Source organism: Apium graveolens, chromosome 2 (genome assembly GCF_009905375.1).
Source record: "Apium graveolens cultivar Ventura chromosome 2, ASM990537v1, whole genome shotgun sequence".
NCBI lineage: Eukaryota > Viridiplantae > Streptophyta > Magnoliopsida > Apiales > Apiaceae > Apium > Apium graveolens.
The window spans coordinates 241,803,728-241,875,487 of record NC_133648.1 but is presented as its reverse complement, the minus strand read 5'-3'; the positions used below and the strand labels follow the sequence as shown (position 1 = coordinate 241,875,487).

The 71,760-nt window shown below is 36.0% G+C and overlaps 8 protein-coding genes, 1 long non-coding RNA gene and 3 pseudogenes across 9 annotated transcripts in view; 6 read left to right on the top strand and 6 right to left on the bottom strand.

The window, feature by feature from the left end:
- Positions 1-3,533: 3,533 nt before the first annotated feature.
- LOC141706480 (uncharacterized) lies at positions 3,534-4,022 on the top strand. The gene is made up of 3 exons (XR_012568842.1): positions 3,534-3,668; positions 3,776-3,863; positions 3,968-4,022. It is a non-coding gene; the product is annotated as an uncharacterized LOC141706480 (long non-coding RNA).
- A 63-nt stretch (positions 4,023-4,085) lies between these two features.
- On the top strand, positions 4,086-6,460 carry LOC141706217 (uncharacterized). Its single transcript, XM_074509030.1, has 8 exons — positions 4,086-4,186; positions 4,349-4,429; positions 4,550-4,593; positions 4,957-5,000; positions 5,118-5,188; positions 5,299-5,381; positions 5,463-5,573; positions 6,094-6,460. The coding sequence occupies exons 2-8, from the start codon at positions 4,382-4,384 to the stop codon at positions 6,095-6,097; spliced, it is 405 nt and encodes a 134-aa protein (XP_074365131.1). The 5' UTR covers positions 4,086-4,186; positions 4,349-4,381; the 3' UTR covers positions 6,098-6,460.
- A 219-nt stretch (positions 6,461-6,679) lies between these two features.
- Positions 6,680-8,461, bottom strand: LOC141698502 (putative polygalacturonase; annotated as a pseudogene).
- A 19,025-nt stretch (positions 8,462-27,486) lies between these two features.
- Positions 27,487-28,407, bottom strand: LOC141698483 (uncharacterized). The gene has a single exon (XM_074503193.1). It carries the CDS (start codon positions 28,405-28,407, stop codon positions 27,487-27,489), a length of 921 nt encoding a protein of 306 aa, XP_074359294.1.
- Positions 28,408-28,440: 33 nt separating this feature from the next.
- LOC141698474 (uncharacterized) lies at positions 28,441-29,419 on the bottom strand. Its single transcript, XM_074503182.1, has 3 exons — positions 29,254-29,419; positions 28,954-29,141; positions 28,441-28,857 (listed from the first exon to the last, which is right to left on the bottom strand). Exons 1-3 carry the CDS (start codon positions 29,417-29,419, stop codon positions 28,441-28,443), a joined length of 771 nt encoding a protein of 256 aa, XP_074359283.1.
- A 120-nt stretch (positions 29,420-29,539) lies between these two features.
- On the bottom strand, positions 29,540-31,516 carry LOC141698468 (uncharacterized). Its single transcript, XM_074503173.1, has 5 exons — positions 31,318-31,516; positions 30,757-31,215; positions 30,385-30,637; positions 30,152-30,284; positions 29,540-30,070 (listed from the first exon to the last, which is right to left on the bottom strand). The coding sequence occupies exons 1-5, from the start codon at positions 31,514-31,516 to the stop codon at positions 29,540-29,542; spliced, it is 1,575 nt and encodes a 524-aa protein (XP_074359274.1).
- A 9,469-nt stretch (positions 31,517-40,985) lies between these two features.
- On the bottom strand, positions 40,986-43,797 carry LOC141698461 (uncharacterized). The gene is made up of 4 exons (XM_074503161.1): positions 43,702-43,797; positions 43,213-43,275; positions 43,017-43,108; positions 40,986-41,643 (listed from the first exon to the last, which is right to left on the bottom strand). The coding sequence occupies exons 1-4, from the start codon at positions 43,795-43,797 to the stop codon at positions 40,986-40,988; spliced, it is 909 nt and encodes a 302-aa protein (XP_074359262.1).
- Positions 43,798-51,886: 8,089 nt separating this feature from the next.
- On the top strand, positions 51,887-52,952 carry LOC141698452 (acidic endochitinase SE2-like; annotated as a pseudogene).
- Positions 52,953-57,475: 4,523 nt separating this feature from the next.
- LOC141698447 (uncharacterized) lies at positions 57,476-58,735 on the top strand. Its single transcript, XM_074503141.1, has one exon. It carries the CDS (start codon positions 57,476-57,478, stop codon positions 58,733-58,735), a length of 1,260 nt encoding a protein of 419 aa, XP_074359242.1.
- Positions 58,736-68,926: 10,191 nt separating this feature from the next.
- On the top strand, positions 68,927-69,976 carry LOC141708249 (acidic endochitinase-like). The gene has a single exon (XM_074511765.1). It carries the CDS (start codon positions 68,958-68,960, stop codon positions 69,852-69,854), a length of 897 nt encoding a protein of 298 aa, XP_074367866.1. The 5' UTR covers positions 68,927-68,957; the 3' UTR covers positions 69,855-69,976.
- Positions 69,977-70,120: 144 nt separating this feature from the next.
- On the top strand, positions 70,121-71,260 carry LOC141708250 (acidic endochitinase-like; annotated as a pseudogene).
- A 168-nt stretch (positions 71,261-71,428) lies between these two features.
- LOC141708248 (plastidial pyruvate kinase 2-like) overlaps positions 71,429-71,760 on the bottom strand; it is a 4,935-nt gene continuing 4,603 nt past the window's right edge. Inside the window, exon 12 of the mRNA XM_074511764.1 lies at positions 71,429-71,760. This exon is cut by the window's right edge and continues 23 nt beyond it. Within this exon, the coding sequence (XP_074367865.1) occupies positions 71,676-71,760 (85 nt within the window). The 3' untranslated portion in view covers positions 71,429-71,675.

Here is a 71,760-nt window from a genome sequence, read left to right as displayed (position 1 = left end):
ATTTTTAGAAAAAAATAAATTTATTTTATTTGTTATTTTAACAATCAACAAATAGTTTGAATAGTACTTCCAACTGGTATTTACTCCATATTGATGTTTAGATTTTTTAAAAATATTTATGAATAATTTAACCGTACAGATATTAAGATCTATATATTTTAGTGGTATAACAAAATTTTTAGAAAAAAATAAATATTTTTGGTTTGCTATTTTAACAGCCAATCGTTTGATCAGTATTTCTTACTAATATTTAATATATAAGTAGATTATTTTTTATGTACGCTCTTCATTTTTGACAATCTTCTCATTCGTATGGTTGATTTACTCCAAACAATTTTTTTAACAATAAATATTATAACCCTAATCCATATCTTAAACTTCATGTTTAGATATGAAAATTTGTTCTTCATAATTATTTAATTAGAAGATTTTTTTAACACCTTGATAGCAGGTTCTATAAATTTATATTTACTCATATGTCTTCTTGATATAACTATTTTTTTTTTGTATTTGTTTTAACCAATTAAGAATTTTTTTAATATAAAATTCAACATATTTATATCATATATATATATGTATGTATATTCCCAAATAAATGCTTTTAAACAATGAAAGTGTGCTTCAGTTTAAATTTTTTCTTTGCATGATATGCACTAACCTTTTAAAATACAAAAAAGTTAAAAAATTAAAAATTTTCAACTGTTTTCGGTCGCATTTAGCCAAATTCTACCATTTTTGGTCGAATTTAGTAAAAAACATTTGGTGCTTTTCCTTTGGCGGTTAATTTGTTATTTCCATTCATTTTGAAAAAAAAGGCGGGATATTTCCGGCCCAAACCCTTTACTAAAGTCGACCAAAAATGGTCGAATTTATTTTCCATAACTCAAGTTATTAGCGGGAAGTTTCCCCTCTTTTTTGGCAGAGTACTAAATTCGACCGAATAAAAAATTGGTCGAATTTAGCTTCTAAATTTGACCAATTAAAAACGACTGTTCCTTAATTCGGCCGTAAATGGTCGAATTTACCCGTGCCGCTTAAATTCGACAAAATACGGTAGAATTTAGCCGCAGCCATTTTTAGTTGGTCGAAAATACCATGACTTTCTTGTGGTGTTTAAAATCCCAATTGAATACACCCCTCTTAATAAATTTCATAGTGGATTAGTAGTGATATTCGTTAAAATGCCTACAAGTCTCAACAACGGAGAAAAAGATAAGAACAAGCTGGATTGTTCTTATGTTGTAGAAAGCGTCTGGTGCCTCTGCAATTTCTATGGGTGAAAACGAGTCGAATAGGTATGAACTGTAGTAAGGTTAGATTCAGTTCGAATTTACAAATACTCATTCGGATTCGGGCCGGATTAGAATTAAAATTTACACTCTTTGCTCGTATCTTCGAATCACATTCGAATATAAATATTTATATATGATTCGGTTTGACTCGATTATGTACCGAATTACTCTTTTTATATATTCGGATTCGAATTCGTCTAAAATAATATTGAAAGAAAAGAATACTCGAATAAATAAGTACAAAACTAAAACGTGATCATTTTGTAGAATATAATTTTTAATATATATGCTTGACATGTAATATATACTATGAACATAATTAACAAAATCGATCGAATATCTTTAATACGTACATATTTAATTACTTTGAAATTTTCCGAACTACTCTATATAAATATGTTGAGTAACCAGCTCATCTAAAACCTTAAGGTGTTAGAGGAAGACCCCAATTAGATTATATATTTAACACTCTCCCTCACTCGAAAGCCCATTTATGGGTCGAAAAGTGAAAAACTGGAGCCCATCTTTGGGGCATTAACTGTCTTTAGTGTCCACATAAATTGTGAGAATATTGGGGGTGCTGGAAATCGAACCTTAGTCCTCCCGCCGGCCTAGGCTCTGATACCATATTAAGTAAACAGCTCATCTAAAACCTTATGGTGTTAGAGGAATGCCCCAATTAGATCATATATTTAACAAAATATGACCGAATATCAAAATGGTGAGATTCGATTCGATATTCGTTCGAATTTTAAAATAGGACTCGAATTCGCTCAATTTATGTACGAATCTATACTATAATATTATAAGAAGCACCCTCTATTTGGTAGTTGATCGGTTGTTCGGTACAGTTGTTTGGTACGAAAAATAACAACTGTCAGATCTAAAGACAGATAGATGGGAACCGTTGAATGTAATAATAAAATAATATTATATTAATATTTAAACTGCTCTCATAGTTCAGGTCGAATCCCGTCAACAGCGTATTATATTTAAAATTTTTTATTCTTTAATTTTAATAATTTCTACAGGTTCAAGATTTGAGTCCTGTGAACAACATATTATATATTATAATATTTATTTTCAGTCAAGTCTCAAATTATTATAAAATATATATTGCTATAATTTATTATGTTCTTCAATTTATTTTTCAATTATTGAAAATCTATATTAATAATTATAAGATAAAATTTATTATTAAAAATTATTCGAGTGTTAAAAGTAATATATGTATCGCATGTGTTATAGGCAAGTATGAATTATATTCGTTATTAACGAGTCGAATCTGGATTCGAACCCGAATTACTCGGATTCGTTTTCGGCCCAGGCAACTACATCGAAAACTACATCTAATGAGGATTGACATTTGGAAACTAAAACAATTGATAAAGGTGTTACAAGCCCAATTTCACAAAAGATAAAGCACTAGAGACTATATTCTCACGTACTTAAAATTCCTGATTGAAGTAGCTATGATATGAAGAGAGAAGAGCATGCTTAAAAGTTGAGGGAGGATCGCAAGAGGAGGAATTGTACCATTCACCAGCTCCATTTTAGATTTACAGATGGCGCCTCAAGCAACTGAAGGGCTCGGATAATGAAATCTCAAACTCTTTCATAGAAATCATATAGGAAACATAGGGGAAAGAAAGACTGGGAGATCCAAGATGAGGAAAGATATTCATTTAGTTATGTAAATAGGGCAGCATCATCAGATTATCAGTAATGTCAGTTGCGGAAAAAAATGTCTAGTCCATTAATTCAGACTGAGTTAGTGGTGCGGTCGGTTTTTCTCTGATTTGTTCAGTCGGAATAAGCAGGTCAAAAAAACATCAGTTTCTTGTAGTGTTTAGTTTGTTTACTTTTTTTTGTTTATCTTAACATTTATATTAATTATATAAAAAATTTATATTTACATTAATTATATAAATTTTTTATTAATTGTTCGGGATAATACTGTAACTCGATTAAGGTATGGTTTAAAATACTCTGCATGCTTGTAGTTCTATTTGGTAACATGTAATCTGATTTATTTTATTTAGCAAATAAAAAAAATAGCGAGTCGGATTTTTTGGTTTCTTTGTTGGAAACTCCTATAATTACATTCCATGATTTTCTCTAGATAGCTTATTACAAGAAAGATTGACAATTTATATTAGGTTTTTGCGTAGCTTATCCAAAAAAAGAAAAGAAAATAGTTTTTGCGTAATTAAGAATAGTTGTCCTCTTCTCCAAGAAAATGGATCTTTCAACTCCGCTCCTTGGTTACAGTAATTCCCATGAAGCAGTAGATAATACATGTTATGCTCCTGAGCAATTTCACAATGAAGGCATACATGATAAACAGCTCTTGGATAAGGGACATCTTAAATATGGGTATTTCTTCTTGGCTTACTACATGTATTTTATGTAGTGATAGCTATGTGTAATTGATGTTTTTCATGTTGTATATTACTTATGTTGCTTATTATATCCGCATACAGATGCACTCATATGCCACGTAGGTGTCGTATCAGAGCTCCTTGTTGCAATGAGATTTTTAACTGTGAACATTGTCACGATGAGTTGAAGGTTGATATTATGCCACATTTGTTTATTATTTCGCTGGTTTAACGCATTTTGATTGGTTTTGAGTACACATCGATCCTGACTATATATTTTTATTAATATTACAGAACAATCCTGATAAAGATGAACGACACAGAATGCCGCGTAGAGCAACTTATCAGGCATGTATATATTTTTTCAAGTAACCATGCGGTCTCCCATGTTTCTTACTATCTTTCATTAACACTTGTTAACTTTTTTGTGTCTTGATCTCATGGAATGATCATCTGACTTATGTTTTTGGTGATTTCCAGGTCATATGTTCGATATGCAACACTGAACAGGAGGTGAGCCGAATGACATATATATATAATTCACATTATAGATCCCTTTTGTACAATTATATGAATAAGGAAATCTTTGAATAAATAAGACCTATTTATATACATTACTTAATACTTTCATACAGCCTCTAATGTTTAAATTGTAATGATAACTACTGTATTCAGTTTCATCAAATATGTATCAACTGTGGTGTATGTATGGCCCAATACATTTGTGAAATTTGCAAGATACTCAGTGATAATGAAGTGAGTATTCTTCACTCCATTCTATTCTTTTCGAGCAAATGGAACATTAATATATTTATGTTTATTGAGGTCGTTGCAAATGAAACCATTAAACCAACCCCTTATTTTGATATTTTGCAGCAATCGATGACTATTTACCATTGCCTTAGTTGCGATAAATGTTGGTATGATTTTCTTATCCATTTTTTATGTCTATTATATTGAAGCTTACTTTTGGATGGCTTGTTGCATGTTCTCTTTGCACTCAATAAATCTCGCAGAGATTGGATTTCTACCATCTCGACCAAATTTTATAAATTCAAGATTTGATGTTGTAGTTCATCAATAAGTCTCTTGTTATATCAATCTCTTTGACCTTTTACCAGAAAAAGTTTGTATTAATTTTCATAACAATACTGGTCATTTCACTAATATCCTAATAGCCTGGTGGAGTGTTTGACGAAATTCGCTATAAAGGGTGTGTGCTTCTATTGTTGTCACCCTACCTTATTCTTCAACTCGTGATTTTGTCTCATTTTTTGTATCAGTCAAAGTAGGAAGGAACTCCAAAACTCCCACTGCAATAAATGCCGTGAGTAATATTGTGCTTCTTTAATTTTCGTGCTTATGTTTAATTTACGTTTCATGTTATCATAAGCTTAGTAATTGAAGTGTTTGTTAGCAAATATAAGTGTTGTATCTTTTCCAGAGTGTTGCAGGTCGAAAACACATACTTGTATTGAAGGCGTGCTTCATCGTGATTGTCCTATCTGCTTTGAGGTTATATATAGTTTTGGTTTCTCATATAATGCAAAATGTGTATGCACTCATTGATTTTAATTTTTAAGGTTGGATGTATAATATATTAAATTTGAATCTGAACTTTGCAGAATCTGAGTCAGGCGCGAGCAACTTTTACAAGTTTGCCATGTGGCCATATGATTCACCATGGCTGTTTCCTAAAGCTGACTAGGTGAGAAGATATCCTATACCTTACCTTTAACCGGTACATTCTTGGAGCTGGTATCCGATTACTAATTGGACTGTTTGACAGAAATATTTGCCCATTCCCATTCTGCTCCAAGAAATTCTCTTACATGCCTGAGAGAAATACCACTTGGAGATTGCAGCTACACCGATTCCTCAGCGTTTTCAATACAAAATGGTACAACCATTTTCACTCTCTGTGCTTTCGTTTGTATATTTTGATTTCACGTATGTTGGCCAAGACTCATAGCAATCATTTTATCATAGAACTTGTCGAGCGTTTAGGTCCCTATGTATTTATAGAGAGGTAAAACAGCTATATAAATGTAGACCTGGTCTCACATTTTCCCAAATTAAGTTGTTGCTTCTTTGTAATAAAGATGGATGACTAACTTACATGTTGCTCAAACAGTGATTTCCCAGATTTCAGTTCTAGTTTTAAAAAATAAAGTAAAACACAGATTTCAGTTATAATTTTCTCTCTTACAATACATTATAAACTCAAAAATGTTTGGACTAACTATGGATGTTTTCTTCATGCAACTTAAATTAAGCTTATAGGTAATAAGGAGATTTTGTAAATTGGAATCTCTTTTTGAGAAAAATGGATATGTCAGGATTTAAAAACTATGTTTAAAATTTGACTGCTGCACACACATACATAGTGTGAATGATAACAGTTACCTGGTTGCCTGCAGTTGAGAAGGCACTTTGCCACCCATACTTGGCAGCTCTTCATGACATAAACGAGGAACCTGTTTATTTGGAAGGAATCTGTAAAGTTCAATCCTGACCTGATTCTCTGAGTATTATGTTATAGTGATTGTTATCGAATGAATGCTTATAGATGTTGCACCATGAATTAATAGAATGGATATATTGAGGGTCAACCAGGTTGTTCCCACTATTGGAATTAAGATTCATTTGTCATTCTTAACTGGAAATATTCCAATGCTGCAGTCCAGAGTTGCAGTCTTGCAGAGTATTTTTAAGTCTTTTACCTTGGTAGAATTTGGAATTGTCCTCCCATGTACTGAATGTTGTCATTTAATTTGGTTATTTTTTTCCCACAGAAAAATAGATAATGAAGAAAAATACTCCCAACTTTGATTTTAATTTTAATTTGTTAATTACCATTAGTTATTTCTGCAAACGCCCATTTAAATGGGGGTAAATTGATAAGAGTTGGCAAATGAATCCTAAATTAATCCTCTAAAGCCCCTATTTACACTTGAAGGTCTTAAATACCCACATATGGCTCATAATTTATAAACCAGCTTGTCCTTATTCCATTCTATAAGAACATTTCTTAATTTCAACACTATGAATTGATAAATTCTCTGTAGGAAATGCACACACTCCAACTTTCTCTGGCCTTTGATCAGGCAATGAACCACAAGGCCGAGGAACCACACCACTTGTGACTCCCTCCACATCAGTACAAGTCCATGGCACCTTCTTTGCTTTCTTTGCCAACCCTATTGTCGTATTAGATATACATATTGGAGTGAATGAATCACCTGAAATCCCCTCCAATCGAGTAGCCATTGATACATTCTCTGCTATAATATCTCTGTATTGATCCCCTAAATCACTGGTAGTGCATTAGGATCATAATGTGCATCTGCGTGCGATCCATAGTTTCCTGTCATCCGAAACACCCATTTCATTGTATGCATGTTCATGCCTTTTACAAAAATATCTTTCACGTAACCGCCTCGTCCCACTCCTGTTCTATCCTTCCTGTATTTATCCTGACCCCTGATTCTGGGTTGATGGCTGTGATGTCCTCAGCTCTGACATCTTCGATACCACCTGACATTTCACTTCCTAATGCAATTGCAGCGCTGTAAGGGAAAATGCATGTGAGCCGTTTTATGCTCAGTTGTTTAGTATGCATACCATATGAGATACCATATTCATCCAACCACCTTTAAGTGCTTTACAATCATCTCCAGAGACTATGTACGTGTCCTCAATTCTTGAAAAACATATATAAAAATATGTGACTAGGAAGAAAGAATATCAGAATTTCCGAGTAAGATCTGAAAATGTAAATTAGCTGCTATAAACAGGATGAACATTCCATGATGGAGAATTGAGGAATTTAAGATTCGAAATTTGGATGTTATCAGAATGCATAATCTCAATAAGGTAAGGTCGTGTATATAAGAGTTTTTTCCTGTGAAATTGTTGCCACCAGAGAGCACCCTGACCGCTGATTCTGCCATTTTCACCTGGTTTCATATTAGGCCATCAGCATCAACAAAGATTTTGCGCAATTAAATAGTTACACTTTTGATCGTATAATGTAAGTAATTTTGATAAATGTTCGTGCCTGTAACAGAATCAGTGAGGTTGGTCCCAAAAATGAGAATACCTTCCACCTGCTGTGTATCTTCCATGATCATAAGGTGGCAAAGGTTCAATGACTGCCCACTCACTAATTGTGCAAAAGCCTCTTTTGTTGTTTATTCTTAGCTTTGTCAGTTTGATGCCACCAAGCTATCTGAAAGACTTGGAAAGTTCATTTATGACATGTCTTTTCAAATTTTAACAATGACATTAAACATGGACGGGAAAACTACCTGAGAAGCCATAAGCACAGCATCCTTGGCTAGACAAAGTGTAAAATGGCTAGTGAGGTTAAAACTATCTGATAAACATTGTCCAGGAGGAACAAACAACTGAGTTCCACCATCTGATCCGTACTGGCTCAACTGCGAAATAGCTTCTCTAAACGCCTTGGTGTTCGATGTTTTCCCATTTCCAACTACTCCAAAATCTGTGATTGATGTACTAAGGGCTCTGCAGCATATAGCATAGTACTCTAATGTTTCTTGAATTCTTCTTGCTTTTCTGCATTCAACCACTCTTAAAGTAACCACTCCCAACACTGCCACAATTACCCATATTGTCTTCATCACCTGAAATTAGCAAAAACAAGCCAACTCGTAAACAAACAGACACAACCACTGAAACACAGACATGGGGAGGTATGCAAGAAACAGAGATGAAATGGCTTACTTGAGATTTATTGGAGGTGTTGCACAGAAGTGAGCCCATTGTTGAGAATGTTAAGTAGAGTATGTTTAGTAAAACAACAAGCATGCAAAGAAACAATGCTATTGCTAGTCTCGTGGGATTTTTGGTTTTTTCATAATTCATGTCATTACATTTTGGCAATTCACATGTCGTTTCGATAATCAAAGTCGGGTTCAATTTTCTTTCCCTCATATATAACATGTACCGTCAAAAAAAAGTATAACAGTAAAACAAAAAGTTTAAAAAAAAAATCAAATCAGAGGTTCCGTTCGATTTTTTCAATTTCATGCAAAGAAACAATGCTAGTCTAGTGGTACCAAAGCGATTATTGTTTTTTCAAACTTCATGTCATTACAATTTTGACAATTAACATGACGTTTCAACAATCAAAAGTCTGGTTCGATTTTCTTTCCTTATGAGCATGTACCGTCCAAGAAAAGTACAGATTAAAACCAAAATTTTGAAAAAAATCAAATTAAATTATCGATTCACTTTGATTTTTCGATTTCATTCACTTAGATTTTGCTTAGCCCTCCTGTCATATAGATATATTTAATTTTTAATAATCCTATGTGTCACTCCCATATCACTGCAATAAATTTGATTTTATATTAAAAATTATCGTAAATTAGTCCAATTATGAAGAAACAATTTCGTCATTTTTGCTTAATTAATATACTCTTTTGCTCCATTTGGGCATGATCGTTTCTACTATACTTTTTTCTTTGGTTACTAATATGTAGATGTAAGTCACTTATAAAAAAAGTTTATTTTTAGTTATTTTATTATATATGACATAAATAATTATTTAATTACACTTATATATAATAGTTTGGAATTTATAATAAATTAGCTTAAAACTCGTGCGATACCACAGATCTTTTTTAATTTTACATGATTTTAGAAAAAAAAATACTTGAATTCAATTCTTAATTTTGTTCATTTAAAACTTTAAATGATATGACTGCATGATAATTATATAAATCAACATATATGTTTATAATTTTTTAGAACATTTAAACTTATTTAAAATGATAACATTAGTAAGGGAAAATATTATTATAATGGAATCATTATTTTATTGAGGGTAAAAATATAATGTCTCAGTTATGTTGGACTTTAAAAAAAAATATGATTTTACCATGATGATTACTTAATCGATTAACTATAACTCTATAAAAAATATTTGAAAAAGAAAATATTATTGATTGAATGATATAGTTTTATTTATAATTCTAAGTGTAATTAAAAAAAATTATGTTTTAAATAAAATTTGATTCTTTATTTTACATGAATAGGATATGAATTATACTCGGTCTAATATTAATATGATTTATCTCGGACAATGATTTATATTATTTTATTTTAGTCCGATGCCTAATACACCGATCAAATCAAATTAATTATTTTTAGTTTAATTTTAATTTTTCTTAAAGTCCGGATCAATAAGATAATTTTGTTTTAGACTGAATAATTAATATATATATTTGTTGGTTGGTCGAATTGTATTTTTATTTTAGTTTTGTGTTAGTCTGAATCAATTGCATAATGCATTTTTGTATCCTTGATAAATAAAATATATTATTTTGTTTATCCAAGTTCATTATTATAATATTTTTAGGAGGATTGATAGTATTATTATTTTATCTTAACCCGGGTCACATTATATATCAACTAAATCTTAAGAATTATATTTAGTTTGTTTAAATTTAATTTAGCACGAAGTAACAAATTAGAATAATATAGAACTCGTTATGAATTAAAATTTAAATTGGTAGAACAAGTTGAATTTAATATAAATTATAGTGATATAGAGTTCGATATAAAATAGAATTGAAACTGGTAAAGTAATAGAGAAAGTTGACTTCAATATCACTTAAAATTAGAATTGAAAGATCCAATAATTAGAATTAGAATAATTACGTAAGGGTAATTAAGTAATTTCAGTAAGTACCGACCGACCGACTTCCAAACTTTTAATATTTCGTCTATTATAATATAGTACTAGCCTAAAATCTGTGTCATGCACGGTTGTTTTAAATAATAATTTTTTTATTTTTATTTTTTATTCTTATTAATTATATTGGGTAAAACAATAAGTATGTCTGGATAAATATAGACGGACATATCTTTTAATATATTATAATAGCTATAATTAATAATAATTAGGTTTTAAAATAAATAAATTCATAAATTAACCCACTAAATAACTTCTGAAAAATATGTACTCGATCAAATTAAATCGTTTGTGTGTTTAAATTATAATATTTTAACTGAGAATTACTTAGATTGTTAATATGATTCAAATTTGGACTAATTTTTATAATAAATATTACAATATATATACAATCAGAAATTTGGTTAAAAAATTCCAAAAGTTATAATTTAAGCAATAAAACTACAACTTCAAATCTTGGACTAATTTATATAATAACTACTATTATTATATATAATCCAAATTTTGGTTAAAAATTTCAAAAATTAAAATTTATGCGGACAAACTACAACTGAGTTTACCGGAGATTGAAGTGGTTTTTTAATTAGTGATGATTTAGCATGACGGATATTAGCCGATTAATTTTAATGTTGGCATGGTTTATATTCTTGGAAATTTCATTCGTATCATATTCAAACTGGACAGTGTAAGTCCATATTTGACTATATTCTCAAAATTCGCAGTTTATTAGAACATATGCGATGTATAAATTATTTTTAATATTTAATAATTTATTAAAATTAATTTTGAATGAAAAATATTAAAATATGGAATTTGTCATTTAAGATTTTTAATAATATGATTCGGTAATGACTATATATATACGTACATGTATATGTTAGCGATATTTTTGAAATAAGAGGCATCTTAAAAAAAATATTATTGACAAAAATATATAAGTTTATTCATATTTAAAGATGTGTACACAAATGACTATTAAGTTTTAATTTAAAGATAAATTTTAGCCTAGATCTATAGCCCAAATTATCCATAGTTTCAATTTAGTCTTGATTTAGCCCGGATCAATTGACCCATTATTTTGTTTTAGTACAAACTCCTTATACCGATCAAATCCAATTAATTATAGGGTGAATGCCCTTTTACTCACTTTTTGATCTGCCAAAGACAAAATACCCACGCTAGGAAATTGATGCCCTAATTACCCACCGGAAACGCCCTTTCCAAAGGCGTATACTATCCTGTGCTACGCCAACTGTAACAATACACCTAGGTTACATCACTTGTGAAATGCACACAAAGATGGAAACGCCTTACAGGAGGTCACTGGACACGCCTTATACGAAGTAGTATTGATCATATACGCCTATTTCGATGTCTAAGCCTGTGAGTTCGACCAACTACATGAGAATGAAACGCCAAGTAGCCTGACGTACGAAGGGAATGCACTGTGATGATGGTGAAGTGCAGATACCATGGATACGCTTAGGCTTTCGATGCATAAATCTGATACACTCCTTTTCCTTTAATATCTAGGTAAATACGCCAATCATTTTGTAGTAATAATCTTGATACGCTTCGCCCTTAGTAGTGTCAAGTGGAGACGCCATCGTTCCTGTGAATTGTTCATGTGATGACGTATACGGCCGTATTTAAAGGATACGCATAAGGCGCTGTCACCATCGCCTCTATGGCCACCCAACATAACCACTGCCAATTTCGCCGCTCCCAAACAACATCGCAAAACTCAAAACACACCGTAAATCGGTTCGGCAAGGCCGCACAACAACCTTAGACAAAGTTTTTACTGAATTCGAATTAATCAAAGTGAATTCTTCATATAGCGAGTGATTGAAAAATCAACAAGTCTGGTGAGTTTAAATCAGCCGGTTCTGTAGATATTGTAGACTCCATTGATTGGGTGAATTCAAACTCTCTAGTTATATATGTATCTATTATGTATAAGTATAAATTTAAAAATGGGTATATATAGGTTACCAAGAATACAAAGAAGTAGAGGAGTGAGTTAAGGTGGTGTATTGAATGTCAGGTGTATTCCTATCCTTTTGCAGGATATGGTGGATAAGATTCTTTTTTTTTTTGTATTTTAAGTATATACGCCTTAGAAAAAGGTTTATAAAAACGCCTTAAAAAAAGGCGTATATAGTGGGTAAAAAGGTCGGTCCCTTCTAATGATGCCGGGTATATCGGTAACATGTGTAGTCTAAAGTGGTTAGTTTGGGCATTTTTTCTTAATTATTTTCATCTCTCGTTGAATTTATCTGTTTAAGCTTTGATCAATGACATTATTTAAAATCGGATAAAAATATATATTATTTTGTTTTTAGTGATCTAATATTTTTTTATTTTGATTTTATTTTATCTTTAATAGTATAACTATTTTCATCGTGTCCGTATTATTTATTATTATATTTTAACTCGATACAAAAATAAAAAATAATTGAATTGAGTTGTTTTAATATTATTTGTTTAAACCCAAATGAATATTTTAGTTGGTCTAATATTTTTTTAATTTTAATTTAATATTACCTTGGATTAATTATATAAATCTTTTTTAGCCTAGGACAATAATATATATTTATATTATTTTGTTATATTTCGACATTATTAAACAAAATGATAAATTATCTCTAATTTTATTTTAATAGAATATATAGCATAGATATTATAGACAGAAAAAATCTTTAATTATATAAGACAATTATATCAACGAAATCCAAGTAATTTTATTTAGTTAATTATGAATTTTATTTTAGTTCGGTATATATTTTTTTTGTTTTAGACTAGATAAATAGCATTTATTTTTTAGCCCGTGTCATTATATCGACCAACATTTTATTGTCAATTTTAATTTTGTTTTAGTTTGGTTCTATAAAATATTTTTTTTAGTTTTGGGAATAATATTTATTATTTTATTTTAGATTGATGCCGCAAATCCAATTAACTACAATTAGTTTTTTTATTTTTTATTTTAACTCGTATAATTAGTTTTTTTTTAATATTTTAAAATAATGTATTTAATTTTATTTTATCTTGTGTTATTATACCAATCAACAAATTATATTTTGATTTGAATTTTATTTTATACGTTCAATAAAATATTTTTTTGGGCGAGGATTAATAATATATATAATTTTATTTTGTCCAGTCGTTATTATACATATTTAAATTTCTTTGTAATTAATTAAATATGTTGTAAATATTAATATATTAATATATTAATATATTGATAATAAAATTAATATATTATAATATAGAAACATAATTATTTAAATAATTAAATAGTATAATAATACAATTGCCTACTACAATGTTAAAGAGGAAACGTGTAATGGGCTATATAAAGCTCAGTGAATATTCTAAGGAGCGAATATTCCATGGTATTTAACAAAAAACAGACTCTGTAGAACTGTTCGGTTTTAGGTTACCAGTAATAGAAGAATAGTCAGGTTTGTTTTAAAACTTTCAATATTTCATATTTTATATAATAGTAATAGATAGATAAGTTGCTTTATTTCCTCTTTTCAAATTTTATGTAAAAAATTAAATAAGTATTTTAGAACTTAATTTACAAGTTTTTTATATAAAAAAATATTTTATTCCGCCCCCTACCCCAAACATAGTTCGGTTGAACACTTGTTTTTGCAACCTTCAGGTAAGGTTGAGCTCAACCCTACCGTTACAAACCTAACCCAACCTACTTACAAAAAATTTATTTGGGTCCGAGCTACATTACTCAATAATTTTCATTTATTAACTTATAATAAAACTATAACTCTAACAATTTTTTTAATTATTTTTTTAGCAATTTTACTACTACAAGTACCAACTACAAAAACCAAACAGGCAGCGCAGACCTAAAACAAACTCTAACAGGGTAGATTCTATTGACCTGGTTGCAGTTTTTATTCAGAACATTACTCTACTAAAATTGAAAACCTAGTACTTAAGAGCTAAAAACTAAACGCGCTTCCACCATTAAATTGCTTCTGCAGCTATAATTTACTATTGTAGTATTTGCAAATTTATTATTAAAAAATATTCAATATTTTTAAATTATAAATATGTTAGATTTTTATCCGGATTTTTGGAAAGTCCGGACATTTATTCGGACTTTTATCCAGGTTATAATTCGGTTTTTTCGGGTTTCCGATCAGCTCAAATTTTCAAGAAAAAAAAAGACCCGTTTATGGCTGAGTTTTTTTTTTTACCAAATTAAGCTTTTCTGACTTTTTCCATATTAAATCAGATTGGATTTAGGATTTCAATTTTTTTTCTAAGATTTGGATCGTTTGCAAGTCTCCGTCTGGTCATCATTGTCCCGGTTCATCAATGTCTATATGCCACATTTTGATAAGTATGACCTAGGTTGTGACTATGCATAATTAGTTTTTACTATATACAAATATTGAGTTTTTCTTTAACCCCAAAACAGATTATAGGATATGCTCTTTTTTGTTACTGTTCAGGTCTAAATGTAGATCACATATTCACATCGAACTACTAAATCCTAAACTCAGGTTTTTTTTCCAAAAATGTATTGCAGATTTTAATTTTTTTGTTTCTATTTACATCTAAATTAATTATATGTTAACATCCAAATTAATTGCATGCATACACATTTACGTCTTGAGCCATTATATATACTACCCAAAACAAACACAACACTCCACCAAATTATCTACTATTGCAAGTTTTGTTTTTCTTCTGAGTAAAGATGGCTGAAGTGATCATCGGGATCGCACTTCTGATTTTCGGAATGAGTATTGCTGTATTTATAATATGGGTTTGTTACCAAACAAATTCTAGCATGAAAAATTATCCTGGAGTGGAGATGAAGACATCAACTACTGCTCCTTAGAGGGGCAAATGATGCTGCTTGTTGGTGTTTATATTAAAAAATATAATGAAGTAAACAAGGTTTGATATGTTCTACCATGTAGTAATATGTTGCATATAGCGCGTAAGTGATGCCTAAGGTCTAAGGGATATTCCTGTAAGATATATATGATTCTCCTGTAAGATATATATATAGTGATGCATATTTAGGTGATATTAGGGCATGATTCTCCTGTAGGATATATCATCGATGAATATGATCATGTATGAAATTATCTATATATGTATATAGTTTTTAATCATACAAATGTCCATGCAACAGCCATTTATTTTACAGTTTACAAGCCTGAGGCCCTATTATCCTCCAACTTCCCTCGGAAATACACTTTAGGCCCTCCGAACGTCCTTAGCAACTATCTCTGTAATCTGTTTCTTTTCTTCCCCTTGCATCATTCTTGGCTCTTTCTGAAACATGCAAGTAGAGTCTGCCTTCTTTATTCCTTAAACCACTCCCGTCCCTGTTCCTGTCCAGCATTACTTTGTCTCCTTGGATATAACAATTAGCTAGTACAGGGTATGTAGTAAGCAATTCAGACAACAACCATTTAGACATTTGATCCTATACCCTCCTCACGAAGAGCGGGATAAGTGAGTACATCCCTTTTTTCCTTTATAAATTGGTTAACAGGTACTACAAACTTTTTTCTACCCCGTATGCCATACATGCCTATTGATTACTAAAAATCCCCTCACCCTTACACTCTCATGATATATTGAATATATTGTAGCATGAAATGCAAACATATTACTTGTATGGTTCTGTCCAAAAGCTCAGGATTCAGCATGCAACTATGCATCAGTAGTTCTATTTAAATTTAAATTATAATTTAAATTGGCGCTGAGTTTATGTAAAAGAGTGGACATGATGAAAATGGAATTACTTTGAATGCTTTTCCTAGATGGTGGTGTTTCCCCACCAACAATAGTTGCTTCAGTCCTTAAAGAAATTGCATGCATCACTTGGACAGCTAATTTCAACGGAAATCTGCAGTAAGTAAATTCATGAATCATATAACTTCAGTTTTAGAAAGGTCAATATATATACATTCATAATTCTTCAAATTTAAAAAAGTCCGACTCTCCAAAGTCCTTAACTGTTTAAATACTATTGCAGTAGTAAGAAAGATAATCAACAATGCAACATGGAAGAATTTTGTTAATCATATAGTCAAAGAGCAAGAGCCAAAGTTGCAGTTAGACAAAGCAAAAGAAATAAATTCTGATATGCTAAAGTCTGATATGCTAAAGTCTGATATGTCAGCTGAGGTCCAGCACATGACAGCTCAGCAAAAGTTAGTTACAGATTAGTGGCTCACAATGAGTCTTGTGTCAGATATATAAGTCAGTCAGAGAGAGAGAAAAAGCTAAGCGTTGTAAAAATAAACTTGTTCACTACTAAATAATATCTTCTTCTTCTTCATGATTGCTCTATGTTTCATTTCTACATCTTAAACTCCATTAACGGAGTTTCATTTACGAAAATGACATGGTATCAGAGCTAGCTATATAATATCATCAGCTCGATAAATACATATAGATGTACTCATACGCATCTGCTCTTCGATCAAACTCATCAAATCAAAGTAATCGAACATCTACAATGACGAATAATACAGTCATTGATATAAATCATCCGTATTATTTCAGTTCATCTGATCATCCAGGCTTATCACTAGTTACAGAGTTGTTAAACAACCAAAACTATCACCACTGGAGTCGTTCGGTTACGATCGCACTATCTGCAAAATTAAAGCTTGGACTCATCGATGGAACACAACCAAAACCTGCAAATAACTCTCCTCAGTTGAGTTTGTGGATGAGAAGCAATGGCTTCTCAATTCCATTTCATCAGAAATTCGCAAAAGTGTTGTTTATCTTACCACTGCAAAGCAGATCTGGGATGATCTTTCTGCAAGGTACTCTCAGAGTAATGTTCCTCGTCTGTTTCAACTTCGAAAAGATCTAGCATCTCTAAGTCAAGGTACGAAATCAATAACTACTTATTTTACCACATTTTGAAGCATGATTGATGAACTCGACAATCTATCACCAATACCTAAGTGTGTTTGTACTGCTACTACTTGTGCTTGTGGAAATGCTCAAAAATTGTTTGAGTATGAGAAATTAACTAAGTTGAGTCAGTTTCTGATGGAATTAAGTGAGCAGTTCACATCTGTTAGAGGTCAGATTCTACTCATGAATCCACTACCTGATATTAGTCAAGCTTATTCAATGTTGCTGCAAGAGGAAAATCAGAGAGACTACTCTAGTAATGTGATTGTTGTTCCTGAAAACATTGCTATGAATGCAAAACTGCACACTAGCTTTAAGCCAAAGCAAGTCAAGAAATTCACAGATCCAAGTGTGATGTGTGACTACTGTAAGATGCAAGGTCATGTGAAGGATAAGTGTTTTGTACTTCATGGATATCATGATTGGCATAGATTGTATGGTCAGCCAAAACCAAAGGTCAAATCAGCACAAAGAAAGTTTAATGCCAATGCTGTCACAACTATTGATGTTGAACAATCTGAAACTGCTGCTGTTACTGGTACAAACAAGGAGTCTACTTCAATGTTCACTGAAAGTCAATACCAGCAACTTCTGAATCTACTTCAACAGACTCAGGGAAAAACACCTGCTATCTCTAATGCTACATGGATGAATACTTCTAAGTCTGAATCAAACTGTGCAGGTACACTTCAATGCATTGTTCCTTCTTGTCAAGCCAATAGTGTTCAGTTTAATAGTTTTGCACATACTTGGATTCTAGACTCTGGTGCTACACACCATATAACTCCTCATAAAAATCTATTAGTCAATATACAACATGTTGAGTCTGAATTGCTTCTTCCAAATGGTCACAGATCTTGTGTTACTCAAACTGGACATGTAATTCTTAATTCAGAAATTACTCTGAAAGAAGTATTATATGTTCCAGATTTTCAATGCAATTTGTTATCTTTACCTAAACTAACAGCAGATAATGCTTGCATTATTTCTTTTTCTTTTTCAAAATGTCTGTTTTAGGACCCTACTGTTCAGAAGAAGACAGAGATTGGTGAATTAGATGCAGGCCTATACAAACTTCATACAAATCATCTCATTCCTTATGCTAATATGTGTGGTGTCTCAAGTAATCAGTGGCACATAAGATTAGGGCATCCTTCATTGTCTGTTCTTAAAAAAAATCCCAGAATTAGGAGTTCATGATAATGCTGATTGTTGTGATGTTTGTCAATTCTCAAAACAAACTAGAATTCCTTTTCCAGACAAACAGTCTTCTGTTAGTGAGTGCTTTGATATTGTTCACTGTGATGTTTGGGGGCCATACAGATATAACACTCATGGCAAATGTAATTCTTTTCTCACTATTGTAGATGAATTCTCAAGGTGTACTTGGCTATATCTTTTGTCTGATAAATTTCAAGTGACTTCTTTGATTCTATCTTTTATGTCTTATGTATCAAATCAGTTCAAAAAGACTATTAAGACAATAAGAACTGATAATGATACAAAATTTATTAATTCCATTTCTTACAACAAAAATGCAAGAGTTAGGTATCATTCATCAAACTACTTGTGTTTACAGTCCTCAGCAAAATGGTATTGCTGAGAGAAAGCATCAACACTTGCTCAATGTTGCTAGATCTCTTAAATTTCAATCAAATGTTCCTATTACCATGTGGGGGGATTGTGTCTTGACAGCTGCTCATCTTATAAATCTTCTTCCTACTATTCATTTGAATAACAAATCCCCATATGAAATTTTGTTTTAAAAAAAACCAGACTATTCAAGTCTCAAAAACTTTGGATGTTTGTGTTACATCAGTAATTTTCATACTGATGGTGTTAAGTTTGGTCCCAAAGCACTCAAATGCCTATTTGTTGGTTACCCTTTCAATAAAAAGGGATATAAGGTGGTTGATCTTGATACTAAGAAATGCTATGTTACCAGAGATATAGTCTTTAAAGAGGATATTTATCCATTTAAAGACAAATCTCCTCCTATTCCTGATACATCTCCTAATAACTTGATGTTTCCAGCATCTCCTTTGCAACATGACACTGATAATTCTGTTGTTCATTTTCCTGATCATGCTACTAATCATGATACTAACAGTACAACTACTTCTGTCATTCGACCAGTAAGAAACAAAACTCTTCCTGTCAAACTAAGAGATTTTACAGGTCTGCCAAGGCATCTAATTCCCCACTCTGCAACTTCTATAACTGATCAGGTAAACACTGTTTCTTGTTCTTATCCAATTTAAAACTACATATCTTATGACAATGTGTCATCATCATACTCCAAATTTTTAGCTGCTACTGTTCAGTCATCTATACCATACACCTATAAGCAAGTTTCTACTGATCACAACTGGTTGCAAGCTATAAAAATTGAGCTGAATGCACTAGAGAGTAACAACACCTGGGAAATTGTTCCTAAACCACAGAATCAGCATATAGTAGATTGCAAATGGCTATTCAAAATCAAATACAAGCCATATGGGAGTATTGAAAGGTACAAAGCAAGAAGAGTGGCCAAAGGCTTCACTCAGACTTATGGATTGGATTATTTTGAAACTTATGCACCAGTTACTAAAATGACTACTGTCAGATTACTTATTGCTGTTGCAGCTACTAAAGATTGGCCAATTTCTCAATTAGACATTACAAATGCCTTCTTACATGGTGATTTGAATGAAACTGTATATATGAAACTTCCACCTGGATATCTTCAATTGTCCACCTGTGTTGATCTTACTGGCATCACAGATCCTTCTACTGTTGTTTGCAAACTCAAAAAGTCATTGTATGGTCTTAAACAAGCTCCAAGATGTTGGTTCACTAAATTCTCCAAGGCTTTAATAGAGTATGGTTGTAGTCAGTCACATTCTGACAACAGCTTGTTCACATTGACATCCAACAATCAATTTGTGGCAGTCTTAGTCTATATGGATGACATCCTGATAATAGGCTCTTCCAATTCTCTTATGCAGCAAGTTATTGACTTTTTGGCTACAAAGTTCAAAGTTAAAGATTTGGTATCCCTTAAATACTTCATTGGCATTGAGGTTGCCAGGTCTTCAGCTAGAATCTACTTATATCAAAGTAAGTATACTCTTGACATACTCAAGGATACATGCTTACTAGCTGCTAAACCATCCAAGATTCCTTTTGGGCAAAATCATAATCTCCAAGATAATGTCAGTCCTCTTTTACCTGATTTTAGTGCCTCTTCCTATAGAAGAATTGTGGGAAGATTACTATATCTTACAGTCACCAGGCCTGATATCTGTTACTCTGTCCAAGTGTTATCACAATTTATAGCAACTCCTAGGTCTGATCATTTACGAGCTGCTCATAAGGTTGTTAGATATCTCAAAAATGCTCTTGGCCAAGGTATTTTAATGTATTCTCATAATCCAATGTCTCTATCTGCTTACTGTGATTCAGATTGGGCAAGTGATAAAACTTCTAGACATTCTCTTACTGGCTACTGTGCTAAGTTTGGAAATTCTTTAATTTCTTGGAAGTGCAAGAAACAACACACTTTTTCCAGGTCATCAGCTGAAGCTGAGTACAGAAGTATGGCAGGTACTTGCTGTGAACTGACTTGGTTGTTGAATTTGTTTAAAGCTTTCCAAATCCAGTCTCTTACTCCTGTTACTCTTTATTGTGACAATAAGTCAGCCATTTATATTGCTTCCAACTCAATTTTTTATGAAAGAACAAGACACATTGAGTTAGATTGTCATTTGGTTAGAGAGAAGTTACAACTGGGCATGATTCAACCAATCTACATCAGCACTTCTTTAAAACCCGCAGATATTTTTACAAAGGCGTTATCTTCTGCTCAGCTGCTTTTCTTTAACTCCAAGTTAGGAGTTTGTAATCTGTTTTCTCCTCCTAACTTGAGGGGGGATGTTAATCATATAGACAAAGAGCAAGAGCCAAAGTTGCAGCCAGACACAGCAAAAGAAATAAATTCTGATATGCTAAAGTCTTATATGCTAAAGTTTGATATGGTAAAGTCTGATATGCTAAAGTCTGATATGCCAGCTCAGGTCCAGCACAACACAGCTCAACAAAAGTTAGTTACAAATTAGTGGCTCACAATGAGTCTTGTGTCAGATATATAAGTTAGTCAGAGAGAGAGAAAAAAAGCTAAGCGTTGTAAAAATAAAGTTGTTCACTACTAAATAATATCTTCTTCTTCATGATTGCTGTATATTTCATTTCTACATCTTAAACTCCATTAATGGAGTTTATTTTACGAAAGTGACAAATTTCTGGTTCTGGTCATAGAAAACAACGGAGTACATATTTTTAAAATAAATTACCTACCAATAGATCGTCACATATTTTTTCCGGATGACTAAGATTTAAACATGAAAACCAGAAATCCCGCGTTTAATAAATATTAAAAATGGAGAAAATCCAATCAGACATAATATGATAGCTTCTATTATATTGGTTTCCACGACATGCATAGATCTAGCAATTGAAGGCAAATAACTGTCCCAACAACCAGACGACTCATAAAATGACTTACTTCCCATGGGCAGTTTCTCCAGAAAGCATAATTGCATCAGACCCCTCTTAATTAACAGTTATCGCAATGTCTGATACCTCAGCTCACGTTGGTGTCGGATGAACAATCATGTTTTCCAGCATATTTGTTGCCACTATAACATCTTTCCCCATACTACGACACAACCTAATTATCTCTTCCTGTGGAATACGAAAGTCAATTTCTATGTACACAGTGAATTTGGCAATATAGATCATTCTATATGCTCACTTTTGGCCATTAAACATAGAAACTGTAATCATACCTGCAATGATGGGACCTCCTCAACCGGAAGCTCAGCACCAAGATCTCCTCTAGCAACCATGGCCTGAAAGAGCAACATAATAAAACTATTAGCACATAGAGTTAAGGAACCACACATATAGGATAATGTTAACACAAGGGATCTAGCAAGGTGCGTTATGTATTTTTTAAATAAAGGGAAGAATTGCATGAGTGTATATATTATGCATTTCCAGCAAAGTCCCCATGCTAAACAAGTTTCAGCTCAAAGGCAAATTTGAAGAATTGAATAAATAATATACCCCATCAGAAGTGGGAAATTATAGAATGCAGATTTGGTATGGAATCTGCACTTTCAATCTTTGAAATAACATGTATATCCGCACCATAATCTATCAAATATATGAAGAAGGGAGCGAAACTAGCATACACTGGTTTTATGACGATAGTTTGAGTTCCTAATTTCACATAAAAAAAATTACTTTTTAAGGAGGCCTTCAATTCATGCACCACCTCAGCATCTTTAACAAAGGAAACTGCATACATGTCAACTTCATTGTCCACTCCAAATGTGATATCATCCCAGTCTTTTTCTGTTGCAATGCACATCAGTAGAACCAGTTATCCTCGTGTACTTACAAACAGCTCAACAATCGCCTATTTTAAACAGAAAAAAACATTATAAAGGTAGTCAATTAGTCATCATTGGATCTGGCAGCCTGAGCTCTGATATCATGTTTAGAAACCGGTCGCTCTAAAATCTCAAGGTGTTGGAGTAAAGCCCTTTCCAGAGCATCTTATTTTGTAAAGCCCTTTCCAGAGCATCTTATTTTGGCATTTTGCAGCAATTGACGACTATTTACCATTGCCTTATTTGCAGTAAATGTTGGTATGATTATTTTTTCCATTTTTGATGTCTATTATATTGAAGCTTACTTTTAAATGGTTTGTAGTATGTTCACTTTGCACTCAAATAAATCTCGCAGAGACTGGGTTCTAACAGATCCACTAAATTTTATAAATTCAAGATTTGTTGTTGTAGTTCAGCAAAAAGTCTCTTTGACCTTTAACCAGAAAAAAGTTTGTATAGATTTTCATTACAATACTGGTCATTTCACCAATATCCTAAAACCCTGGTGGAGTGTTTGATGAAAGTCTTTGTAAAGGGTGTGTGCTTCTATTGTTGTCACCCTACCTTATTCTTCACCTGATGATTTTGTCTCATTATTTGTATCAGTCAAAGTAGGAAGGAACTCCAACACTCCCACTGCAATAAATATCCTGAGTATTGTTGCGCTTCCTTAATTTTCGAGCTTATGTTTAATTAAGGTTTCCTTTTGATCATAAGCTTAGTAATTGAAGTGTTTGTTAGCAAATATCTGTGTTGTATCTTTTCCAGAGTTTTGTAGGATGAAAAGACATACTTGTATTGAAGGCGTGATTGTCTTATCTGCTTTGAGGTTATTTAGTTGTTTTGGCTTTTCATATAATGCAAAATTTGTATACACTCATTGATTTTAATGTTGGTTGTTTAATATAGTAAATCTGAACCTAAATTTTGCAGTATCTAAGTGAGACGCGAGGAACTTTTACAAGTTTACCATGTGGCCATATGATTCACAAAGGTTGTTTCCTAAAGTTGAATAAGCTAAATAGGTGAGAAGGTATCATATACCTTACCTTTAACTGGTACATTCTTGGAGCTGGTATCCGATTAGTAAAACTGGACGGATTAGTAGTTGAACTGTTTCAAAGAAATACTTGCTCATTCTGCTCCAAGAAATTCTCTTACATAAAGTTTAGGGCTTCAAAACCGCCATCCAACAATAATAAACTAGCCAACCATAATCATAGTAAAAGTGATAGGATACATGAGAAGATTAAAATAAAATACAAAATGTAGAGTTAAAAGAATTATCCCTATGTTGATATAAAATACCCAAGCATAAAGTCCTCCTCCGGCTCCTGTTAGCTTCTTCTTTTGGTGGCTATCCATACATATATTCTTTCTCTAACTAGGGACTTTTTGCCGCGTGCTCCAAATTTTTTAAATTTTGAATTTTTTATTGAAGTTTGTAATTTTTATAACATAAACGGTTATCTTCTAGTTTTATTTAATTTATTTATTAAAGTTATCTAGGTTCGGTTTATTTTGAAATATAAAACTGATATTATAGTTTAACGTTAAATCTCAGTATTTTATTTTAGTTTTCTTTCTCTCACATTTTAACCAATTAAAAGTCTCTTAACTCATATTTTAAAATTTCTCTTTTACGTTTTTAGTAGTCAATATTTTAATAATGTGTACAACAAAACTGAGTAAATATTTTTTTTAATTAAATACTTTTTAAAAAAATCCAGTAAATATTACATAATATACAATTTATTGTAATATTTTATTTTAAAATTAAAATAATACAAAAACCCACTTATATTAAAACAAAATATATAACACTATTTTATAAAAATCGTTTTTTTAAAAATTATAAAAAAAGGAGAAAATATCAAAAGAATTAAAAAATCCAAACAACCCAAATAAGTTGACTTTAGGATATGTTAAACTCCTGTCTTAAAAGAAGCCCACATAAAATCAAAGTCATGTCTTAAAAGAAGCCCATATAAGAAAACTACCGTGACTTTGGGATTCTCAACTTCTTCAAGTAAAAAGTAACTTTTTTTCACCAAGGAGACAACACTCTCGGTAGAATCAAACTCTTTCTCTACAATGGAGGTATGAATCGATCCTTTGTCTATAGTTTATCTTGCTTTCATACAATATATATATGCAATGGAACCATGAATCAGTGTTAGAACTTGAGATTATATTGCTTGATTGATAGAGTTTTAAAGTATACACATCCTAACTTAATCGATTAATGTTATATAGAATTTAAGAACATTACTTGCTCAAATTCATGTAATTCTCAAGTTTTGTATCCTATACATGTAGTGTTCTTGTAAAATCTTTGATTTGTATCTCATGCATGTAATATCTAAGTAAAATAACGTGCTTTATATTGATTGGAACAAATTTTGTTATGTAATTACAGATGAAGAAAGGATCCAGTTCTAGAGCGAAGAATGTCAAATTCAATTTAGGTAAAAATTTAACCTAGAATGTATCTACTGCATTTATTTAGGTACATTAACATAATACCAACTGTATAGATAATGAAGAGAGTATATGTAGCTTTCTGGTAGCAAATGTAGAAGTCTCTGATTTTGGGCACTTTGTAAGTATATATTTTACAGCGTTAATTTATATAGTGTCAAATTTATGTTTATTTTTAAATGTATTTGATTTAATGGTACTTGATCAGAGAGTGCCAGAGGATTTTAAAAGTGTTTGTGGTGGAAGAATTCTAACTGGCTTGAAGATATATTGTAAAACACATAAATGGCGTGCTCGATATGATTCAGAAATCGGAAAAATATGTGGTCTTACTCGCTTTATGGAGTTTTATGGAATTACGATATATAATCTTGTTTTATTTGATTATTATGGAGATGGGGTCTTTAATGTCAATATATATAAGGAAGCGACAATTAAGATAAACTACCCGACGATAGAACCAAATGAGTGGATGTTAAATAAACCGGAATGAAAAGACGAAGAATTCATGGTTGTCTATGGAAACATTCAGTTTCAGAAATCTGTTGCTATGTTAGTTTATGATGGTTTCCTGAACAAAACTGAAGCTTACCGTATTAGCGTAAATAGTGCAGACTTGCAAGGTGATGGGATTGATCTGGTAAGATTAATTTGCAATTGTTTTCCATATCAGGTCGCATTCATACTTTAATACCAGTGTGTATATGCTGGAAACCTGAATTTTTTTTTGAATATATGACAGACAATGAAGTCAGGAACGGAGAATTTCTACAAAAACTTCAAACATGAAAACTCTGTCAGTCTGAGGTTCACCACTAAGGAATGGAAATGTGAGGTGGAGAGGGTTGGAGGCCATTGCAGATTTGGGAAAGGCTGGTCTGATTTTGTATCAGACACAAGACCTGTAATTGATGATTCTATAGTGATGTACAGGATGCATAATGATATAGAAAATGTGAACAATGTGAATGTTTGCATCTATAAACATGATGTTTATGAGAAAGATCTTGATAGAGGTAATGTGATAAATTAACTACTTTAAATTCTATATTTAAATTGATTCAATTACGAATATTCTATAATATTGCAAACTTATAAATTATTTTATTTTTTGTGGCATGTGGAGGTTTTGTAAGTAGTTTTTTATGTGATTTAATTGAAAAGGCTATATATAATAGAGTATACATGTTTGTGTGTTTGTTTTGTGCTTGTGTTTTTAAGTGTAATCTGTAAACATTGCATTATTTATTGTTTTTCCAAGGTTGTACCAAGTTTGGTGCGGTTCAAATACAGTGAAAAGCTCATGAAAATAATGAAAATCTTGCTTGAAGGGCATGAATCTTTCGTTTCATACAACTCGGTAAATGGATATTTTAACTGCCTTGGATATGTGTTAAGGATATTTCTTTTGCGCGAAAGAGATACACTTTTATTTACAATGGATGATAGTGATATCATTTCAGCAAGGATATTTCAGGAAGAATTTCTCAGAGAAATTCTCAGAGAAACATTTGTAAGCTGTATTCTTAGCATTTCTTTGCAAACTTAGTAACATAAATGTGATATTAAATAAATATTTAAATATGAGTTAGTTATCTGATACATATTGTTGTTATCCCAGAATCTTCTCTGATTATCATAATGTCTCCTTATCAATATAAAATATATCACATCTAATTATATTGAAAATTTGATTAGCATAAAAAAACTCTTCGAGAATCTGCCTTTTACTTCGCATATGAGCATGCATAACCAATATGACCTGATGTAATTCTAATTTAATAACAAAAAAATTTCTTGTACTGCCAATGATGAGTAACTTAGTCAGGATTGTAAATGTGCAATACAAATAACTACTATGATACATTCTCATCATTTATGCTCGGTAGGTTGTAAAATACTTCTTCATAGACTACATTTGATGTAATATTTGTGGTGGTACCATCATCACTGTCGATGAGAATGTGGAGACCTTCTGGTCTTGTAACTCTTGAGATGGCAACGTAGAAATGGCCATGAGAAAATACTGCTCTGGGAAGGTATAGACCAACCGTGTCAAGTGATTGGCCCTGGCTCTTATTAATTGTCATTGCATAACAAATCTGGAGTGGGAACTGAATTCTTTTAAACTCAAAAGGCCAACTGAATTCTTTCAATAACAAAAAAATTTTCGTACTACCAATTATAATAAAATGATGAGTAACTTACTCGGGATTGTAAATGTGCAATACAAATAACTACTATGATACATTCTCATCATTTATGCTCGGTAGGTTATAAAATACTTCTTCATAAACTACATTTGATGTAATATTTGTGGTGGTACCATCATCACTGTCGATGAAAATGTAGAGACCTTCTGGTCTTGTAACTCTTGAGATGGTAACGTAGACATGGCCATGAGAAAACACTGCTCTGGGAAGGTATAGACCAACCGTGTCAAGTGATTGTCCCTGGCTCTTATTAATTGTCATTGCATAACAAATCTGGAGTGGGAACTGAATTCTTTTAAACTCAAAAGGCCAACTGGTATATATTGGAATCATCTTTATCATCGGGATAAAATGTTTTGACCTAACATGGGATCCGCATAATATTTCACACTTAATAATATTCTTCTTGCAGGATGTCACAATCATTCGCGTGTCGTTACACAATCCCATAATTTGGTTTAAATTTCTCATAATCATGACAACGACGCCAACCTTGATGTTTAACTCGTGCTTAGGAATGCAAGGCATATTTAATGAGTTCAGGTACTTTACTGGAAATGCTGATCTGAAATCATTATCTTCATCACCAGTATTGTCAATTGAATCCTGACTAAGATATGTGTGTAGAGGTCCAGGAATTTTCTCAAGAATGTTGTTATTGATATCGTCCACCACAACATTAGTTGGTGTTAGGATAGCTCCTGATCTTAGATAAGAATGTAAAGACATGTTTTTTAGAAAATCCGGGTAAGTTATTTCAAAAAGACTTTCTATAGGATTTTGCGTGGTATGAACAACATATTGATCTGGAATCTTTATTAGCATTTCACCAGTATCTGCATCAGGACTAAAGTTCTCAACTTTACCATCGCCAACTAAAAGCTGCCATTTACTGAAATCCGCTATAACCTTATTCTCCATTTCTGTATTTCCTGCATGAAGCCGCATATTTTGCTTAAGTAAAAATACTTGGCAAAATTCTCAAATCTTTGTTTTATTGAGGGTGGAACCTACTATTTCAGCTCTGGATGCCTTTGGAATCACGGGTAAAATCTTCCTATAATCTCCGCCAAAAACTACTGTGATACCACCAAATGGTTTCTTTGCTCTCCTTTTGTCAATAGCAGACATTATATCCCTCAAAGAACGGTCAACGGATTCAAAGGCATGACGATGTTGCATTGGCTCTTCATCCCAAATGATCAAATCAGTTTGTTGGATTAATTCTGCAATATCGGTTCCATGTCTAATTCTGGCTGTATTGTCCTGATCAAGTTTCAAAGGAATATGGAATCTTGAATGTGCAGTTCTACCACCAGGCAAAAATACGGCTGCTATTCCACATGAGGCAACAGGAAGCACAATCTTTCCTTCTGAACGAAGGCGACAACATAATGTCTGCCACAGAAATGTCTTGCCGCATCCTTCATTTCCATATACAAAGAAAACACCACCTACCTTATTATAAACATTTTATATGATAGAATCGTAAACGTTCTTCTGTTCAGGGTTGAGCATTCCATGATTCTTTTCATGCAAAATTTTCAGTTCTTCTTTATCATGTGAAGTTTCTTCTTGGAGTAGTCTGTTAACAGCATTGCTAAAATAAACTCCACTTGGAAATGGCATTGTCGCGTAGTCCTTCAAACTCTTCCCGATGTCATTAAACAATTTTTCAATTTCTGCGGGCAAAAATATATATGAAGTGTTATGTTAGTTTAAAAGTATACTACATATAATATCTAAAAGAGAATTATGTTAATTATTCAGGTAGTATGATAATGAGATATAAACCTGCAAGTGCATAATTCTTAAAATCTTCGTCTGATAGGTATAGATGAGGATCATTAAGCATATGTCGCCTGATGATGAGAATATCGTCTGACATACATTGCCAATTAGCTTCCCAAAGTCTAAGTGGATCTGAAATAGGACTATATGCCAAAATATTGACAAACATTTCACGTAACTGTGGATGCAATGATGTATGGGAGTTCTCGGTAATTGCTTTATTCCATTGGTTATTATTTTGTAGAAGATCAAGGGTCGCGCAAGCTTCCTTGAATGTTTCGTGGATGTGTCAATTAACAGTTTTAAGATCTTCAAAAGACATGGAACCTATCTTCCTAAGTAACAGCATGCGGAGATATAATAGTTCACCACTTGATGAATGCACTTCAGAGAGTCTCCCAATAATATCTCCTCTTTTCCTTTCTTTCCAGATACCAGGTCGAGGATGCCAAGTAAATTTATTTTGAAATTCAGAATAACTATAATTCCTCACATTTGGGAAAGTCTGATTTACATCAAACCATGCTTCTAACTTGGTTTTTTTTGATATTTCCTTGTCGCAAACATCCTCCAAGACATCTCCAGCCTTAAACGAAACATGCTTCTCGCCTGGTAAATGTATCAGTAACCTCTCTACCGATGGCCAATGGGAATGAATGTCAAAAGCAAATATTCTCCAAGATGCTTCTGACGCGCAAATATATCTCCCATCCAAATAATGTTTTACCTCATCAATCGGACCTTTTGGTGCTTTTTTTGGGATTGTTACAGAAGTACCTGTACGTGTTTTCCTCAAACACATTGTTGCCGTGTCATGACCCTTTAGACATTATTTGAAAAGGTACTTTAATGATCTTGAATTATTGCAAATCTCCAGATTCATGTGACATTGAAAATGCACCAAAAGATCGCGATTGAATGGGACAACAAAGCGATTATCAAGATTGACCCCCTTCTTGTTAATGGTAATTCCAGTCCTCTTTCTTTTATATATGGGGAATCCACACTCATCAAAAAATGTATGAGAATTATACCTGTAACAAAACATTTTTAAAATTGTAAAAAATCTGGTAATAAAACTGGTGGTATTAACAAAGTAAAGTATTTATAATTTAAGGATGTTAATGAAAATACCGCTTAGGAAAATGCTTTATACAGTTGCCTTTGACCATGCATGGAGATTTAGTATAATCAGGACCACATGGTCCATGGATCATATAATTGCTCACGGCATTATATCCAACTGGATCAATTTCTGGATCGAGAATTTCAGCTGATACCATTTTATCAATTTGCTCAGTTGTTTTAGGTCTATCATCGGGGTGCAACCAAATTAATATATGAGCATGAGGCAATCCACGCTTCTGGAATTCAATTACATGCATCACTATGGAAATATTGTAGAAAAATGGTTAATACCAGGCAAAATATATACTAAAAGTACATTTTGATAGAACAATTTAGGAATAATAAAATGAGTATAAAAAAACTTAGCTAAAATGATACCTCCTATACATCTGCCAAAATAATTTTTCTTTTTAATCATATCCATAAGTTGATCAACCTTCATTTTAAAGACTCTGGCTACAACATCAGGTGCATCAGCAACATCAACACCAGACATATGTTTTAACATGCGCTGAATTTTGGGCCATTTTGTATTAGTGGTCATAGTAAGGAACAATGAAGGATGTCCTAAAGTTTGACATATTGCTAATGAGTCTTTAAAATAATGAGTCATATAGCGCTTACTTCCGGTGAATGAAGCGGGAAAAATGATTGCTTTACCAATATTGGATGGATTTCTATCTCCCTTTTGCATTGCATCTCTGATATTATGGTAGAGATCAGATCTTATAGTAGTTTGATGGTCTCTAATCCAGTCCAATCTGTACTTCTCAATTGCGGTGAAAGCATCCACAACATATTGCTGCCATAAATGACCTCCAAGATGTGGTGTCAAACCTGTTACAGTAAAATATATAAATTCATCGAATATAAACTAATTATCACAAAGTTGAACAGCTGAATGAGAAATTATACTTTTATCAAATAGCAAATTTGTACCTTCTGAAAGACGTATCATTAGTTTATAATTATAAAACTCTCTCATTGTAATATACTTTCTAGCACCTTTTTCGTCAGGATCTTCAGATTCGGTAACTTCTACGTCTCTCTTATAATGCTTCACATGTCTATTTAATGGGATCTCACGGTAATATCCAATATCTCCGTGAGGGAAAAGTAATGGATATTGAAGTTGCATGAAACGTGGATCGGTCTAAAAAATCCTCTGTAATCCGTCAACTCTAGAATCAATGACAGTATCTCGATAGCCTTTTGCATAAGAAGAAGTAACAATCAATCATGCTACCTCATTTGATGGAGCAATGTGATTTGGTCGGCCACTTGCTGAACTCGATAAAATCAGAACCAATTTAAACTCATCTACTATATTTTGCCTAACCCTTTCGCGGGCCATACGAAAACCTTTAACCAACCTGTTATGCTCATCCAACATATGCAACAAAGATTATTTAATTTCTCCATTAACAACATCCCTGTAACCATTAACTACATTGATCCTGTTGTTGATTTCGTCCTCTGTGTCATAGATATAAAGCTGACAAAACTTTGGAGTGTTATCGTCAGTTGGGACCAGACTTCCTATATTGTGGTAATTAACACCTTGGACCTTGAAGCAATATGGCGCACCACCTCTGTTTATTGAATGGTCAATCTTTCCTCCAGTAGAACTCATGGAAAACATGCAATTGTAAAACCTTATGTTTTGTTTGAAATGCTTAAAATGAACACCACCAGTAAGGAGAGTAGCCAGAGGTTCAGGAGGCTGTTTCTCCTTATCCAGTACGACTTGACCATTTTTACAACAAAGAGAAAATGTTGGTGGCTTATTAGGAGAACTCTTATTGTTTTTTTTTGTGAGTCCACATGACAGCATCACACTTCGAACAGATTTTATAAGGGGCTCCAAGATCCAAGTATCCGTCCCACATAGATTGATTATTGCTCAAATATTCTTCATCAATATCCTCAATATCACTTGCCATGTCTGTCGAAAAAAATTGAAAATTTTAAAAATCATCATTGAGCAAAAGTAAGTGATGCTTTAGACAGTAAAATAATTATTAATGTCCTGCAGAATTAAACACATTATTCGAAAACAAATAATTAATACCTCCACATGTTGTATCACTGTCGATTGTAACATTGTCATCAACATCGTTGAACTCATTCATTAAATTTTTTTGCCTAGAACTTTCACCTTTTTCAAATGTACTCTTTACATTTGCTGTATTGAACGATGAATGACCTGGTGATAGTTTTCAACAAAACTTTTTTGAAGGATTCTATTCTTCTTCACTATCAGCAACAATTTTCTTTTTGACACCTTTTTGTTTGTGAACGGTTGTCACACAGGATTCAGGAATTGAGAATACGAGAGAACTGTTTCCACTGCTGTTAATAACACTAATTTCTGCATTTTTACTATTATGTTATGTATAATATACATTAGTAGATGCAGAGTATTAAACATGACACATTGTTTAAATAATCCTTCAAATTTTTGTAATTCAGGAATAAGCCGCAAAATTTGATACCTTTGACAGGAACGTTTGGCGATATTATGCGTAGAAATTGATTTGTACTTTGTTCACCAGTCTGAGAAGAGGAATACATCCCTGTAAAAAATATTTTATAGAATACTGAAATTTTTAGAATTTGACATAATTTCGTAATCAACTGATACATCCGGAATTGCATTTTATTGTTTAAAAAATTACCTGATGACTGTGGATTAGTTGCAGAAGAAAACTGAATATTAGGCGATGAATTACATTGTCCGGATATTTTTCTCAAATTTGGTAAGGTGCTACGAAATACACCGAGATTTTTTTTGTTGAAATTCTTTGGACGAATCCTAACTTTATGCACGACATAGAAGACGGGAAACATATTTTAGCATCTGCGCTGATAAACACTCATACACAGACTGAAATAAGAAGTTAATGAAAGTAATGAAAATTAACCTGATTTTGAATTTGATGGAATATTAGGAGATATATTTTGATCAAATCTTGATAGAGGACTTGAAAGACACGATTGTGATTTTTTTACCGCAACAGGCTGCATCATAGATCTATTGTTCATTGCTACAACTATTCCCACAAAATCCACAATTTCAAAAGCAATTTAATTACAGATGTATCATAAAAATGAGATATATCAAGAATTATACCATTAGGTTCTTCTGAACAAATTATGTGGCCTTCAAGATTTTCTGCAAGAGAGGTCTGCAGAATACTTTGGGTCTGCTGTGTTAACCGTGAATTTAGAGATGAAATACTACCTCAAGCATGTCTCTGCTATAAATTCTGGCCTAATATGTATTAAAAATAGTAATCGTGAAATAAATCCAACTAAATTTTACCTCTCGACGATCTTAACGATATATTAGGCAGCACACGTTCATCAGATCTTGATAGAGGAGTTGTCATTGGATGGCCTATATTATTAAATGAAACACAAAAAATATAGGAAAATTGATGGCACAATTATAAAAAGGTATGATACATCTCGGAATGAAGAATGATACCATTATTGTTCTTTGGTGTCATTCAATTGCTTTCTCCATCTGCTAAGGCGTTACGAAAAACACCGAGATCTTGTTTGTTCAAATTTTTTGAACGAATTCTTACTTTTCGAACTACATAGAAGATGGAAAATAAATGGAAATATGAACATGACCAACATCTCCTAATAGGTTGGAATAAGATGTTGATCAAACTATTTTAAAATTAACCCGGTTTTAAGGCTACTGAAATATTAGGAGATATATTTTCATCAAATATTGAAAGAGGACTCTTTAGAATACTTTGCGGCTGCTGCTTTAAATGTGTAAACTGAGATGAAACAGTACCTGCATGGAGTTGTTAATCAATAGTAATGGGTAAAATGCATCCTTATTTTACCTATTGATGATCTTACCAATATATTAGGCTTAAAATATTAACAACAACATAACAGATATAATAAATGATCGAAGACAAAATTGGAAATAATGTTGGATACCAATCAGAATGGATAAAGAATGATACCATTATTGTACTCTGATGTCATTCTATTGCTCTCCAGATTTGCTGCAAGTCCGCTATGCAAAACACCTTTCGAAAACTATCTTATTCCTGATTTAATAGAAAATTCAAGTCACAATTATAAATGCACGTATTAGAAGAACCAGACGGATAAACAATGATACAAATACCTTGTTCTGGTGTCACGCTTTGATAAATCATTGATTGCGGAGTTGTTACTGAATGACCTATTTTATTATTAACAGCAACACAACACATATATGCAAACTGAAGTCATCATTACAAAATCTGTATAATAACAATCAGAATGGATGAATAATGATACCATTGATGTAATATGATGTCATTCTATTGCTTTCCAGATTTGCAGCAACTCCGCTATGAAACACACCTTTCGAAAGCTGTCTTATTCCTGAATGTTAATAGAAACTTCAGGACACATTTATCAATCCCTGTATAAAAACAATCAAGCGGATAAACAATGAGACCAATACCCTCTTCTGGTGTCACGCTTTGATCAATAATTGATAACGGAGTTCTTATAGAATGACCTGTTTTATTAACATAAGCACATCAAATATATGTATAACAATGTACATTATCATTACTCATATGCTCGGTCGGAGAAGATACATGGTATGTTACATAACATCGTCTGTCAAACGTATATACACATCAACCAATCTGAAATTCTTTAAAAAAAGCTTACGTGTATCATATATGTTTGCTGAATTTGTGAGATTCTTGTCCACATTCTTCCCACGCGTACGACGTTTGACAACTGAATTAATACATGAACATTATTATCACTTTCAATAAACGAATCATAAATGGAATTAAAGTGTACACTACCTTGATTCTCTGGTTCTGATGGATTTTTAAACATATTTTCAACATTGCGTCCACAAACACGTCGTTTTGAACGTATAAGAAAAGCATGATCAAATCAGATATCTGTAAAACGATGTTATTATAAGTAAACTAACAAAGGAGATGAATACCTGATGTACTTGTTCCTCGAGAATCCATCCGGATATATTCAGTAAATCATGAACCTGGTTTTAACAGATGAACAGCATATTCTGTAAACTTGTATGATGAACATGATACACATCAAATCTTCATGAAGAATTTTATGAAAATATTAGGTCAAAAATCTTGAGCTATTATCCTCAAAACTTTACATACGAAACCAACCCATCAAATGAACTGGTTGTAGAAAAAATATAAATCAACTAAATTCATAAGATGAGACTCACTAATTAACTAATAAAAATGGAGGAACAGTTTATATATATTAACCAATAATTCGTTCAAACTGAAGTAGGCGATGAAAAAATTAGGTCATGCTTGCAAAGAATGAGAGAGAATAAGGAAATCAATAATTATCATTGAATTAGTGTTATAACAGATGTGAGAAAATCATGCAAATCTTCCTTAGATAAGATGTTTAAATTTTAAAATTCAAAAAATTTCCATGTTTAGTGTTTTGATGGGTAAAAAAATGGGTAAACTTATATGGATATATCCATGAATATATATATTTTATACTTAATATGGGTCATGGGTAAATTTATTTACCCATTCGGTAAATTTTGTGGATACATCCATGGATCTAGTAATTTTATACTTAATATGGGTTATGGGTACCCATTTGGAAAATGGGTAAATTAAGGAGTACACTTTAAGAATATATAGATGATATAAACCTAATATATAAAAAGTATTTTTATTATTTCTAGGAATAAAACAAAAGTTTCCCCAACCGAAAAGGTTTCTAAGGTCAAAATTCGTAGTTGATTTTTCTCTGCTTTTACTGGGATGATCCGGATGTATTTTGAAGTGTAGACCATTCTCTAATTAATGAGAATCTCGATATTTTCACGTGGGTTGTTGAATCGCCCAAATCTGATGAACGGAACTCAAGATACGGCTCAAACAATAAGTCTTGCTCGTGTAACCCACCAAATCCGAATTTTCTTCTAATTTATCTCCAATCCTTTCCAATTTAGGATTTTTTGCCTCCTGTAATAATATATTATAAACTAATTAATAAAGGTTCAATTAAATTCAAAATATAATCAATATGGGAACAAATATCATCTAAAATATACACAAATATATATTCTATTAATAACCGACATTTTTCTTGTAGTGACGGTGGTGTTTCCCAACCAACAATAGTTGCTTCAGTCCTTAGAGAAATTGTATGCATCACTTGGACAGCTTTCAACGGAAATCTGCAGTAAGTAAATTCGTGAATCATATAACTTCAGTTTTAGAAAGGTCAATATATATATATATTTGTTGTAATATACTAGTAATAATGGTAACTATAAAAAAGCTACTAAATTAGAGAGCAAGAGTGGAGAGAAATATGAGCATAGAAAGAATTGCTCGGTGCAAAGTTTTCATTCACAGATGCAATCTATTTATAATAAAACAAAGGGAGCAAGTATTTAATGCAAGGTAACAATTTCTACACATCTATGCATAGCCTAACTATTGCAATATTGACTAACTATATGACAATCAATTTATAACGCTCCCCTTTGATTGTTATGATAGTATGGATCATAGATTGCCTCGTTAAAACCTTGTCAAAGAAAAACCCAGTGGGATAAAAACTTTGACGAAGGAAAAAGAGTACAATCTATCTTTTGAAAACTAATCATTCTCTGAATTTTGTTGCAACAAATCCTTGAGTCAACGCATTCCAATGTTATGTCGTAATTTACCAAATATTGAATTCGGTAATGATTTCGTGAATAAATCTGCAAGGTTGTCACATGATCGGATTTGTTGTATATCAACTTCTCCATTCTTTTGAAGCTCATGAGTGTAAAAGAATTTTGGTGTAATGTGCTTCGTCCTGTCTCCTTTGATATATCCTTCCTTAAGTTGATCAATGCATGCAGTGTTATCCTCAAATAAGACAGTAGGATTTCTTGTGATGTCCGGTAATCCACATGATTCTTGAATATTATTGATGATAGACTGCAACCAAACACATTCTCTACTGGCTTCATGAATTGCAATGAGTTTCGAGTGATTTGTTGAGGTTGCCACTGTAGTTTATTTCGGGGATTTCCAAGAAATGGCTGCACCACAATATGTAAATACATATCCAGTTTGTGATTTTCTAAAGTGCGGATCTGACAAATATCCAGCGTCTGCATATCCAATCAGCTGAGATGTTGAGTTTTTCGGGAAGAATAACCCAAAATCAATTGTTCCAAGAAGATAACGAAATATATGCTTGATCCCATTTCAATGCCTGTCCATCGGGGTAAAGCTAAATCTAGCCAATAAATTCACAGCAAATGCAATATTTGTCCTTGTATTATTTGCAAGATACATAAGTGCACCAATTGCTCCAAGATATGGGATTTCAGGGCCGAGCACTTCTTCATCATCTTCTTGTGGTCGAAATATATCTTTATCAGGCTCTAAAGATCTAACCACCATTGGAGTAGTCAATGGATGAGATTTATCTATGTAAAATATGTTCGAAACCTTTTCTGTATATGTAAATTGGTGGAGGAAAATTCCCGATGACAAGTGCTCGACTTGTATACCAAGGCAATATTTTGTCCTTCCAAGATCTTTCATTACAAATTCTGTCTTTAGGTATATGACAGCTTCATCAACCTCTGTAGCTGTTCCTATAAGGTTTAAATCATCCACATATACAACAATAATCACAAAATCAGATTGTGATTTTTTGATAAAAACACATGGAGAAATTTGATTACTAATATACCCATTCTTTTGTAAATAACGACTAAGTATGTTATACCACATACGACCAGACTGTTTCAGTCCATACAATGATTGTTGAAGTTTAATGGAGTATATATGGCGAGGTTTCTTGAACTCGTCCATTTTTAACCCTTCTGGGATTTTCATAAAAATTTCACTATCAAGTGAACCGTACAGGTATGCAGTAACGACGTCCACAAGACGTGTTTCCAATTTTTCTTTAGATGTCATACCTAATATAAAACGAAAAGTAATTCCATCCATCACTGGCGAGTATGTCTCTTGATAATCAATGCCAGGCCTTTGAGAAAACCCATGTGCTACAAGTCGGGCTTTATATCTCATAATTTCATTCTTTTCATTTTGTTTTCTTATGAATACCCATTTATTTCCAACAGGGCTCACACCGATGGTGTTTGGACAACAGGTCCAAATACTTCTCTTTTACGCAGTGAATTTAATTCTGTTTGGATTGCGTCTTTCCATTTTGGCCAGTCTTTTCTTCGACGGCATTCATCCACACTTTGTGGTTCAGGATCAGAATTTATGTCTACATCCAATGCTGCGGAATACACAAATACATCATCGATTATGGCTTTACTTCGATCCCATAATTTCATATCATGCACATAATTTATTGAAATTTCATGATTGTTTAATCTCGTATCTTCAGGGACTGGAATCTCTTTAGGAGATAATACCACTTCAGGGGTATTTACTTCTTCTGGAGCATGTGCCACTTCAGGGGCAATTTTCTTTATTTTTCTTTTTCGTAGTGCAACATCTTTTGCACCGACTGGTCTACCACGCTTCAGGCGTGGCTTTGATTCTGTAACCAATTCTTTTGTATCTGATTTTTGAATTAGTATATCTATTCTAGCTGGAGTATTTACTGTAGGTATATGAGATTTAGTTATATTTATAGAATTGTTAAATGCGCCAGGCATTTGGTTTGCGATATTTTGTATATGAATATTTCTTTTAACTTCAAGTTCGCATTGACCGTTACGTGGATCTAGAAAATATAATCCTGACGCATTCCATGTTATGTCAGGATTAACTTTATTTGAATGTTTATTTCCCCCTAAGGGAGGAAACATAGACTCGTCAAAATGACAATCTGCATATCTTGCGGTAAATAAGTCTCCGGTTAGAGGCTCCAGATATCTAATTATAGATGTGGAATCAAAACCAACGTAGATACCTATTCTTCTTTGAGCTCCCATCTTCGATCTTTGTGGTGGAGCAATCGGTACATATACAGCACATCCAAAAAAATTGAAGAGAGAAATATTAGGAACTTGACCAAGTACCAGTTGTAGCGGAGAATGTTGGTTGTAGGAAGTTAGTCTAATCCTAATAATATTAGCAGCATGAAGTATTGCGTGACCCCAAATAGATGTAGGTAATTTTGCTTTCAACAACAGCGGTCTTGCAATAAGTTGGAGTCTTTTGATAAAGGACTCGGCTAACCCATTTTGTGTATGTACATGAGGAACTGGGTGTTCAACTGAGATTCCTACAGACATGCAATAATCGACAAAAGTTGCAGATGTGAATTCGCCGACATTATCTAAACGAATTGACTTAATGCAATAATCTGAGAATTGAGCTCGTAATTTGATTATTTGGGCAAGTAATTTTGCAAAAGCATCATTACGAGTTGAGAGAAGACAAACATGAGACCATCTAGTTAATGCATCGATTAATACCATGAAGTACCTAAATGGGTCAGATGATGGGTGTATAGGTCCACATATGTCGCCTTGGATCCTTTCTAAAAAAATTGGGCTTTCAAGCTGAACTTTAGTAGGGGATGGTCGAGTAATCAATTTTCCTAAAGAACATGATGAACATGGAAGGTCATTATTTGAAAGAACTTTGAAATCTTTAAGAGGATGACCAGTAGAATTCTCTATAATACGACGCATCATAGAGATGCCAGGATGACCTAATCTTTCATGCCAAAGTGTAAAAGATTTTGGATCTATGAGTTTGGAAGCAACGGCATTGTGTGACTCAATAGTTCTAATTTTCATCATATATAATCCTGAGAAAAGTGAATGGAACTTTTCTAAGATTTTCTTGTTGCTAGGATTAGCGGAAGTAATAAGAAGATATTTTCTATCAGCCTCAGAGACAGTTTCGATGTGAAAATTGGTGAGTCGGATATCTTTAAAACTAAGAAGATTTCTAGTAAACTTACTAGAATATAATGTATTTGAAATGTGTATGTGGGTACCGTTAGGTAGGACGAAACTAGCTTTTCCAAAACCTTCGATTATATTAGATACGCCGGAAATCGTTCTGACTTGAGCTTTGGTTTTGGTTATTTGGGTAAAATACTTTTGGTTCTGTAGAATCGTATGAGTTGTACCACAATCAGCAATGCATATATCTTCAGAATCTATTCTGTATATAATTAAGAAACATAATTTATTTGATAAGAACATAACCCACTACATAGTTCAAACAAAATAAAGCACACAATACACACTACTAATCTTCAGCCTCCCATATGGGAGTTTCGTTAGGTTCATTCGGACCATTAATACTTATTCCTCCAGTTGTGATTCTCGGGAAATCATCTATGTTATTGTTAGCGAAATTTGTTTCTACCATTTTCTCTTTTGATTTTTGAGAAGATTGGTATAACTTAACAAGATGATCTGGGGTATGACAATTACGTGTCCAGTGCCCATTCATGTCGCACCTATAGCAAACATTTTCAGTTTTTCCTCCTCATGATGCCTTTCTTTTACTCTGTGATTCAGATTGCCACTTCTGGTGACCAGAGTTGTTATATGGACGAAAATGCCCGTGGCTCCGACCTCGTCCACGGTACCGCCCTTGGCTTCATCCACCTCTATACCCTTTTCCACGTATATTCTGCTGGAATGACATGTTATTTATTTCAGGTAATGGGGCAGATCCTGTTGGACGGGATTGATGATTCTTAATCACCAATTCATGATTTTGTTCAGCAACGAGGAGAGTTGATAGAAGATCCCCGAACTTAGTGAATTTGTGCTTCCTGTACATCTCTGCTAAGTTGATATTGTTGGGGTGAAAAGTTGATAGTGTTTTATCGATTTTTCTTTTTTCTGTAACTTTCTCACCACACATAATAAGCCTAGAACTTATTTTGAACAAAGCAGAGCTATATGCTCGGACACTCTTAAAATCCTGAAGTCTTAAATTAGCCCAATCATTTTCAGCTGCAGGTAGATAAACTAGTTTCTGGTGATCGAACCTATCCTTTAGATTTTCCCATAAAATAAAAGGATCCTTGACTTCTAAGTACTCAGATTTTAAATCTTCATGCATGTGGTGTCGGAGAAAAATTATGGAGGTAAAGTTTTTTTCAGCTGTGGATTTATTTTCTGCCTTTATTGTATCGATTAATTTCTTTGAACCCAAGTGCAACTTTATATCTTGTACCCATGATAAATAATTATCGCCAGAAATGTCCAAGGAAACGAACGACAAGCTTGTAATATTTGTCATACTAAATCTGAATTAACACAAAAATTATTAAATTTTAATTCATCAATGTAAATATTACATAAAATTCTACTTAATCGGGCGCGTTAACAAGTATGCAATAATCAATGTATATATCATTATTATCATTGATAATATAAACAAATCTATATATAAAATGACAAATGGATTTTTACCCGCCATACGGACGTCTGCGTATGCAGGTTATCTCTGACCAATAATAAATTAAAGTGGACAATCCTGCATAAGTTAGTTATGGGCAAAGTTATTATCCGATAATTATGCAATTTATAAAATAAGGTTCCCACTATATTTCGGTATTACCCAAAATTAAATGGTACCGTAAAATAATTTTAATAGGCGGTGCTCCGGCCATAATTATTTAAATTATTAGTAGAGGGTGTAATCACGTCTATTTCGGTCACACACACACACATATATATATATATATAAATTATATGTAGAGGGTGTAACCACGTCTACTCATATATATGCATATTTAAATTAAAATTATACCTTCTCAGTTTCGGCAGAGCTTCGTGCTGATAACGTGTTGTAATATACTAGTAATAATGGTAACTATAAAAGAGCTACTAAATTAGAGAGCAAGAGTGGAGGGAAATATGAGCATAGAAAGAATTGCTCGGTGCAAAGTTTTCATTCACAGATGCAATCTATTTATAGTAAAACAAAGGGAGCAAGTATTTAATGCAAGGTAACAATTTCTATACATCTATGCATAGCCTAACTATTGCAATATTGACTAACTATATGACAATTAATTTACAACAGTATTCATAATTCTTCAAATTTAAAAAAGTCTGACTCTCCAAAGTCCTCAACTGTTTAAATACTATTGCGATAGTAAGAAAGATAATCAACAATGCAACATGGAAGAATTTTGTTAATCATATAGACAAAGAGCAAGAGCCAAAGTTGCAGCCAGACACAGCAAAAGAAATAAATTCTGATATACTAAAGTCTGATATGCTAAAGTCTGATATGGTAAAGTCTGATATGCCAGCTCAGGTCCAACACATGACAGGTCCAGTACAACACAGCTCAGCAAAAGTTAGTTACAATACAGCTCAGCAAAAGTTAGTTACATGTTTTTTATGGACGATTAAAGATTTAAACAAGAAAACCAGAAATCCCGTGTTTGATAAATATTAAAAATGGAGAAAACCCAATCAGACATAATATGGTAGCTTCTATTATATTGGTTTCCACGGAATGAACAGATCTAGCAATTGAAGGCAAACAATTGTCCCAACAACCAGACGATTCATAAAATGACTTACTTGGGCAGTTTCTCCAGAAAGCATAACTGCATCAGACCCCTCTTAATTAACAGCTATCGCAATGTCTGGTACCTCAGCTCACGTTCGTGTCGGATGAACAATCATGTTTTCCAGCATATTTGTTGCCACTATAACAGCTTTCCCCATACTACAACACAACCTAATTATCTCTTCCTGTGGAAGAAGAAAGTCAATTTCTGTGTACACAGTGAATTTGGCAATATAGATCATTCTATATGCTCACTTTTGGCCATTAAAGATAGAAACTGTAATCATACCTGCAATGATGGGACCTCCTCAACCAGAAGCTCAGCACCAAGATCTCCTCTAATAACCATGGCCTGAAAGAGCAGCATAATAAAACTATTAGCACATAGAGTTAAGGAACCACACATATAGGATAATGTTAACACAAGGGATCCAGCAAGGTGCGTTATGTATTTTTTAAATAAAGGGAAGAATTACATGAGTGTATATATTATGCATTTCCAGCAAAGTCCCCATGCTAAACAAGTTTCAGCTCAAAGGCAAATTTGAAGAATTGAATAAATAATATACCCCATCAGAAGTGGGAAATTATAGAATGCAGATTTGGTATGGAATCTGCACTTTCAATCTTTGAAATAACATGTATATCCGTACCACAATCTATCAAATATATGAAGAAGGGAGTGGAACTAGTATACACTGGTTTTATGACGATAGTTTGAGTTCCTAATTTCACATAAAAAATTACTTTTTAAGTAGGCCTTCAATTCATGCACCACCTCAGCATCTTTAACAAAGGAAACTGCATACATGTCAACTTCATTGTCCACTCCAAATGTGATATCATCCCAGTCTTTTTCTGTTGCAATGCACATCAGTAGAACCAGTTATCCTCGTGTACTTACAAACAGCTCAACAATCGCCTATTTTAAACAGAAAAAAACATTATAAAGGTAGTCAATTAGTCATCATTGGATCTGGCAGCCTGAGCTCTGATATCATGTTTAGAAACCGGTCGCTCTAAAATCTCAAGGTGTTGGAGTAAAGCCCTTTCCAGAGCATCTTATTTTGTAAAGCCCTTTCCAGAGCATCTTATTTTGGCATTTTGCAGCAATTGACGACTATTTACCATTGCCTTATTTGCAGTAAATGTTGGTATGATTATTTTTTCCATTTTTGATGTCTATTATATTGAAGCTTACTTTTAAATGGTTTGTAGTATGTTCACTTTGCACTCAAATAAATCTCGCAGAGACTGGGTTCTAACAGATCCACTAAATTTTATAAATTCAAGATTTGATGTTGTAGTTCAGCAAAAAGTCTCTTTGACCTTTAACCAGAAAAAAGTTTGTATAGATTTTCATTACAATACTGGTCATTTCACCAATATCCTAAAACCCTGGTGGAGTGTTTGATGAAAGTCTTTGTAAAGGGTGTGTGCTTCTATTGTTGTCACCCTACCTTATTCTTCACCTGATGATTTTGTCTCATTATTTGTATCAGTCAAAGTAGGAAGGAACTCCAACACTCCCACTGCAATAAAGTAGGCTGAAAAGACATACTTGTATTGAAGGCGTGATTGTTCTATCTGCTTTGAGGTTATTTAGTTGTTTTGGCTTTTCATATAATGCAAAATTTGTATACACTCATTGATTTTAATGTTGGCTGTTTAATATAGTAAATCTGAACCTAAATTTTGCAGTATCTAAGTGAGACGCGAGGAACTTTTGCAAGTTTGCCATGTGGCCATATGATTCACAAAGGTTGTTTCCTGAAGTTGAATAAGCTAAATAGGTGAGAAGATATCATATACTTTACCTTTAACTGGTACATTCTTGGAGCTGGTATCCGATTAGTAAAACTGGACAGAAATACTTGCCCATTCTGCTCCAAGAAATTCTCTTACATGCCTGAGAGAAATACCACTTGGAGATTGCAACTACTACACCAATTCCTCAGCATTTTCGATACAAAATGGTACATTTATTTTCACTCTGTGGCTTTTGTTTCTATAATTTGATTTCTCATAGAACTTATTATTAAACTTTTCGAGCATTTATCATAGAACTTTTCGAGCATTTAGGTCCCTATCAATTTATAGAGAGGTAAAACAACTATATATGCAGCTTAGCAAAAAAAAACAAACAACTATTTATGTTGTAGACCTATTCTTACATTTTCCAAAATTAAATTGTTGTGGCTTTTGTGTAATAAAGATGAATGACTAGCTTACATGTTGCTGAAACAGTGTTTGCCCATATCTATATATACCAAGGTTTAAAAAAATAAAGTAAAACACATGTTTCAGTTCTAATTCTCTCTCTTACAATACATCATAAATTCAAAAATGTTTGGATTAACTATATATATTTTCTTCATGCAACTTAAATTAAGCTTATAGGTATTAAAGAGATTTTGCAAATTGACATCTCCTTTTGAAAAAAACGGATATGTGAAGGCTTTGAAAACTCATGTTTAAAATTTGACTGCTTACACATACATAGTGTAAATGATAACAGTTACCTGGGTTGTCTACAGTTGACAAGGCACATTGCCACCCATACTTGGTGTTATCAATCTTGTACGATAAAGATATTATTATATATATATTGAATATATAACTAATTCATAAGAACATTGCTAATTCTTAAATCACATAAGCATATAAGAATTAACAATTAAATTAGGAGAAGGGTTTGAGAAAACAAACAGAGATTGGATTTAATCTCGAGTCCAGAAAACTGTCTCCTTAAAGCAGTTTTGCCCCGCACCATCCGTGTTTAGCGACCTGCTTTCCAGGATAAAATGAGATACTAGTATAATCGATAGATCGAATATACTCTCAGCGAACTTGAACTGAGCCCGAGAACTATCACCGGAATATTGAAAAAATTTAAGACTAAAGAGACCAAGAATGAAAGAGATGACTCTTATTTCCTTGACTTAATAAAACTGGTGCCCTAAGACTCTATTTATAAAGAGAGGCTTGAAAGGACTTATTTTTCTTTTCGATGTGGTACATGGTATTTATAAGAAAAACTAAGGAATAGGTTTGTGCTACTCTCGATGTGGTACAAAACCACTTTTCATATTAAAAGGTAAAACTTTGGAACATCAGTTCTCATTCACCTTTTACTCATTTTGAGCGTGTTAATATGCGTTGGAATCCCCTCGAAGAGAAGAATACGTTCCAATAAATACACACCACTAACACATAATGTGTCTCACTCATATAGAGTCTCAAAATGATTCACAACTTAGTCTAAAATACTAAGTTTGTCCAACAATCCCCCACAAATGAGATTGATGGTCCAGTAGCACACACCACATAGACACCACATAGACAGACAGACGCGGAGCTTGACTTGGTGATAGTTCCGGCGGTCAGATATAGCATACGATAGGTAGAGAATGCTCCTTGAACCTTCGCTCGAATAAGTATATCGACTTTACTGGTAGACAATATGACGCGATGTCCTTGAACTGTTCGACCATTTGTGTAAACGATGACATACTCATCACTATATCTTTCCTGACTCATTCAGTTCTCATGATTATGTCCATTTTGGCCCTGGAACATCATCCTGGTTCTGCAAGAGTTTCTAAAGAATTGTGCCTCGCAATTCTCCTTTGAAGCGGCCATACTTCTCTCTTACATAGGTGATCTTTATCTTATAGAGTAACCCGCGTTTACTCAACCGAATATTATGTATTCAAACTTGAAATCCTTGTATTCGTCAAAGATCATTAAAAGCATAAAGCTTAACCTCGTACCTTACGGGTCTCACTGTTTCATCATCATAGAAATAGGCCAGGGGTTACCCCCATAGTGATTTGGTCATCATGATTTAGTTGTCCCATTGAACCAAGTTCTTGAGATCTCCAGTCAGCAAGGTTGGGTGTCCACCATGACGCCGTTAAGCAATAGGCAAGGCTCATTCCTCTCGATGATTTGACAACTATCTCTCGGTCTAACTAGATTCCCTTGTCTTAAACAGAGTCGCTCAGTAACCATCTGGTTAGTGGATCCAAACATTATCATTTGACTTTACATAGTCAATCATGATAATTCTCGTTGAGAATAGTTGTTTAATGGTATTATGTCCTCATCATAGATGTGAGACATACCATTTCATACACAATAATGTGATCTCCCAATTTGCATATTGATTACACGATATATACATATTGAAGACACATTTTCCTTGTCATTTAGGAATATCCTTACAAAGTGGCTACTCAGCCTTTTAACTGCATTTATTTTATGCACCAGACTCGTATTCCATCATGAATCGAGCTAAGTTTAGGATTTCCATGACACGACTGCTAAGTGTGAAATGTATTCTCGAATGACTTTTAAGTTCTTAAAGTCAAATATCTAATTTACATACTATATTCACATAGTACAATTAGATATCTTTCGTATTGCAGTCCAAGCTCACGAGCACATATCATACACCTTAAATCTCATTGCAATCACTTCCAAGTGACCAATTTCCATTGTACTCGTGCATCTACCCAGTTTACCAACTGTGTAGCCTATGTCTAATTTTGTACAATTTTAAAAAGTACAACATACTTGCAATCCTTCTTGAGAGATCCTTGTTCATCTACGCTTGGATAAATATAAATCCATTCCAGCTATGACAACTTTAGCTTCGTTGCTCTCTTCAAAATTCACATCACCAACATGTGACATGTATCATCTAAAACTTTTAAAGTCACGAAGATTGTAATCTTCAAATAAAACTTTTCAATCTCATCAAGATTTTCAGAGATGATCCTCTTGTCATTACTTCTCGTAATGATCAGATCACTCACATGCAATCAATTATGACTTGCATATCATGTGTAAATAACACATGCACACTTGTCAATTCTCTGATTTTAATCAGTTTGACATCTCATATTGACATATTTCACATTTATGAAATAACTTTACTAGTTATTACTTAAGGCTTCACTTGTTATTGATATTACCAGCTTTTAGCGTCCCAAAAACCAGCAATTTCAGTTTGCATCATTACCGAGTTTAAGCATCCTTAAACTGGCAATCCTTATTCACATAGCAACCAATTTTGAGCGTCCTCAAAATGGCAACCATGTCATTTATTTGAAGCCATTGCTTATCATAGTAATATCAAATTTAATATGCCATTATTTCGTGTCAATGTTGTTTCACTCAACATGATCACCGAAAATACAGATTTTCTACTCTTGCTTTATCTAGAGTTCCCTCGGGTTCACGTAAATAGATATTTCTCTAAATATCTATTTAGAAAGACCATCTCAATGTTCATTGATGCACTTTTAAATTTCACAATACGATAATTTTAGTATCATCTTAATGAACCTTATTCTCAAAACTCGAGAATATTTCATAAATTATATAAGGTCATCACTTTCGACTGTAATATTTTTGTATCAGTCTGACCTTATACTTTCTTCAGACCCAGATATATTTTCCCAATTTAAAAATTCATTTGGGTCCTAATGCTTCTATCTCGTAAGAAGATCTATATATATTTTAAACAAGATTCTGTCAAACAGAACCACTCTCTCTATTTCTTAACATCCTTTCCCCCACAAAGGACATAGAGAGAACATGCACAATCTATTTTCTAGTACACGTGCTAGAAAATCTTGATTTATTGACTCTCAGTAATAGTCAAATTTTCTCTTGATATATTCACTTATCAAGAAATTATACGAGAAGCGCATTGCTTCTATTAAATTTACGAGTTCACCTTCAAGCAAATTATCAAGACATTCGGGACTAGCAATTATCCAAATCTTTTGCTCTCTGCAGGTTCATCCTCACATTCATCCAATAACTCGTAAGTTCATTTAGATGACTTTTAATTACAGATCTACTAGGATCTACTAGCTTATCGCATAAGCATTCCTAAACTCTGTAATAGTACTCTTACGAATCTCAAAAATTAGATTCATATATCGGATATTATTAGACTCAACCATTGTCTATGTATCCATCCAAAATATCTCAATTGATTTTGGATCTCATGCTACCAACAGAGGTATTGGTATCAAGTTTCGAGATACCCCCACATTTCAATTATTTTCAAGAATGTTTCATTACATTTCACTATTCATAGAAAATTCAATAATTTTCTATTTTAGATACCCCCACAATTTTAATATTTTACAGAATGTCAGAAAATATTCCAAAACTAATAGGAAATTTAATTATTTCCTTCTGTGGTATCATGTTTAAGGAACGATTAGCCCTTCGTAACTAATATCCTCAAATTCAGTGATAGTCTGAGCTGATCACAATCGTTTTGCATCTCTCTCAGAGCGCAACTCAAGCCTGCATCTACTCCATTTATTTAATGCGAGTAAGGTGCAACGACCTCATGAATATTCACGTTGCAAACAGAATTTGCCCGGTGATTATTCATCATCAAATTTATTCACTACCATCTTAATTATCTGTATTAAGTTGGATTTACCCTTGAGTTTATAGAACACACATCTCTCTATTTAGCTTCAATATTGACTCGACTACGAGTACGAGTGATAAATATTTTACTATCAAACCAGACAGTAAACACGTATCGTGTCACTACCTCTCATCTGAGCAGGTTTTACGTCATTTATTAAAACCTATAAGATTTTAATATCATGTTTAAAGAACTTCCCGTGGTTCTTATCATTAAAAATTTAATTACCGAATTTCTCTAAAATATTTACATGGTTCACACGAACCTACATTTCTGGCTCACCTACTGGTACAACCATAAAAGGCCCAAGGAAGAACATAAATCTTCAATAACCCCACATTCAGTGATCCTTGATCAACTGATGTGTTAGGGTTAACAACTTTTCGGATTCTCTCCGAAGTTCAGTATAACTACTGAGATCAATATTCACCGTATTAAGTATCATATGGATCACTATAATAGGCTCGTGTGTCACTGCCGTAGCAGACCGACACCAACACGTGAAATTACTATTTAACTGGAGGAAAAATCCAACCAGAAAAATATAATTTATGTGCCGACCCATAACCTGTACTCCAGGCCCATTAGGTTTTTTAATGTGGAGAATCCTGAGCAATTGTAAATCTGGTTCACTTCAGCTGCCCACCTCGTCACATTATTTAACAACAAACATGTTACTGCATTCTATCCAGTATTACAAGTTTGTGATATAACTCCATTATTAAAGATTAAACAATAATAATTGATGTCTTATCATCACTCAACAATGATTAAAAAATTAATCGCCAAATAATCAAGTTCCATCACGAAGGGTCACATTTATGTAGCCATATCATTTAATTGCATAGCAATATCATGTTATGAACTTGCAAACACGCATGTAAACTATAACATATACGATTCTTATATCAGTGTACTAATAATTCCAAAATCAATTCAGAATTAAGAAATCAATCACCATGTTAACAAAACATAATAAGCTATCCAGTAATAGCGAAAACATGGACGAATTATAAATTTGGGTTTAATCTACCAATTTATAATGATCAACCCGAGAGAGATGTCACCAAATATGTCCACTTGAATATAAGCTGATCATAAATCAATAACCATTAAAGCATCAATAGCCTTATAAGAAACCAATTATCCAACAACTTTGTGCTTACTTTTGCCTCGTACCTGTTATGCTTAAACAAAGCACCACTTAAAATCAAATTTATATTAATTTCAAGCACATGGCAACAAGTGATCAAAGAAATTAACACACTAAATTTAATTAATGAGGCAAATAATGGCCACTCATATACCCATAAATAAATCCAATTTAAACAATCAAATTGACTTTTGCGTTTACTCACAAGAAAGTATGAAAATTGAAGAAAACTGCTTTAAGATTGTTATCAATCTTGTACGATAAAGACATTATTATATATATATTGAATATATAACTAATTCATAAGAACATTGCTAATTCTTAAATCACATAACCATATAAGAATTAACAATTAAATTAGGAGAAGGGTTTGAGAAAACAAACAAAGATTGGATTTAATCTCGAGTCCAGAAAACTGTCTCCTTAAAGCAGTTTCGCCACGCACCATCCGTGTTTATCGACCTGCTTCCCAGGATAAAACGAGATACTAGTATAATCGATAGATCGAATATACTCTCAGCGAACTTGAACTGAGCCCGAGAACTATCACCGGAATATTGAAAAAATTTAAGACTAAAGAGACCAAGAATGAAAGAGATGACTCTTATTTCCTTGACTTAATAAAACTGGTGCCCTAAGACTCTATTTATAAAGAGAGGCTTGAAAGGACTTGTTTTTCTTTTCGATGTGGTACATGGTATTTATAAGAAAAACTAAGGAATAAGTTTGTACAACTCTCGATGTGGTACAAAATCACTTTTCATATTAAAAGGTAAAACTTTGGAACATCAGTTCTCATTCACCTTTTACTCATTTTGAGCGTGTTAATATGCGTTGGAATCCCCTCGAAGAGAAGAATACGTTCCAATAAATATACACCACTAACACATAATGTGTCTCACTCATATAGAGTCTCAAAATGATTCACAACTTAGTCTAAAATACTAAGTTTGTCCAACACTTGGCAGCTCTTCATGACATAAACGAGGAACCTATTTGTCCTCGCCCTTTCAGTTTTGACTTCAAGCAGCCAACCTGCACTGAAGAAAATATCAAGGAACTTATCTGGAAGGAATCTGTAAAGTTCAATCCTGACCCTATTCTCTGAGTATCATGTAATAGTGATTGTTATTGAGGGTCAACCAGGTTGTTCCCATTATTGAAATTAAGATTCATTTGTCATTCTCAACTTGAAATATTCCAATAATGCTGCAGTCCTGAGTTACAGAGTATTTTTAAGTCTTTTAACTTGGTGGAAATAGATGACTAGGAAGAAAGAATATCAGATTTTCTGAGTGAGATCTGAAAATGTAAATTACCTGCTATAAACAGGATGAACATTCCATGATGGAAATTAAGGAATGTAAGATTGAACATTTAGATGTTAACAGAATGTATAATGTCAATAAGGTAAGGTCGTGTATATTTGAGCTTTTTCCTGTGAAATTGTTGCCACCAGAGAGCGCCCTGACCGTCTGTGCCATTTTCACCTGGTTTCATGTTTTGATGAATGCTCTTGCCTGGAACAACATCAGTCAGGTTTTCCCAAAAATGAGACTGAAGTACCTTCCACCTGCTGAGTACCTTCCATGACCATAAGATGGCAAATACCCATTATAGTTACTTACTAATTAGTAGCAGCAGAAAGAAATGAATGAACTACCAAACACATTCATAGTTGTGTGTGTATTTGTGCAAAAGCCTCTTATGTTGTTTACTTTAGTTTTTTCAGATTTATGCCGTCAAACTATCTGAAAGACTTGAAAGTTCATTTATTTTCAAATTTTAACAATGACATTAAACAGGGACAGGAAAATAACCTGAGAAGCAAGAAGCACAGCCATCCTTGGCGAGACAAAGTGTAAAATGGCTAGTGAGGTTAAAACTCCCTGTTAACCATCGTCCAGGAGAACAGACATCTTCTTAGGTGCCAATCAGCTTCTCGACCTTTAGCGACCGCCAGGTTATATGGCATCGACTTTGATGTTGAAAAAGATCCAAGTCTTTACTTTGATGATCTTGCTCGGGCTCTCTCGGGGTTCAGTTCAGTACACTACACAGAAAAATCTACTTGTCAGAAGCACCACAATGTCCAATCCCTGATGCTAAACTGAATGCTGCAACACAAACCGGACTTTTCGACCACGTGTAGATACAGTTTTACAACAACCCACAATTTCATTACACAGGCACTGCTACTAATCTTTTGGCAAGGTGGAGACAATGGGCCTCTGTGGTTCCTTCGGGAAGTCAGATCTTTCTTGGATTACCGACAGCTTCTGCAGCAGCGCCTAGCGGTGGTTATATTTCACCTAATGCATTAATCTCTCAAGTTCTTCCGAAAATAAAGACTACCAGAAGATATGAGGGGATCATGCTGTGGAATAAGGTGTTTGATAAAACTTATAGTTAAGCTATCAAGAGCAGTATCTAATATGTTTAATTAACGAAGGGGAAAGGAGTAAGGCTATATATGAAAATCATCTAGTAATCTAAACTCCTTAGTTATCACATTGACACCTTGATTTTTTTTTTTTTTTTAAAAAACAAAATCTAAACGTAATGTATATATTAGCAACTCCAGATCATACTCAACACTGAAGCCACTAACTTATGTAGTTTAACTAATGCTAACAAGTTTTGGAATTTGAGATAGTCCGCTCCTCTCACTGAAGTTAGTACAGGAATATACTAGTCGAAAAACTGAATGCTCTGTGATTTTCAGCGATAATATCTTCAAAATATATTTCAGAACTTCTCCTTCTCACTGAAACATATATATTTGAATGCATTATTTGTGTAACGTATTCCAGGCCTATATAAAAAGGATTTATAAAAAATAATAGGCCTAATGACCCTTTAAACCTTAAGGTTTTCACCAATATACCAATGAAACCCTGAGATTCAAAAGCGTTCTTTTTAGATCCTAATGTACAAATTGTGTACCATTTAGATCCTGTACCGAGATGGACCACTCAGCCAAGTTTGCACGGATACACCCATAAACCCCTAATGTTTGAAACCGTTCCTTTTTGGCCGTGAAGTATATATTGGTTAGAGTTGTGAGTCTTCTTCCAATTGCTATATCACTATATCGTCATCCTTCCATGATTCTGTCTAAATGTCTGATGTAAATCATAATCAATGCTGAATCTTGTTACCTGTAATTAAGTTCTTTATCCCAAATAGGAAGAATATCTATCAGCTACCGTCGTAAGTTCCAGTAATTCGTACTTTATGTGAAATTTCTTGCGTATTAGTCCTTAGATTTACTGAAATAAGCAAGATGCCTTTCACCTCATGTACACAGGTCTAAAGGACCCTTCCTTATGTATCATTTTGAGTTGATTTTAAAATCTAATCCCTCTCAGGCTTTGCTTTAACATTCAATTCAGTACAGACAGCATTATCACCGACACTCAAAGATATAGAAAACTCAAAGATATAACGAACTCAGTTTGCAGTTCCACCTCCTATGGCATATGTACTGATACCAGCAATTTGTATACCTAATACTCTGTAATGCAGTTACTCATCAGTTTCTGGTGGCCAAATATTATAATTTCGCAACTACTAGAATTTATAATGTTTTACATGCTAGTATACATATGATGCTTTATAATGTTTCACATGCTAGTTCTTCAGAGAGGATATTTTTTTTGTAGTAACTTTTGGTTGCATCCTTTGTGGTGCCATATGGTGCGAGGATTTCACTTGTCTTGGGGGCCAACTTGGTATTAACATGTTGAAGTTGTGCCGGGTAAGGCCACGAGGGTGCCTGACCGCTAGAGCGCCTTGTACCAAGTTTTAACACAGATGCATTTCCTACTACTCTAACTCAAAAAAAGGTAGATTTTTTTCTTATTGCACTCATGTTCAGAAGCAAATGCTGTACGCATATTCCTCTACCAAAACCTGTCATATAACTTCTTCCATTGATGCTTTAAACTGTTATTCTGTTGTGAACAAAAATATAATTGCCACTACTTGAAATGATTTTTGTGTTTTTCATACCTCACAGGAGAAAATGAACGGTTTCAAACATTAGGGGTTTATGTGTATTTCGGTGCAAACTTTTCTGAATATGGGATGTGTTATACCCAAAATTTGGCATTGGATTGACTCGGGTCAAACGCGGGCTAATTACAGTCAAATTCAGTATTGCGTTGTGAAAGTGAAGACGCGTCCAAGTATTCAGGACGCGCCTACTTGGGAAGGGATATGTTACGAGGCGAGAAGAGTACATGGTCAAGGAAGGACGCGCCCAGGCTTTATGGACGCGTCAATATTCATGAAAGTGCTTGGCAGATGAAATCTTATGGTGATGGATGCTTTAGGACGCGCCTACTTTAGTAAGGATGCGTCATTGAAGGTGAAATGTTGTGCATGATGGTTTAGAGGAGACGGTGCAAGTCTAATAAGGTTAAGGACGCGCCCTATATTCTAGGACGTGTCCTGTGATTTTGAATGTTATGAGGAACGATTGATGAGGAAACAGGTTTTGATTTATGACGGTGAGGACGCGCCCAAAGGGTCAGGACGCGTCCTGTGTTTGATCTATATACTTTTGATGTTGAATTCAGGACAAAGCTTGCATGGGGAGGAGCAATGGAGGATTATTTTCGCTAACGTATTTGTTGCAGGTACTCTTTGAAGAATTCCCTCCTTGAGACGGTCAAGGAGGGGGATGTCCGTGAAAAGCTAGAAGGCCTCCAGGGGTATGCCTGATGATTGAAGGCCTCCTCCTGTATTCAACGGGTGTCCTCGTTGGGGATGCGGGGTTAACTTTGGTGTGTGCTTTGGGAGCTCTGTTCTTGTATTCAACGGGTGTCCTCGTTGGAGAACTTTGGAGTCATCCTGCACTTTGCACCCAAGAGTTTGGGATCACCTGTCCTGCTATCTGGTGGGTTATCCTCATTCGGGGGACAGGGATGCGTCTGGCATTTGGGGTGAACCGTGGCTATACCTGCGTTCGTAAATCAAGGGAGATAGCTGTAGCGGAGTGTTATCCTTGCGCAGGGAGATGCACTATCCGTGAAGTCCTACGATTACGGACGAGCCTTGGGCCTTTGCGGTTGGGCCTCATAGTTGGACATTCCTAAAGCTAGCGGAAGATGGATATTGGATGGGCTTCTACTGGGCTTAGGAGTAAGAAGTCTAAATTCATTAGACTTCCTGTTCTACGAGAACTACGTCAGGCTTGATCCCTATATAAAGGGTACGTAGGCACATTGAGAGGGTAAGAAGTTGAGAGCTGAAAAGAGAGCCAACACTTACTCTGATCAATCTCAGCCTAAAACAACCACAATCAACCACACACCGCTTGAGTTTCCGGCAAAGAACCACCGTCACAGATCTTAGTTCCGGCGAGAAACCTCAATCTTTGTTGTTACCAGATTCCTCCGTCAACAAATTGGCGCTAGAAGGAGGGGCTGCTAATTAAGGTCACAATCTTGGGAGGAAAAGATGTCTTACAATCGTGATGGAAGTTCTTATGATGGAAGTGACAGTAGGTCAGAAGGAGAAGGCGGGGGGCGTTATACTCGCCATGAACCTTACGTTCCCAGAAACATGGCGGATCCACCAAGGGCTCCGGATGTAGGGGGAACACCTCCAGTTCTCATCAGCAACGCTGATATATTGGAGCAATTATATCACATGGGGGATACTCTTAACAGTTTTAACTCAAGACTGAACACGGTGGAGCGTCGAAAGACGAGGAGAGGTCGTCGTTTCTTCCGTCATGGTCATGCCTTGGGGAAAGCCCCTTTAGTTGAGGGAGATACCCAGGGGAGCGGGGATAACCCGCGAATCACTCCACGGCGTTTGCAGTATTCTGACGATGTAGAACCTATTGTGGAGCTTGCGGATGAGGACACTGAAGGCAGAGAAAGGCCTCGCCTGGGCAACCAGGTAGTGCCACACCCGCATAGGTCTGGGCGTACGATGGACGAGCGTCGTCGTGCGGAGAACGCTCAAAACCAAGACGAGGAAGGAAGGGATCTTTCAGCCTTGAAAAGGAGGCTTGGCATAAGGTTGGAGGACGACGATTTGAGGATTTTGCTGGTAGAATGGCAAAAGGAAGGAAAAGCCGGAGAAGCGAGGCTCCGTGATACGACGCGTGTGCCCCCCGCATTCCAAAGGGATGACGGGGTGCGGCACCGCGAGCACGAGTGTGCCCCTCCGCGAGGAAGGCCCGAGAATTACTACCGGGGATATCAAAGGAATGGACGAGGAAGAATGGGATATCAATACGGAAGAGCCCCTTACAATGGTAGGAGAGGTGGAGCACATTCCGCTGGAGAAGGCCCCGCCGTTATTCCCGTAGCTTCCCACAGCGTTACTGGTAATGGGTCTGGGGCGCGTCCTCATGACCAGGACGGCGGGCGAATTCAAGTAAGAATGCAGAACAATGATGAAATTCCGTAACGCGGTCAAGATGAACCTCGCATACGGGAAAATATACAGGACCAAAATGGTAACATGCCACCGCTGCAGCCTCAGGGCGAGGGGCGGCGAGATCCTCCGCCACACTCGGGGGGTAATCAAGGGGAATTTCAGCAAGTCGCAGAGCAACCCCAACAGCCTAATGTTCAAACCATTCCTGGGGTAGGGACGTTTAATGTGAACGACCTCAAGAGGTTGCTCAACCATCTTGAGGGAGGAAGAGTAACGGCGACTGTGCAAGCTCCTTCTCCTTTTGCTGCTGTTGTGAGGGAGGCGCAATTGCCCGCGGGATACAGGAACACAACCAATGACTTGCGTTTCCACGGGAACTCTGATCCTGTGGAGTTCTTGGGCCGTTTTAACATTGAAATGGATGTATATCAAGTACCTGATTTGGCTCGATGCCATCTCCTGGCAGCTACTTTTAGAGAGGGTGCTCAGCAGTGGTTCCAAAAACTTGGTCCGGGTGTGATTTCATCCTGGAAACAGATGAAAACTTTGTTTTTAACACAATTCCAAGCCGCGGTGAAGTATACACCACCTGTTACCACGCTGGCTAATGTGAAACAAAAGGAAGGAGAAAGTTTGACTTCGTATTTCAAGAGGTTTAATGCAGAATCTACTTTGGTGAGGGGTGCCACTGATGAAACATTGAAAATATTGCTTATAGCTGGGTTGCGTGTGGGGACGGATTTCTGGAAGCACCTGCAAGGGAAGGACCCAGTGTCGCTAGCTGATGTGCTTGCGCAGGCGGAGTCGTTCAAAGCGATCGAGCAGTCGCTTGCAGAAACAAAAAAGAATGATAATACCCATAACTCCAAGGGGCGATCCAAGAGAAGGGACAGATCCTTGAGCCCAGATTATCGGCGAAATGCCAGAAGCCCTAACAGGGTAAATACTGTGAGCTCGCGGAGAGAATGGAGCCCACCATCGAACTACGAGAGAAGAGTTAGCAATTATACACCGCTGGCGGCGTCCATTGATCATATCTTCGAGGTAAATAAGGATAGAGAAATCTTCAAGAAGCCCGACCATTTAACTTCATGGAAGAGCAGAGACAAGAAGAAGTATTGTGACTACCATGAGTCTACTGGCCATGACACCCATGAGTGTCGCCACTTACGGGATGAGATTGAGGAATTGATCAAGGCAGGATACCTAGGAGAATGGATTGGCAAGGTAAAACGACGCAGGGGACTTGACGACAAAGGTAAGGATGAAAAACTGACCCCGCGGGCGGAGGATGTCGAAAAAATGGCAGAGGTCAAGTTTCAGAGGGCTGGCAGTATCAGGGCAATTTTTGGAGGACACCCTTTTGTTGGTGATAGTAATCGAGCACTGGAGAAAAACGCGAGAGAAGCGCGACATCCACCGCTCACCAACATCCACAGCTTGGAAGATAGACCCCCGAAGGTCTTTAAGGGGGAGTCCGCTGATATTACGTTAAAGGAAAAAAAATCTAGGTGGGTGCATCATCCCCACAATGATGCGCTGGTAATTACCATGCTCATTGGGGCGATGAACGTACATCGAGTCTTCTTGGATAATGGGAGTTCTACAAACATCTTGTACTACAGCACCTACAAAAAGCTGGGTTTTCCAGATAGTGACATGTATTTCGAAGATGCGCACGTCTATGGCTTTACTGGGGAAGCATTGAGAGTCATGGGTTCTGTCAGGCTTCCCGTCACACTCGGGGAAGGGGCCTTGTCGGTTACCCAAATGATAGATTTCAAGGTGCTAGATTAGGATTCCGCGCACAATGTGCTAGTCGGCAGACCTTGGTTGCGAGCATTCAGGGTGATAACCTCGATACACCACCTGATGATAAAGTTCCCAATGCCAAACGGGGTTGGCAGTCTGAGAGGGTCACAGTATGAGTCACGCGACTGCTATCATAAGGCTGTCAAGGAATTTCGTAGAAGAAGGTATGAAGGGAAAGGTCTCCCATTTGAGGATGCAGAAGATATTCATGTCAAACCAAGTGGAGAGGTTCATGTCCACTATTTCGTTGAAAGCCCCGGGAAGGAAGAAACCAATATCTCTGGTAATTCTTTTTTGACGCGGGGGCGTATTTCGAGGATCCGTAGCGTAGAGGAAGTGGTGGTGAACCATATCGAGGCAATCATACAGAAAGAGGTTAACGGGGAAAAGTTGGAAGGAAGAAGTGAGATTTTGCAAGGTCTCGGGAATAACCTCAAGGTGGATGCTCCTCAAAATAAGGACGCGCCCTTGAATGAAATTGAGGTTGATGCTCCTCCAAACGAGGACGCGCCCTCAGATGAAAAAGTGGAAGTCGAAGACCCCCGAGACTTTGATTTCGATTTGGATCCCAGGATCCCTATGCCCACCGAAAAAACGGGACCGGCCGAAGACACAATATCTATTCCAGTTGATAAAAATGACCTGAGCAAGGTTTTGAAAGTGGGATCTCAGTTGGATGATGAGATGAGAGGAAGTCTTACCCGCTTTCTAATTGCAAATCTTGATGTTTTCGCATGGAGTCATTCAGATATGATAGGAATCGACTCGGAAGTAATGTGTCACCGTTTGAATATCCTCCCGAATTGCAAGGGCATACGTCAGAAACGCCGCCCAGTAAGTGGAGAAAGGGCTACAGCATTAAAAGAAGAAGTAGACCGTTTGTTGGAGGTGGGGTTGATCAAAGAATCGTTCTACCCCGAATGGCTTGCAAATCTAGTACTAGTGAAGAAACCGAATGGGAAGTGGAGGACATGTGTGGATTTCACGGATCTCAATAAGGCCTGTCCAAAGGATAGCTTCCCGCTGCCAAGAATCGATCAGTTGGTTGACGCGATGGCGGGGCATGCGTTGTTGAGTTTTATGGATGCATACTCCGGTTATAATCAAATTCCGATGTATGGCCCCGATCAAGAACATACATCCTTTATTACGGACAGGGGGTTATAATGTTACATAGGAATGCCGTTTGGTTTGATTAATGCTGGCGCAACCTACCAGCGGTTGGTAAACATGATGTTCAAAGATCAAATCGGGAGAACTATGGAAGTGTATGTGGACGATATGCTGGTGAAATCTGAGGTGACGAGTGACCACATCAAGCACCTGATGGAGATGTTTAATATTCTGAGGAGGTTTCGTATGAAATTAAATCCGCAAAAATGTGTGTTCGGCGTGGAGTCGGGCAAGTTTCTCGGGTTCATTGTCAACCACAAGGGAATTGAGGCCAACCCCGCAAAGATCAAGGCATTATTGGATATGAAGTCACCCACCAATGTGAAACAGGTGCAGAGTTTGACTGGGAGAATCGCCGCGTTAAATCGATTTGTTTCCGAGTCGTCTGATAGATGCAAGGAGTTTTTCAAGGCGATTAAATTAGCTGGGAAAGACTTTGTATGGACGTCAGAATGTGAAGAGGCTTTCAAAAGAATCAAGGAGCAACTGGGACATCCTCCCATGTTATCAAAGCCGTTAGACGGGGAGTCTCTAATACTGTTCCTTGCAGTGTCTGAATATTCGATCAGTGTAGTTCTGGTTAGAGAAGAAGATGGGCAGCAATCACCAGTGTACTACGTGAGCAAGCGGTTACACGACGCTGAAACTCACTACACAAGTATGGAGAAACTGGTTTATGCCTTGATTCTTGCGTCAAGAAAATTGCGACCGTATTTTCAAGCCCATAGAATTGAAGTTCGTACAGCATACCCGCTGCGACAGGTTATGCACAAACCAGAGTCATCAGGCAGAATGCTGAAATGGGCTGTGGAGTTGGGACAGTTTGATTTGGAATATGTGCCTCGAACAGCGATAAAAGGGCAAGCCTTAGCCGATTTCTTGTTGGAATTTGATTCTGAAATTGATGATAAAGCTTTGGTAATGTTATATCCACCTCATACCGAGGAGTCTTTGGAGGAGTTTCCGCATCCTTGGTGGATCTTGCATGTGGATGGGGCGGTTAACAATGGAGGAGCAGGTGCGGGTATAGTACTTGTGTCTCCGGAAGGCCACCACCTGATGAGCGCAATTTATTTCAAGTTTTATGCAACTAATAATGATGCGGAGTATGAGGCGCTGATTAATGGCCTGAAAATCGCTTTGGAAATGGGGGTGCGAAACTTAATTGCAAGAAGTGACTCAGAGTTGGTAGTGAATCAGGTGAATGGGGGATTTCAAGCGCGAGGCCCGCGAACAGAATTATACTTGAGATGTACACAGCGCCTGATTGGAATGTTCAAAGAAGTTAGATTGGAATGCGTTCCGCGGGAGAAAAACAGTAATGCGGATGTTTTGGCAAAAATGGGGTCGCAACAAGAGGCTGTATTGTTAGGATCCATCCCTCTTGAAATCCAGGAGGTTCCTAGTATCCCAGAGATAGAAACTATGCAAGTGGATGAGGCTCCCAAGGAAACATGGATGACGCCCATTCTAGCTTACATTCGCAAGGAAACACTCCCCGGGGATAAGTTTATGGCTCGCCGACTCCGCTATCAGGCTACAAGATACGTGATATACGACGAAGTCCTGTACAAGAGAGGGTTCAACCAACCTCTGCTTAGGTGTGTTGAAGAAGAAGAATGAAATTACATCCTAAGAGAGGTGCATGAGGGAATCTGTGGCAATCACTCGGGGGGTAGCTCGTTGGCAATGAAAGTGTTGCGCCAAGGGTATTATTGGCCCACAATGAGAGAAGATGCTACAAATTTCGTCAAGGCATGTGATCGCTGCCAGCGCTTTGCAAACTACTCGTCTATGCCGGCTACACTCTTGACGCCTATGGCAAGCCCATGGTCGTTCACCATGTGGGGAATTGATCTTATCGGAGAATTGCCGAAAGCTAAAGGGGACGTCAAGTATGCAGTGGTTGCGGTCGATTACTTTACTAAATGGGCGGAAGCTATGCCACTGGCTACTATCACCGCAAAGAAAATCAGGGATTTTGTTTTCAACTCAATCGTATGCAGGTTTGGAATCCCTTACAAGCTTGTTTCCGACAATGGAAAGCAGTTTGATAGCAAGGAGTTGCGACAATTATGTGAGGAATTGAAAATCAAGAAGGAGTTTGCAGCGGTTTATCATCCTCAAAGTAATGGACAAACAGAAGCTGTTAACAAGATAATAAAGCATACCCTCAAAACCAAGCTGGAGGAACGTAAAGGAAATTGGCCTGAAGAACTCCCGAAGGTGATGTGGTCATACAACACTACGCCACGATCTATTACGGGAGAAACGCCGTTTATGCTGACTTACGGCTATGAAGCTATGGTCCCCGTGGAAGTTGGATCGGGATCACTTCGCAGAGATTGTTACAGGAAAGAAGATGCTGAGGTTAATCAAAGGCTTCATTTAGATCTCTTAGAGGAGACGAGGGAAAATTCTCAGCTAAGGCTAACGGCGTATCAGCAACGCGCCGAAAGGTATTATAACAAGAAGGTAAAGGGACAATTGCCGAAGGTGGGAGATTTGGTACTTAGGAAAGTGATGCCCAACACAAAGAACCCCCAACATGGAGTGTTTGGAGCTAATTGGGAAGGACCGTACAGAATAAAGTCCATTCTGTGGAAGGGGACTTATCACCTTGAAGATATGGAAGGAAAACTGGTTCCGCGAGCTTGGAATACGGAACATCTCCGAAAGTATTACCAGTAAGGCGCGGTTTTGGCCTCTTACGTATTTCTTTTATTATTTTAGGTTATGCCCGGATTATAGGCTAGAATTAAATAAATTCCTCCTAGCCTAGGGGGGTAGTGCATGTACTACTTACCTTGGAACTAGTTGAAGGATCATTTTTAGAAATAATTTCCCCACAGAGCATAGTAGCCGTGGGACTGGTGCACTTTTGACACCAGAGCGCATTATGAATAAAATTTTGAAAATTTCCAAAAGGATATTTGCTCAGTTTGTTTGGTTTCATAACGCGTCCTAAACGTAGGGCGCGCCCTAAGCTAGGGTTTTATATGAACGATAACTGTAGTGGTTGTCAAAAAGGAACAATGAAACTCAAGTAAAATGTACTATTTTCAAGGATGCGCCCAAGTTATCTTGGTTGATGCTCCTTTAGACTGAATGTTACTGTAATATTGACAACATAATTGAAAAAAGAAAAAGTCCTTGTTAAGGACACGTCCTGTTTGAAGAATGATGTAAGGCGCGTCAAAACCATAGGACGCGCCCACTTGTGCCTTGGTTAAACACATAAGATGCGTCTAGCTGGAGAGGACGCGCCCACGTTGGAATTTACTTAATGGAGTAAAAAATAATAACAATGAGTCAAAGGTGACGCGCCCTTAACACAAGGTGCGCCCATATAAATGACCAATTGAGTAAAAAAAAAAAAGTGCAAGTGAATGTTCAAAAATAGTCTTTACAACTTGCAAGGCTTCAAGGGGCCCGCACCCTTAAATAGTTCAAGTACATAAAAGATAAAGGACGCGTCCTAAGTAGGAGGCGCATCCTGTGGCTTGTCTTGGCCTTCTGCAGGGGGAGGCTGAGTCTGAAGTGGAGCAGGATCAGGGGACGCGTCCTCTGCCTCTAAGCCCAGAAAAATCCTCTTGTTCTTGATGGATTCTGCGGCCCTGACCCTGAAATCATTTACCCATATTTGGGTATCTGCATCAAACTTTGAGAATGTATACTCTGGGTCGTAGGCAATGAACCTAGAGCACCATTCTTCAAATCCAGCCTGGAAGCCGTGCTGATAAACCAGTTTTTTCTCCTCTGTTCATCCATGCAGCCTATCATCATTCAGGGTGTCAAGCTCCAGCTGCATGGTGGAATTCAGGGCGATGACGCTGTCCATTTGCTTCTCTATTGCGGAGACATTGCCTTCCAACACAGCTTTTTCCGTTTCTAGACGCGTCCTCTCCCCCTCCAGGCGTCTGATTTCAGCATCTTTTTCTTGGGTAAGCAGGGCAATGTGTTTTTCCAGAGATTGGACCTTGTCTTCGGCCTGGCTCTTTGCAGTGTCAGTAATGGAAAGACGCGTCCTAAGTCTTGCAGCCATATTGGCACTCTGCCTGGCATGAAGGTGAAGCTCGGCTGCAGCCCTGACCATAGCCTCCTCTGTTTGTTGCTCAGTCCTGAAAGTCCAACCTCTCACTTCGTCCTCAGAAAAGTCACCCACTGAGGACGCGCCCAGATATCTGAGGACAAAGGACTGGTCATCAGGGACAGTTTTTTGACGCTTTGAGGGCGCGTCATCTACCTTCTCAGGAATGTCAAGCACAGTGGTGTCGATTATCTTGGGAGGAGGAGAAGGAGTTGCTATAGGAGTTGGGGTTTTTGCCTTTGGATCGACCTTTGTAGGAGTCTGTTTCCTTGCCCTTAGTTTTTTGGAAGCCCCAATTGCGAATCCTTTGGGGAGTGAGGCCATATCTGTAATAGAAACAGGAAAAGATATTAGTTAAAGGCATTAAGACGCGTCCAGGAAGCAAGACGCGCCCATGTTGTGATATAGGATTCTACATGCATGGCAGATTAAAAGTAAGAAGGTACATGAAAAGATGGTAACCAAAATGAGTAAATGCATAAAGGTATAATCAGGAAAATGAAAAACATGAGTAATGCATATATGTATCAAGCAAAGAATGACGCGCCCTACACATATGGCACGCCCTTCCTAGAGACATGTTGGTTGTGACAGGTTATGGAAAAACTTGAACTGTAGGAATATAGAACAAGAAGGACGCGTCCTGTGGAAAAACGCGCCCTTAGCAGATGTATGTACATGAAACACCTTTGATTCTTATGTAAGTTAACATTTTTTGAATGGGGAGCTAATTTTTGTAGCTGTGGACGCGTCCAAAATTTATGACGCGTCCTCCCTCACTTAAACTTACCTTATCTAAGTTGAATTGCTTACTAATGTCAATCTTGACCACCTCTGCGACACTGAGGCCCCTGGTTTTTTCTGAAGTTGTGAGAACAGGTTCGCCGTTATGAAATTAACGGAACTTGCAGATAGAGCCAACCTGGGGTGATAACGCGCCCACTAGCTTGAGGTTGTCTTCTGTAATCATGTCTTTGAGGTTAAAGTGCTTCTCTGCATACTGGAGAACCTTGTCTGCCCTCTTTTTCCTTTTCCCTGATAGTTCTTTCTGGACTCTTTTGTCTAGAGATAAAGGATGGTAAGAATTTGTTAAAGAAAAAAAGGGAGGACGCACCATACCAAGAGGGCGCGTCCGGTATATGAAAACATATTTTTGAGTCACTTACTTGGTTCTAGGTTGAAACGAACACGGGATCTCTTGACGTCATAGATATAAAAGAAGGGTTCTTTCCAATCCCTTTCATGGCTGATCTTGCCTTCATTAAATCCCTTGTTGTTCAGCCACTTGTTGACAATGAAGAAGTGATAACCAGGAATTGATTTTCTTACGCTGAAAAAGAAGCTGAATTCCTTCATGGAGGGCGCGCCCAGCCTGAGGTTGTGATACATCATGTACAAAGCCCAAGCCAGTTTGTATGAGTTTGGAGACAACTGGATCGGAGCGACGTCATACCACTTCAGGATCTTCTTAATGTATGGGTGCAAGGGCGCGCCCACGCCTAGAGAAATCAATTTTGGAGTAAGCACCATTCGAGGAATCCTTTGATTCCTAATGTTAAAAATATGTGGCCTCATGGTTCGAAGAGGGCGCGCCCAGATGCCTTCCATGTCGTAGTATTTCATGTGCCACTGGATTTCCAGGTCAGACGCAGTAGAATCAAGAGCTACGCATGCCAGTTTACCCTCTCTTTTCCTTTTGGCATTCTTCTCTGCTTCAGTAAGGGTACCGAGCCTCGCCCAGTCACAATCTATTTCTACATCTGAAGGTTCCCAATGCTCTAGGGGAGGATCAGACTTTTGAGGAGATACGGGATACGTCTCAGGGTCAGGAATCCTTCTTTCGAATTCACTTACACTGTGTGTGGATGCGTCCCCAGAAGGAGCCGCGCCCTGAGAAGATGACGCGTCCTGTGTGTTTGACGCGTCCATATCAGAAATAGCCATTCCTTGAGGTTTTTGGCTTGTAGAAGGGATAATTTCGTCGTCCGTCCAATCTTCGATGGCGGCCCTTGTATGGAGAATTGGAGTTCTTTGCCTTTTGACTCCCTTCTTTTCCATTCTTGAAATTATGGGAACATGGTCCATGGAGTCAGAGCTGGAATCAGACATTATTGAGTTTTTTGATTTAAGGGAACGGAAGACGCGTCTTTCTGCTCTAAGGAAGGAGTTTGTCCTGTGGATGTTGGGAAAGTCGGGTTTAAAAGCTATCAGGTGTGGGGAGTAGATTCTGAGGCGTTTGTTGAGGGCTTTGAATGGATGAAATGGTGAGAAGGAGGACGCGTCCTCCAGCTGCAAAAGAATGAATAAATATTTGAGGACGCGTCCATATCCTAAAAAAAAAAAAATCTATTGTATGAAATTCACTGTCAACACACGTCCTAGTAAGGTGTTGCCCTTATATGACCTTTACTTAAAATGGCTCAAGTAAATGCCTTTATCAAAGAAAAATAAGGCGCGCCTTGACAGTAAGACGCGTCCTGCGTGGTTATGATGCGGAGGAATATTAATCGACCGTTACAATTTAGGGGAGATAAGATAAATCCTAGAAACATGTAGTTGGGAGATCAGGGAAGCTAAACGTGTTATATTCACCTATACATACATATATACATATAAATGAACATGAAGAGCAATTGATATGAACAAAAAGCATATGAACGGTTTCTTGCTCATTAAAATCAATGTATTTGGCCAAATAAAGAAATAAGAGGAGATTTATGTACCTTTTGAGTTGAGGAGTGGATTGAGCTAAAGAAATAGGGAAATGGCTGGATAGATCGCCGGAACTTGGACCTCGAAATTCCTGCTTTAAAAGGTGGCAATGGCGGTTGTGTGAGAGAAAGAGAGATGGTGGTGGTGGTATGGTGAAATTAGGATATTTATAGAAGGACGACCTTGTGGATGACAGCTGTACGCTACATGCAGAAGGTGAAAGAAAGGCGCGTCTTCTAGTAACGACGCGTCCACCTGTTTTGAGCCAAATTTCGCTTGGAAAGAAATTCCAATTTTGTTTTTAACTACAAATGGAATTTGGGGGGTAGTTGTTATACCCAAAATTTGGTATTGGATTGACTCGGGTCAAACGCGGGCTAAATACAGTCAAACTCAGTATTGCGTTGTGAAAGTGAGGACGCGTCCAAGTATTCAGGACGCGCCTACTTGGGAAGGGATATGTTACGAGGCGAGAAGAGTGCATGGTCAAGGAAGGACGCGCCCAGGCTTTATGGACGCGTCAATATTCATGAAAGTGCTTGGCAGATGAAATCTTATGGTGATGGATGCTTTAGGACGCGCCTACTTTAGCAAGGATGCGTCATTGAAGGTGAAATGTTGTGCATGATGGTTTAGAGGAGACGGTGCAAGTCTAATAAGGTTAAGGACGCGCCCTATATTCTAGGACGTGTCCTGTGATTTTGAATGTTATGAGGAACGATTGATGAGGAAACAGGTTTGGATTTATGAAGGTGAGGACGCGCCCAAAGGGTCAGGACACGTCCTGTGTTTGATCTATATACTTTTGATGTTGAATTCAGGACAAAGCTTGCATGGGGAGGAGCAATGGAGGATTATTTTTGCTAACGTATTTGTTGCAGGTACTCTTTGAAGAATTCCCTCCTTGAGACGGTCAAGGAGGGGGATGTCCGTGAAAAGCTAGAAGGCCTCCAGGGGTATGCCTGATGATTGAAGGCCTCCTCCTGTATTCAACGGGTGTCCTCGTTGGGGATGCGGGGTTAATTTTGGTGTGTGCTTTGGGAGCTCTGTTCTTGTATTCAACGGGTGTCCTCGTTGGAGAACTTTGGAGTCATCCTGCACTTTGCACCCAAGAGCTTGGGATCACCTGTCCTGCTATCTGGTAGGTTATCCTCATTCGGGGGACAGGGACGCGTCTGGCATTTGGGGTGAACCGTGGCTATACCTGCGTTCGTAAATCAAGAGAGATAGCTGTAGCGGAGTGTTATCCTTGCGCAGGGAGATGCACTATCCGTGAAGTCCTACGATTACGGACGAGCCTTGGGCCTTTGCGGTTGGGCCTCATAGTTGGACATTCTTAAAGCTAGCGGAAGATGGATATCGGATGGGTTTCTACTGGGCTTAGGAGTAAGAAGTCTAAATTCATTAGACTTCCAGTTCTACGAGAACTACGTCAGGCTTGATCCCTATATAAAGGGTACGTAGGCACATTGAGAGGGTAAGAAGTTGAGAGCTGAAAAGAGAGCCACCACTTACTCTGATCAATCTCAGCCTAAAACAACCACAATCAACCACACACCGCTTGAGTTTCCGGCAAAGAACCACCGTCACAGATCTTAGTTCCGGCGAGAAACCTCAATATTTTTTGTTACCAGATTCCTCCGTCAACAGGATGGTTATTGACCGATATATCCCCGTAGATTTATACCGTTTTGTGGTTCATGGCATTTTGTATATCATGATCTAAAAAGAATGTTTTTGAATCTCAGGGTTTCATTGATATATTGGTGTAAATCTTAAGGTTTAAAAGGTTATTACCCAAAATAATATTCATCTGATGCTCACTGAACAATTGTAACGTGCCAAGTTTAATAAGTATGTTACTGATTCTTGTACGGATGAATAAAATTTCAATCCTAGAAAGAGAAGAATATCCAGAAGGCCTCTATAGGCCCCTAAGTTTAAAAACGTGTAGAGGCCTTATTTTCCAAATGAAAGACTGACTTTGAAGTCTTTCCCTGAGGTCTACCATCCCAAATTTCAAACACTTAGCGAGACAAGTCGATCACAATAAACCAAATACAAGATTGTCCGTGACGAATAGTTTTCGTGGAAGATGCCTTTTTGTTTTCCACACTTTCATTTTCACAATATTCAACTCTTTTCCTTATCACCACAAATAACCACATTTGCAAGCCTATAAAATGTCCATTTGTTGGAATCAAAGTACATCAAACAATTTCACCTTCAAACATGGCAAGCATTTCTGCAAAACTCATTTTGCTCTTCCTCACATTCACTTGTGCACTTTTCCATTCCTCCGAAGGTGCTGGAATTGCCGTCTACTGGGGACAAAGCGGCAATGAAGGCTCCTTGGCTTCCACTTGCGCCTCAGGAAACTACAAGTACGTACTCATAGCTTTCTTGATAACCTCCGGGAGTGGCCGAACTCCGGCCCTCAACTTAGCTGGCCATTGTAATCCTGCCACCAACGGCTGCACCTTCTTGAGCTCTCAAATTTCCACTTGCCAAAGCAATGGCATCAAAGTCCTCCTTTCTCTTGGGGGCGGACAAGGATCAGATACAAGTATGACTTCTCCGGCTGATGCCAGGCAAGTAGCTACGTACCTGTACAACCACTTCTTAGGTGGCCAATCAACATCTCGCCCTTTTGGGAGTGCCATATTAGATGGCATAGACTTTGACATCGAACACGGTTCAAATCTTTATTATGATGATCTTGCCCGAGCTCTCTCTGGATTCAGCACACCACAAAGGAAAGTGTACTTGTCAGCAGCACCACAGTGTCCAATCCCTGATGCTAAACTCAACGCTGCAATTCAAACCGGACTTTTCGACTACGTTTGGATACAGTTCTACAACAACCCACAGTGTCATTATACAGGCACTGCTACTAATCTCTTGGCAAGGTGGAGACAGTGGGCTGCTGCAACTCCGTCACGCAGTCAGATTTTTCTTGGATTACCAGCGGCTAGTGCAGCAGCACCCAGCGGAGGTTATATTTCACCGAATGCATTGATCTCTGAAGTTCTTCCAAGTATAAAAACTACACCAAGTTATGGCGGGGTCATGCTGTGGAATAAGCTGTTTGATACAAGCTTTAGTTCTGCTATCAAGAACAGCATCTAATATGTTTTATCTACTAGGGAGATTTTATAATAGATACTAAAGCCCTCTTGTTATCAATAAATCTGAATACACTCCTGCCTCTGAGTTTTGAATAAAGAGATTACTGAAATATATTTGTGATACTTAACTGTTTATTATTATCAGAATCAGTTCCCAAATCTCTAGAAGAATCCATAGAGTGATAGAAAGAAGTAAGCATCAGAAAGAAACCTGCTAAATGCAAATTTCCAAGACGCACCGAGAAGTTTACTATGTAACTTGACCCGACGTCAGACATCCAAAATTTCTAACACAAGCCTAGTAAGGTCCAGGATTTCATTTTCAATAAATTCAACTCTATTATGCAACATAACCACATTCTTAAGCCTATATAATGTCCACTTATTGGAACGAAACAATATCAAACAATTTTACCTTACTTTCATGGCAAGCATTTCCCCGGTGCACTTTTTGCTCTTCCTCGCGTTTACTTTTGCCCTTTTCCATTCCTCCCAAAGCGCTGGAATTTCCGTCTATTGGGGACAAAGCAGTAATGAAGGCTGACTTTTTGCACCACAGGAAACTAAAAGTATGTGCTCGTAGCGTTTTTAGTCACCTCAGGAAGAGGCCGAACTCAGGCCCTAAACTTGGCTGGACATTGTAATCCTGCCACTAACGGTTGCTCCTTCTTGAGCTCCCAAATTTCCACTTGCCAAAGCAACGGACTAAAAAGTTCTTCCTCTCTCTTGGTGGCAGAAAAGGGTCAGATACTAGCATTTCTTCTCCAGCTGATGCCAGGCAAGTAGCTACCTACGACAGCAACAACTTCTTAGGTGGACAGTCAGCTTCTCATCCTTTCGGGAGCGCCATTTTAGATGGCATAGACTTTGATATCAAACAAGGTTCAAGTCTTTACTATGATGATCTTGCTTGAGCTCTCTCAGTGTTTAGCACAACATTTGACAACATAAAGGAAAGTGTACTTATCAGCAGCACCACAATGTCCTCTACATGACGCTAAACTAAATGCTGCAATACAAACTGGACTTTTTGATTATGTTTGGATACAATTCTACACCTACCCGCAGTGTCATTACACAGGCAATCAGGCACTCCGTCGCGCAGTCAGATATTTCTTGGATTACCTGCGGCTCCTGCAGCAGTGCGCGGTGGTTATATTACCAAAGTTCTTTCGAATATCAAGACTACTCCTAGTTATGGGGGCATCATGCTCTGGAATAGGCTGCTAGACACAAGTTTTAGTTCAGCTGTCAAAAAACAGCATCTAATATGTTATATATTTAGGGAGAAAGTAACATTGAATTAGTAGAAAAAAAAAAGAAAAACAATTCCCTGATAGTTTCTTGACATTGGAAAAAAGAAAATAAGTAAAGATTTGTTTGGTCGAAAGTCAGGCTCATACTATGGCTTTATTATGTCACTTACATCTATAGAAGATCAACATATGTGACTAAACGATTAATAAAGGCAGCTGAAGCTGTTACAAGCACAATGTTTACGAAAGATGAAGCAAATGAACGCTATGTACCGGGTAGCATAATCACCCATGTATAAAGACTGTTCGAAAAATCTCATTGGCGAAAAAATGAACTTTAATAATATTTCAGTAATCGGCAAGCTCATGTTAATTTAACAATTATAACAAAAGGATTACTAACAAAATCACTAAAACAATTGAGCTGACAAGATTCATAACACAGGAAAGGCTTCATAGTACAAGCAAAATTATACTCAATGTGACGAACGGAAAAGGAAGTAATCAGCAATCAACCAAATTCAAGAAAGCCGCACCCTCTTGCATTTTCAAAAAAATTTGCCCTGTTACACTTTCCTGATCTGGATATTGTGGGTGGACTGCAATCGCCAGATTGGCTGTTTGCCACTCTGCACAAGAGCTACTTGTTCT

What these genes read in the sequence shown, in the direction of transcription:
- LOC141698474 (XM_074503182.1), bottom strand. Translation starts at nt 29,419, where the DNA reads ATGTTTGTCAATATTTTGGCATATAGTCCTATTTCAGATCCACTTAGA. An exon ending in TAAGAATTATGCACTTGCAG is followed by an intron (nt 29,142 to 29,253) that starts GTTTATATCTCA and finishes TTTTGCCCGCAG; the next exon opens with AAATTGAAAAATTGTTTAAT. An exon ending in TCAACCCTGAACAGAAGAAC is followed by an intron (nt 28,858 to 28,953) that starts GTTTACGATTCT and finishes TTTCTGTGGCAG; the next exon opens with ACATTATGTTGTCGCCTTCG.
- LOC141698447 (XM_074503141.1), top strand. Translation starts at nt 57,476, where the DNA reads ATGAAAACTTTGTTTTTAACACAATTCCAAGCCGCGGTGAAGTATACA.
- LOC141698483 (XM_074503193.1), bottom strand. Translation starts at nt 28,407, where the DNA reads ATGCGGCTTCATGCAGGAAATACAGAAATGGAGAATAAGGTTATAGCG.
- LOC141708249 (XM_074511765.1), top strand. Translation starts at nt 68,958, where the DNA reads ATGGCAAGCATTTCTGCAAAACTCATTTTGCTCTTCCTCACATTCACT.
- LOC141698468 (XM_074503173.1), bottom strand. Translation starts at nt 31,516, where the DNA reads ATGCAACTTCAATATCCATTACTTTTCCCTCACGGAGATATTGGATAT. An exon ending in TTTTGGCAGATGTATAGGAG is followed by an intron (nt 30,638 to 30,756) that starts GTATCATTTTAG and finishes ATATTTCCATAG; the next exon opens with TGATGCATGTAATTGAATTC. An exon ending in CATTCAATCGCGATCTTTTG is followed by an intron (nt 30,071 to 30,151) that starts GTGCATTTTCAA and finishes TAATGTCTAAAG; the next exon opens with GGTCATGACACGGCAACAAT.
- LOC141698461 (XM_074503161.1), bottom strand. Translation starts at nt 43,797, where the DNA reads ATGTGCATTGCAACAGAAAAAGACTGGGATGATATCACATTTGGAGTG. An exon ending in CCTTTGTTAAAGATGCTGAG is followed by an intron (nt 43,276 to 43,701) that starts GTGGTGCATGAA and finishes CTGCTCTTTCAG; the next exon opens with GCCATGGTTATTAGAGGAGA. An exon ending in ATTGTTCATCCGACACGAAC is followed by an intron (nt 41,644 to 43,016) that starts GTGAGCTGAGGT and finishes GTGTTAATTCAG; the next exon opens with ATTTAGTATGACAAATATTA.
- LOC141706217 (XM_074509030.1), top strand. Translation starts at nt 4,382, where the DNA reads ATGGCCCAATACATTTGTGAAATTTGCAAGATACTCAGTGATAATGAA. An exon ending in CTCCCACTGCAATAAATGCC is followed by an intron (nt 5,001 to 5,117) that starts GTGAGTAATATT and finishes TATCTTTTCCAG; the next exon opens with AGTGTTGCAGGTCGAAAACA. An exon ending in TGTTTCCTAAAGCTGACTAG is followed by an intron (nt 5,382 to 5,462) that starts GTGAGAAGATAT and finishes ACTGTTTGACAG; the next exon opens with AAATATTTGCCCATTCCCAT.